This window comes from Solanum verrucosum, unplaced genomic scaffold (assembly GCF_900185275.1).
Source record: "Solanum verrucosum unplaced genomic scaffold, falcon-dt-bn FXZP01000074.1, whole genome shotgun sequence".
NCBI classification, from domain to species: Eukaryota; Viridiplantae; Streptophyta; class Magnoliopsida; order Solanales; family Solanaceae; genus Solanum; species Solanum verrucosum.
The window spans coordinates 2,236,150-2,308,238 of record NW_026020200.1 but is presented as its reverse complement, the minus strand read 5'-3'; positions in this window follow the sequence as shown (position 1 = coordinate 2,308,238).

Below are 72,089 nucleotides of genomic sequence, written 5' to 3'. Positions count from 1 at the left end.
TTGATGAACCCTAAACCTTACTTAACCCACTACCTATAATCCTCTTGATTTGTGGTTAAGTGAATAGCCAACTTAGGCAGTGTGGTGAAAAGGAAAAGGAGAAGTCAAGAAGTGCAAGAAAAGTCTCCCTTAACTCATGGTGTTGCGGAAGAATGGAAACCCTTATAAAAAATATGTTGTGGAATAAAAGTACAAAAGAAATTGGGTTTCCAAGCAATCTTTGGAGGTGAATAAAAAGGAGACTTAGAAACACTAGAAAAATAATTGATAAAGGAAAAGAATGGAATACCTCGAGAATACCACATCTCATGAGAAAATAAAAATAAAAAGGTCACTGAGCCTAAATGACCATACCTTTGCACTCAACCCCATTACAAGCCGTATAAAGACCTTTTTGATCTTGAGTAAGCCGAACCGAAGATCGATTGGAAAATAAGGGCAAGCCTATGAGTGAAAACATGCATTGCGTTCCTCTTTTTGAGTGTGAGCGTTGCATCGGATTCCTGATCTTGAATTGATTAACCTCTGTGTGTGTATGGAATCATTCTTTATGTGAGGGCATTTCAATACTTTTTGTTGAGCTTGAACTTGCACAAGTAGCAAGTATTGCGTGAATGAGAATCTTTGGTAATGGTGTGTCACAACTTGAATCTTTGAGTACAAAATTGATCTTTGCATGAGTAATTTGAGTCTTGCTGTGTATGTTCATTATTTAGTCTTGTGTAGCACTATTTGAGACATCCTATTTGAAATGCTGAACTTGAGGACAAGCAAAAGTTTAAGTTGGGGGTGTTGATGAGTTCACAAATTGGACTCATTTAGGGCTTTATTTTAATTGAAATAGTATCCTCAAATGTCTATTTAGTCTAAATATCTGATGAAAATACTTAAGTTTCAGGTATTTGAAGTTTTAGTGGAAGCATGGACACTTAGGCGCAAAAAGGAACAAAAAGGCTGAAAAGAATGAAGAAGATGAAGCTTGAGCATCGCCAATCATGGTTGGTGATTTGCCGAAGGGACGCACTCCGCCCTTTTGTTCTTGTACCCGAAGCCCTGAAGGAGAAGGATAAAAAAGGCGATGAAAGGAGCAGCTGGCGCTTCGCCGATCAGTTCCGCAAAGCAGAAGTATACCGCCCAATGATCCAGAAAGCACAGATGCTGAAGGCAAAGCACAAACGGCTGTGAACTTGAAGAAGGGCGAATCGCTGAGTCATTCGGCGTTCGCGACTAACCTCGTCGAGTGATCCACCAACACTATTTTCTGGAGTCTATAAATACTAAACTCTTTACTAGTTTTTAGAGGGAGAAGAGAGTCTGAACATTATTGTAATTTTTACTTTAGCTTTGATTTTTTCTCTCAAGTTTGGGGAGGGATTTTGGAGGACTTGAAGAAGAAAGGAGTTCATCTTCCTCAAATTGGAAGTGAGTCTTCTCTATTCTTCTTTCTTTTCTTAAATCAAGGTTTAATTTCTTATACTCACTGTATTTCAACATCATTTTAGGTATAATTTCTTATTTCTTGATGTGTGGCTAAAAATCCCCATTCTTGGGGTGTGATTTAGCAAATATGTGTTGATATTATTGTTGGGTTTTGCTTGCTGATAGGTTAGATGTATTTTAATGGTGATTTCACCTAGTGGTTGTGGTTTAACTTAATGGGTTTGTAGTTGCAAAAAAAAAAACCACCCATGTGTTCTCGGCTTGCTCAAGAGAGAGGTCGCGAAACCAAGACCGCTAGACTGATGACCTAAGGAGTGGTCGACATGAGCTTCAGCCCGAGAGGGTGAGTGGGGTAAGGCGTAGGATGACCTTCATGTGGCAAATGAGTATCCGAGAGAAACCCATTTGAAACGGGGTAAGTTGCCCGAGAGGGAACTTATTTCCATCTAATGATTAGCCTAGTCACTATTATCTTGCAAATTTTCTATCGAAAGCATGTACCCAACGATTTATACCAATATATATTTTGGTCACATCCCAAGAATATCTTCTCATACTTGATTTCCTTTATATTTTACTGTTTTTATTTAAACTTGTGACAAAACCCCCATCAATATTTGACACTTTTGTGTTACCCATCGAATTTAGTTTGTTTTATTCATGAATTTCTCAAACTACAGCTAATAAGAATAAGATTCTAGTTTAACTACTATTTTCACTACCACTCCATTGGGACTCGATCCCAACCCTTGGTTGGGTTATTATACTATTGCACGATCATAAACACTTGCATTGGAAGTTGTGACGAATTGATTATGCAAACATCAGTACCTAAGCACCCCATCTCCCCCTTGGGAAAGAGCCTCAACGGACTTCTTGAGTACCGACTCTTTCAACTCAACTAGTAAATGATCAAGATCTTGCTTAGACTTCTTATCCATCACAAAGGATGATTCCGAATCATTATGGACCATGACACCACCCTTGGTGAAATCCACTAGTTGGTAATCTAGTCTGGCCAATCTATGCACCTCACGAACCAATTATTTATTTTCATCCTCTATGTGAGCCACACTACAGATGGAAAATCTACTAAGTGCATCCGCTACAACATTAGTTTTGCCGAGGTGGTAAAGGACAATCATGTCATAATCCTTTAATAATTCTAACCACATTTGTTGACGAATATTCAAGTCCTTTTGACTAAACACATATTGAAGACTCTTGTGGTCTGTGAAAACATCCACATGGACCCCATATAAGTAATGCCTCAATATTTTCAAAGAAAACACAACCGCCGCTAATTCAAGATCATGGGTCAGATAGTTCTTTTCATGAACCTTAGGTTGCCTCGAAGCATAGGCAATCACTTTACCATTTTGCATGACCACACATCCCAACCCCACTCTAGAGGCGTCACACTATACCACAAAACCATCCATACCCTCTACTAACGTCAACACCAGAGCGGAAGTAAGTCTATCCTTTAACTCTTGGAAACTTTTCTCTCAAGATTCCGACCAGTCAAACTTAGCCTGTTTTTGAGTCAAAGCCGTCAAAGGAGAAGCAATGGAGGAAAACCCCTCAACAAACCTTCTATAGTAATCGGCCAAACAAAAAAAGCTTCTAATGTCGAAAGGAGATAAAGGTCCAGGCCAACTCTTGACCGCATCCATCTTCTTAGGATTCTCGTAAGGGGATATTTATTCTTAATGGTCACTTTGTTCAATTAACAATAATCGATGCATTCTAAGAGACCAATCGTTCTTTCTAACAAACAACACCGGAGCATCCCAAGGAAAGATACTCAGTCGGATGAAGCCCTTATCTAATAATTTCTTTAGTTGCTTTTTCAACTCTTTCAACTCGGCCGGAGCCATTCTATAAGGAGGAATGGAGATAGGTTGCATATCTGGTAAAAGGTCTATACCAAAATCTATTTCCTACTTGGGAGGAATACCGGGAAAATCATCGGGGAAAACTTTTGGGAACTCATTCACTACCAGAACCGACTCTAGAGAAGGGGTTTCAGATTCAACATCCCTCACCCTAGCAAGATGGTAAATTCACCCTTTTGAGATCATCTTCCTCGCTTTAAGACAAGAGAAAAATTGACCTCTAGGTATCAAATTCCCTCCTTCCACTCTAAGATAGGTTCATTTGGGAATTGAAATTTAACCACCCGAGTCCTACCATTGATAGAGGCATAACATGTATGCAACCAATCCATACCCAAAATCACATCAAAGTCTAACATTTCTAACTCCACCAAATACACCAAAGTAACCTTATGGGACAAGGAAATGAGACAACTTCTATAAACCCTCTTAGCCACTACCGAGTCACCAACCGGGGTAGAGATAAAAAAAGGTTCTACTAACACTTCGGGGGAGTATTTCAAAGTTCATTTCCATAAAAGGTGCCACAAAGGACAAAGTAGCACTGGGACCTAACAAGGCATATATGTCAATAGAAAAGACTTTTAGCATACCGGTCACAACATCCGGGGAGCTCTTTTGGGCACTTCGGGATTAAAGAGCATAAAAATGGTTTTGCTTTTGGGCATTGGAGTTTGAACCTCTTAGAGGAGCTTGCTTGCGTTATCTCCCCTTGGCCATGAGCATTGAGAAATCTCTCATCTTGTAGCAACTCTTTCTACAACCATAGCACCCATTCAAGCCAACTAGGCACTTACCATAATGTTTTCTACCACATTTTGCACAATTAGGCCTAGCAATATAAGAACCACCACTATTACCTCCTTGAGGTTTATGGTTGGAAACCCTATCCTTATTGACCCTTGGAGCACTAGAGGAGCCTTGGTTGGAAAACCTTTGTTTGAACCTTGGTTGACCTTGTCCATCGAACTTAGCATTGGAGAAATTCTCATTACCGGTTCTAGCTCTTTTCACATATCTATTCTTTTCTTGTAGTTTCTCATCCCCCATTTGTTGGGCATACACCATAAGACGTGAGATATCCATATCATGATGGAGCATTTCCGTACGACATTCTTTTCTTACCAATGTGGACACGCCTGTCAAATACCTACTTATCATACCCCTTGAATCTGCCACCATAGCCGGAGCATATTTGGACAATTAAGTAAACTTTAGATAATACTCTTTCACACTCATACCTTATTGATAAAGGTTAATAAACTCTTCCACCTTAGCTTCCCTCAACTCTTGGGGAAAGAACTTATCAAGAAACGCCGATTTAAACGCTTCCCACTCTATGGGACCCACTCCTACCAACCTACCACTCTTTTATTGAGTATACCATACTTGAGCAACATTCTTCAATTGGTAAGCGGACAACTCCGCTTTCTCTATCAAAGTCACCCCCATAATGTCAAGTATTTTATAAACATCTTCCATAAATTCTTAGTGATCCTCTTCCACTTTAAAGCCATGAAATTTGGGAGGGTTCATTCTAGTAAAATCCCTAACCCTTGAAGCAGCCAAATTCACATTAGGATTCACATGAGTCACAATATCCCTATTGGCCTGAGCCGTCACAACTTGAGCTTGAGTATTCAAATCTTGGGTAAACATTTGAAAAGACGACCTAACCTTCACATCCGACATAGCCGAAGGATTAATCAGAGCTTGATTAGCTCGATGAGCTTCTTCATTCACATTGTCACCTCCATTCTTCTTGCGTTAGCCCTTCGTGTATTCATATCCCGAAGACACAAGAGAAGGATTAAGAGATGGAATTTATAGAGTTAAACTCTAAGACACGACTTAAGAGTAATGAAAGAAGTGTAGTTTCCTAATCATCTTATAGCCTCCCATTCATAAATGTGGCACGCTTCACACTTATGAATACGACTCTACTAGACGTGGCTTATGAGACAACATCATAGAATCATTCTAAACCTTGTGCTATGCTTACCAAGTTTGTCACGACCCAATGGTACCCCCTAGACGTAACAAGGCACATAGAACCCCAAAAGGCACCATGTAAGCCACTTAGCATATCATAACATAAAACATTAGAACAATAAGAGTAAAAGCACAATTCAAGTCTAAACTTTTTATAATAGAGCAAATTAAAAGTCTACACTTGTCTCATTTAGCCATCTATTACAATTCATGAATCAAAGAGGGTCACAACCCATACAACATAATCTGAATGTCAAATACAAGAATGGAACTACTAAATGAAATATCCAACCTGAAATTATGAGGACTGACCAAAATCCAGGAGAAACGATTAATTCCAAGCTCTAGCCACAATGAGAACCACCTTGAGAACCGGACCCTACACTTGGGGAAAAATGTAGGAAAATATGGGTTAGTACAAAAATGCACTAAGTATGCTAGCCATGCATAAAATCATGAAAATTGTGCAAAGATCATCATATCATAAGAGGAATATGTCATACATACCCTCAATGCCAACTTGTGCAATGCATGAACAAGATCACATAATCCCACCCATACTAAGCAATACTTCCTGAGTAACTAGAATTCATAACTCATATTCTTGTTGATACTATCATAGTGGGATAATCCTTAACCGACATAGACCATGTTAGCTTAACATGGAATCTGGTGTCTACCCCACACCGAAAAGAGGTTGTCCTACTTGACTAAGGTAGAACCATACTCTTAACTTAGGTGGATCCATTAGCTAAAGACCTATGAGGTCACATAGTTTATGGGATATGGGGATTGGTACTAGAATACCCGACCTCTACTAACGTGAGGGCTTCCATTCCAAGAGATTGCTCCTAGAAACCCGACCTCTATTATCGTGAGGGCTTTCATCTCATATCACTATCCACTTGGTGCTAAGCATTAATTCCCACAGAGTCTTGACTTAAGTTCATACTCATGGAAGAATGTCTTGACACTCAATCCAACATAACTCCTACTATAGCTCATATATTCAATGGGTGAGAATAGCCTTTCAACCTTAGAATAATCATATTGTGAGAAAACCTTTCACATCATATCATATTCATACATAAGTGTGTACATGAGGATAACTTCCAACAACACAACAACTAGATCATAGCCATATACACTTTACTCTCAAAGGGTTCTTAAAGCATATACTTAAATCTCATAATAATGCATAATTCTCATACTTTTCCCTTAAGGGACCATAGATCATATTCAATCAACACATCTAGAATTACTACATTAGACATGGATATAATCATAATTCAAGTAACCCAATCACTACATGCATAATCTCACAACATTCTTCTATAATCAACAAACCCACATCACAGGATCATAATTGAGTAATATGGGGGTTTCATGAGTTCTTGTGGATTTCAACATAAAAGCCATAATTAATCATAAATATAATCATAATATAAACTAAATCAAACATTAGAAACATTTTTGAAAGGAACCCATGACTTGGAGACAAACCCTAATTTTTGGGGGATTTCTATCTCTGAAATTGGGGTTTTGAAGGGACTCGATGGATGAAGGACTACCATACTTTATCAATGGAATTCAATGAATTTGTTGATAAGAACTTGTTCCTTAAACCCTAGTTTCATATTGTTTCTCCTTCTTCTTCCTTAGAGTTCTAGAGAGAGAGATTTTGGTGAGGAGATGAACTTTGGGGAAATATTTGGTGTTGTGAATATATGACTTAGTTTAGGTGAATTTTACTTAAAAATGACTTATATAGTGACCCTAAACGTACCCAAAAACGACTTCACTTTGATTGGAATTAAATCAAAATTTCCCAAACTAACCCTAACTTAAATTGAGCTGTCAGGGACCAAGTGGGGCTCCACGAGCCGTGGTATTGAGGCAGTAGCTAGGCAGCTTGTGCCTTTAGCTTACAAGACCAAGGCATCTTCACAAGGGGATCCACAAGACGTGTATCAAGCCACGAGCCGTGGTCCCTCTCGTGGGCCTTGAGGCAGTGCCTTGCCACTTTCCTCACCATGCTCACACCACTAAGGCATGACCAAGGCCACTCCCACGAGCTGTCTAAGGCTTCACGAGCCATGAAGTGGTTCATGTGGAGGGGCCAACTTGAGATAGCCATATGGAGGCTACTGCCCCCACCTTCACGAGTGGCACCACGACTCGTGGCGACTACTACTGGTCGTGAAGGCCCTCATGGTCTTGGGGCAGTGCCTTGGAAAGGCTTGGGCAACCTTGGCTTTTGCCTTGGCCCTTGGCCTTTTTCCTTGGTTCTAGCCCTTCTCCCTGGACTCTAACCTTAATTTTTAGCTCTAGTTTAGCCTACTAGTTTTCGGGGTGTTACACATGCACTATTCGGATGTTTCAATTTGCGAAAGCATTATGTGATTTGGGGGCAAGTATTAACTTGATGCCTTCTGCTATTTTCAAACAACTTAGGTTGAGAATGCCTGAGTGAACAACAATGTGTCTTCTCATGGCTGACCGATCTATCAAGCACCCTATTGGTAATCTTTATGATATTTTGGTTAAAGTGGATAGGTTTATATTTTCGGCTGACTTTGTTATTCTTGATTGTGAGATTAACACTGAAGTACCTATTATATTTGGTAGTCCGTTCTTGGCTACCGAAAGAGCTCTTGTAGCTATTGAAAGCACTGAGTTAATGTTTCGGGTAAATGATGAGGAAGTTACTTTCAATGTCCGATAATCGACGAAGCAACCTAGTGACATTCATTTGGTATCAATTGTTGATGTGATTGATGAAACAGTTTCTAGTGTGAGTGACGTGTCTTGTGTGGGTGAGTCCCTGACTACCATCCTTTTGAACTATGATAGTGAAGAAATTCAACATTATGATGAGATCGTGGCTGCTTTATCGGGTTTGGGATCTTATTCCAAAAACCCATTGAATCTCGATATCGATCTAAAAAATTAGGAAAGTCCTACTGCCAAGCCATCCACTGAAGAACCACTAAAGATTGAGTTGAAGGTGCTCCCACCTCACCTTCGGTATGCTTTCTTTGGTTCAAACAACACCTTACCCATAATTATCTCTACGTATTTACTTTAATGGCAGGTGCAATTACTTGAAAATGTGTTGAAACGATACATTAAGGCCATTAGATGGATGATTGCCGATGTTGTGGGAATTCTTTAAGGGATTTGTACTCATAAAATACAATCGGATAGTGAATGCACACCAATTGTTGAACACCAAAGGAGGTTAAACCCTTCAATACAAGAAGTGGTGAAGAAAGAATTCATCAAGTTGCTCGATGTGAGTGTTGTCTACCCTATTGCGGATAGCAAGTGGGTGAGCCCAGTGCAATGTGTACCAAATAAAGGAGGAATTACCATGGTCCTAAATGAAAAATAGGAACTTAAACCAATGTGACTGGTCACCGGTTAGAATGTATGCATGAACTACCAAAAATTGAATGCATGGATCGAGATAGATTATTTCCGAATCCTTTTATGGATCAAATGCTTGATAGGATTGAGGGGCGTCGATGGCATTGTTTCTTAGATGGTTATTCCGGGTACAATCAAATTTTCATTGCACCGGAAGACCAAGAAAAAAAAAAACCTTTACATGTCCTTATGGGACATTTGCTTTTAAATGAATGCCCTTCGGGTTGTGCAATGCTCCATCAACTTTCCAACGATGTATGCTATCTATTTTTGCCGATAGTATTGAAGACTCGATGGAGCTTTTCATGGATGACTTCTCAGTTGTGGGTGATAATTAACGTTTCAAGCACACCTCATCCAATTCAAGGTGCAAATGATCGTTAACTAGTATAAAATACAACAAAGAGTTGGGGTTGAACCCATAGGGAGTGGTACGTGTTCAAATTCAAGTATGAAGTACAAACATGGTCTAATCAGTTATAGGAATAGAAATTATCGAAATAGACATGTAACCAAGTCTAAGGGGGTGACAACAAATGTCAGATGGGGAGTTTTGATTTGTAATTATCAGCTACAACACAATCAAACATGGAGGAATTAATAATATGAAGAGGAATTCTTGGGATGTGATCGATTATAGACTAATTTCGTTATATGTGTAATTAAAACTATTAATAAATAGCTAAATATCAGTCGGTAGGCTAGGCTATAAGGGAGATAGTTTTCTCTCGAACAACTACCAAGATTCAAGCGATTTCTTTCAAACATCAACAGGCTTAGCAAATAAGAACATCCCATACCTTAATTCATCTACTCTGTCGAGCTAGATAGGTAGAATCGAGATTAAGATTTACTCTTTTGAGCTAAACCCATATGACCTCAATAACAACAATCATTAATTGAAAGCTTTGATTCTAAAACCTCTTTTTCAAACAAGCCTAGAATTCTAAGTTTGAATTGCATTTGCAACTACAATTTTTAGATTAAAACACATCTGTTAATTAAAACCCACTACAATTAAGCATTTAAATCAGTAATTAACAATACCATAAGCTAATTCAACCCATAATCACATGATCACACCCCAAGAATTGGGGTTTTAACAAAACATCATAAAATGATAAAAATAATTAGCAACTCGATTAGCCATCGGCTGGGTAATAGTCTCCAAGCCATTACAATGTTTTTCAAAGGTTAAATCCAAAGAACCACTTGCAAATCTTCAAGTTTGAGCCTCCAAAAGCTTCAAAGTCTACAATGGAACTCTAAAACTCAAAGAAAACTCTACTGAATGATCACATGTTAATAAATCTACAGTTCAAAACTCAACTTATAGTTGCCCAAAATTTGGCTTGAAAAGCCATTGGGCGAAATAAGTCGAGCTCGCCGAGTGGTTCGGCAATCCTCCCTTTGCTCTCTTCCATCACCATTTTTCATTAGTTCTCAGCATTCTAAGTTCTGTAAATTTGGGTGATCCATTGGGTTTTAATGGAACCGATTGGCGATTCACCGACTGCCCATTTATATCGCCGGCTTGGTTTCTTCCCCCAGGGCTGGAACACTAGAACTTTAGGTGAATTGAAGATCCACTCGGAGGTTCACCGAGTGGTCTTGGCGATCACCAAGATCGCTTTTCTCTACTTCTTCAGCTTGTTTTGCTCCTCTTTGCCTGTTAGTGTCCTTACCTTGCTCCTTAGCTCACATACATGGAAATCAAGGCTTCAACTTCAGTTTATAGCATAAATTAGGCATTTGAGGACACTAATTCTATCAAAACAAGGCCCTAAATGAGTCCAAATCTCGGACTCATCAACACCCACAACTTAAACTTTTGTTTGTCCTCAAGTAAAACTCAAGATCAGTAGTTCAATAAGGATGTCTCAAATAGTGCTTCATAAGACTCAACGTGAATGCACACAAAAGGTTAAAACTACACATACAATGCTCAATTGTGCACTAAATGATTCAAATCGTGACTCGCCATTATCAAGGATACTCATGTTCACAATACTTGCTTCACATGCAAGTTCAAGCTCTATAAAGGTACTCAAATGCCCTCACAAAAAAGATGTTTCCACATTCACACAAAATTCTTCAACAATTTAAGGTCTCGGAATGACGTACAACTCTCACACACAAAAAGACGAACACATGCATGACTCCACCCATAGGATTGCCCATATTTTCCAACCAACATTCATTTCAGCTTACTAAAGATCACAAAGGTATTTTTAAGGCTTGTAACGGGGTTGAGTGAAAAGGTATGGTCATTTAGGCTTAGTGACCTTTATGAAGTATGGCCCGAAAATCACTCTTTCTCCTGCTCTTTCACATTCAAACATGTTCAAACTCCACCCCATTATTCAACTAGACATGAATCACCGGATACCCCATTTTTCACAATGTTCACACACTTTATTTCACAATTCTTGCTCTTTTTTACTCTTTTTCTTTTCTCTCTTATTTTCTTTTTCTTTCTCTTTCTTCTTTTTATATGGAGGGGTTCCATCTTTTTCAATACAATCCATCAAAGGGGGAGTTATTCACACTTCTTGACCTTGCTTCTTTTTCACCACACCCCAGCTTAGGATTTTGGCCTAAGTTGGCTATTCAAACAAACCAAAACTTCATGAAGATTATGGGTGCATGGATAGAGAAGTCAAAGTTTTTCAAGTTTCTTCCAAGAAAAGGATAAGCTCAAAAGGTGCCAAGCTAGGTTCACACATCTCACAAGGTTGACTACAAAGAGGTATTATCAAATTCGACTCACTCTTCAAAATTTTTGCCTAAGATAATTTCAATTGTTCGATTCACTCAATCAATCGGACGAACGGGGAAGTTCTAGGTGTCATAAAATACAATTTTCAAGATGACCTCACCACACAAGGCACTGGTACCAATATCGAACAGGACTCCACACTTTCTAGCTAGCATGCAATGCTCATCACAAGAGACTCATTCGACAACCATCTAGTCACAATGAGATGCTAAAAGTTAACATATTGCCTATGTAACTTAGTTTGCCTCATCGTAGCTGCACATTCATTTTGTTCAGTTAAAAGAAATATTCAAGTCATCGATATTGACCACAATCGATACTCAAATTTGCACAAGAACATCCAAAGTAACACATACAAGAGGTGGCAAGATTTTAAAATTTTAGTTAAAACCATTTTCTATCAAAACAATGAGCCACACAAAATTCACAATCCAACAACCAAGATATATATAAAATAATCGGCACAATATTCACAAAATCATCATCAAAACAAAACTAATATTCACAAAATGGTCATAAGAGGTAGGTATGGAAATACCCAACCCACCCAAAAAAATACACAGTTGTCCTCAAATGTAACTAAAACATAAATACTATATAAAAAGTAACATAGAGGGAGGGGAAAACTCATCCAGCCAGGCTAGACCTGGGGTGAAGTCTGCATCTCAGTCACTCCATCTGCCGGGGCATCATTGCCCGATGTCTCAGCTATCTTAGCTCCAGTGGAGCCCACCATGGAAACATCCCGAAGTGACTCCTACCTCGCAGTCTCGAACATGAAACTCTAAAGGTCAGCCAGGTCCTCATAAACAACCTCCTCACGAACACAAGGTTGCTCCTCATCAGTCTCAACCTCAAACTTTGCAGCAACATCAACAACTCTAATCTCATTTCCGGTAGTGGTCGGAGGCACATTAGAATGCGCTGGAATTTGGTGATCGGGCCATCTGGGAACTCCATTATCCCAAATAGTGAGGTAAAATATGTGGACTTTAGATGGTCCACATCTTTCCTCAGATAAGAAACATCGACCTTCAAGGATATCACTTCCTCAGTAACACCCTGTCCTCTCTCACATACCTTTACTCTCGCCATAAGGGCATCAATTGAAACCTTGAGAGGTGTCAATGCAACAACAATGACTCTCTCCATTATGCCAGAACCAGCTGCCTTTAACCGGGAGGTAGGCACATCGGCAAATTGGGTCAACTGCCCCATCTTGTACAACATCGCCTGAGTGATGAGAGGCCTAGAAATAGGAGTTCCAATAGCAGAGCTAGGGGGATGGGGAGTAGCAGAAGAGTCAGAAAGAGCGGAGCTAGAAGTACCTGAAGGCCCAGTGGCAAGAGTAGGCCTGACTGCCTCTACTGGTAGTGTATCAATATCAACCTCTGAGATGTGTCCACCGGAGCTGCTCTCCTCCTGTCTGCCTCATCTCTCATGTACTCGATCTATATACACCAGATGTAGATATAGGATATAGGTGTAATCTCAACATACCTTTTCTCATCACGTCCGACTCTGGCTCGGTGATAAAACTCTGTGATCAATTTCGGGAATGGAAGAGACGTCTGGCATTGGTTGGCCCTCATGGCCATCTCCTACTCGATGAGCAAGCCCAAATTTAGCCATTTCCTAGATATGATAGACCTAAGATAGGCCTCCTTTAGGTGGCAGAGAATGGACTCATTCTACGACGGCATGATCATGTTGCTGATGAACCTAAACCAATATCTAGATACTACATTTAGGTCCTTCTTCTCTCTCTATGCTCCAATCTCAATCCACCTCGGGGTTGTGTCAGAAAGAAGAGTGGCTAGCCATCCCTTTAGTTCATCTAGAGTCTTTTTAGTAATCATACTCTAGTATTTGTGCATGAAGTCTGTAGCCCTCTCAAACACAACATTAATATCATCACTGCTGCATCTAACTTTCTTCCTTCAAAACATCACGAAGTCCACCGACTTAAAGGCACTAGACTTTTTCTTCCCCTGAGGTACCAAATCATCGTAGGCTGAGTAGAATCCTAGACCCATGTAGGAATGTATGGGCGACGGTGCTTAGTGAAGACCTCAAATCTATGGAACCTAAGCGTGTCCCACACTGCTAGATGTCTGTCCACCATACCATCTGTGGACAGTTTTTTCTCCTCTAAGATGGTCCTCAATTCCTTAGCCTTTAACCGGTTGAGTGATTGGGAAGAGGACCCTGTACTGGTGGTGCCGGGACCACCGTCTGTGCTAGAGCTGAGGAAGGGGGAGTATGAGAAACTGGGATCCTAGACAGATCATGCATTCCCTTAGAGCGAAGTTCTACTTTTTGGGCCTGTAAAAGTTGATCATCCGCAGGCTCAGAGAATGAAGCCTGAGAATATTGGGATTCACCTTCACTACCGGAGTTGTACTCCGGTGTCTCAGCCATTGGCACCTTGCCCTTTCCCTCTCCTCCCTTTGGAGGTGGCTTCTTGACCTTAGCATTTGAATCAACTGCTTCCTCATTAATGATGACTCCGCGTACCCGCTTTTAGGGCAGCATGCCTGTATCATTCAAATTGGTTCTAGCCATATCTACAAAACAACAAAGAAATAGTTATAAAAATTTCTAGAAAAGTTCCAGAAAATCTAGTTCCAGAAAATCCAGGTGCAGAGAGACTCGCCGAACCGTTTAGCGAGTCACCGAATTGATTTGGCGAAACATTTTGGGCTCACCAAAATTACTATTGTAAAATTTTTCACAATTTAAGACAAGTCGGCGATGTCTAGGGCCATTTGGAGAATCACCGACACAAATCGGTGATCTAGAAGTAGCTCGCCAAATATTACAGTGTGTTTTAGAGGTTATGGGTGCAGAAGGGTGATCAAGAAGGACTTTCGGCGAGTCACTAAGTGAACTCAGCGAGCTTAGGTGTCTCGCCGAAAGTTACAGAACACAACTAAACAATTTAAGGAAATTAAGGGCGATATGTGAGGGGTTTGGCGAATCGCCGAACCACTTAGGGAGCCTGACTTGGCTCGTCAAATGGTATTTCGTGCCAATTTTCAAGCCCATGTTTCAAAATCAAACCTGAATCCCCCAAAAACAAAATTAATCACATACATTGTCAAATTAAATCAAGACCTATACTACCCATGGCCTCGAGGTACTTAGACTTCCCCTGATTTGGCAAATATTGGCCATTTGACATCTGTTTCCCTTAAGAATGACATCAAATGCTCCATCATTGGGAAAAATACGTCATTTATAACAATCTGGGGTTACTTAGACTTCACCCCACTAGACCCAATATATTTACACCATTACCCAATGATTTTGACTCAATTTTAAAAAGCAAGCACACGGGAATCAAACAGTGACACACAATAAGGCTCTCATTTTAATTCATTATAGGCAATCCAACAATTAAACAAAAATTACAATCAATTACCCAACAATTTAGACTCGATTGTAAACGAGCACAACACGAGATTCGATCAATTACGCACACTTAGGCACTAATTTAACTTATTACTAGAAATCCAACAATTAAAAATGATAAAATCAACTACCCAACAACAATCAACAACACATTACCAATTTTCATATAAGTTTAACCACATATAGAGTGCGGGGTTTGGAAAACCAACCTTTATGCCGAAAGAATAGATTGTAATGCTAGGCGGCAAAGTACCACAATCGCAAGCAAATATTTCTCACGATACGAGAGTAAAAACAAGAAAATATGAAAGATCTAAAGTTGGGTAAGAGGGTACGGAAGTTGAAAAGTTAAGAAACTGAAAGGATTTTGAAATTTTAAACCATTTGGCCTTTAAAACCTTTCAGTTCGCTCCATTTGGAAGTATAAGTCGTGCCCGCTGAACCACTGGGTGATGCACCGAGTGGTATTTTGGCACACCGAGTTTTACAAAAATCCCAGGAATTTGGGGGTTCAAATGGCGGACAAAGTCGGGCTCACCGACCTGTTCGGTGAGGCGCCAATTGAGCATGTAGACCACCGAGTTTGTTGAGAATCCATGAAAGCATGTCTTCCGTACATATATTTTTTGACTACTTGGGCTTTTGGCGATGATGGGGTGGGACGTACCTATCCTTGTCACCCTCTCTTTCCTTCCAAGTAGTGTTGCGATCGCGCCAATCTCTGTCATGGTCTCTTAATCCCTCATCTATATTCCAACCCGGGTTTCCACCCATCCTTGGATAGTTTTGACAAAAACCTCCTTCTTGGTTTGCAAGGAAGTTCACTTCTTAATTATACAATGCTTCAAAATATGCTTCATCAGGGTTCACTCCACCAACACCCACATCATTAACACTCTTAGCACTACTACCCATCACATTTTTCGCCAAGATCATTTTGGCAATGATTTAGTCCCTTTCTTAATCCTTTTCGATCTGCTCTTTTGTCATTCTAAAATTGAGAGGAGACACTTGGTCCTCATGAGTGTACCATGCTCTATTTATCTTGGTCATTCCATCAAGGAGTTGAGAAACTACTTCATAGAGTTGTTGCATTATACCTCCGGGAACAAATTGATCATCAACTCTTTTGTTCACCAATTCAAGGCTCCTATAGAAGTACTGCTGCAATATATGGTTTGGCAGTCGATGAGTCAGACATTGAAGAACCAACTTCTTGAACCTCAGCCACGTCTGAGTGTCATCATCATTGATGGGGGAAAGAATCTTACATTGAACGCTATGGTAAGCTCATCCCAAGAGGTGATGGAATCCCTCGGTAACTCAGCTAACTATTTGCTAGCCTCACCCATCAAAAAGAATGGAAACAACATGAGACAGACTGATTCTTGTGATACGTTCTTGAATGAGAAGAGACCACAAACGTCCAAAAAGTTCTAAATATGCTCATGGGGTTCTTCGTGAACCAATCCTCCCTATAGACCTTTCATTTGGAGAAGCTGTAGCATTGTGCTAGTAACATGGAAGACATCATTCCCTTCAATCAGAGGTAGACATATTGCACCAACACCACCCAATTATATTGGGTCATTCACATCATTAAGATTCTACACAAACAACAAAAAATAAAAACTCAAGTAAGTCGATTCAACTACAACCAAAAAGATCACAATTCAACATCAATAAAAGAATTTTAAACAACACCACTCTCCGGTAGCGGTACCATTTTGATTAATGTTTCAAGCACACCTCATTCAATTCTAGGTGCAAATGATCGTTAACTAGTATAAAACCCAACAAAGAGTTAAGGTCGAATCCACATTGAGTGGTACGTGTTCAAATTCAAGAATGAAGTACAAACGTTGTCTAATCAACTATAGGAATAGAAATAATCGAAATAGACATGTAAACAAGTCTAAGGGGGTGACAATGAATGTCAGATGGGGAGTTTTAATTAGCAATTATCAGCTACAACACAATTAAACACAGAAGAATTAATAATATAAAGAGGAATTCTCGGGATGTGATCGATTATAGACTAATTTCGCTATATGGGTAATTGACGACTAATAAATAGCTAAATATCAGTGGGTAGGCTAGGCTATAAGTGAGATAGCTTTCTCTCGAACAACTACTGCGATTCAAGTGATTTCTTTCAAACATCAACAGGCTTAGTGATGAGTCCAAGATTTGGACTCATTTAGGTCTTTATTTACGATGATTTAGTCTCCTCAAATGCTTATTGTGTGCCAATAACTGATGTAAAACCTTTGATTTCCAGGTTTATCAATTGAGGAACAAAGCAAGGACACTAATTTGCAAAAAGGAACGAAGCAAGCTAAAAGTTTGAAAAAATGCAAGCCTGGTGATCCCCAAATCCACTTAGCGAGTCACCGAATGGCTATTTGACCACCTAAAGTTCAGTGTCCCAAGCCCTAAAGAAAAAAACCAAGTTTGTGAAAGAAAGGAGGAGTTGGCGGATGGACAAGTTGTTCTGCGATGCAGTGTTGGATCGCCCAAAGTTACAGACCTTGAGGGTGATAGATGTGACCAAAGGGCGGATCACCAAGTCGATCCGTGAGCTTGACTTACTGCACCTATTGGCTCTTGGTAGAACATTTTTGGCGACTATAAATATAGTTTTGAACATTTAGTTTAGTATCATTATTAATTCTGAATAGTATCTTTGTTCATATTTTTAGAGTTTTCAACTAAAAGACAGGTTTCTCTAGTTTTTCCTTTTGAGAAATTGGAAGTGGGTCTTTGAGTTTTTCAACTTGGACCATTGTAAAGAGAAAATCAATCTTACCGAGTTGATGGAAGCTCAATTTGGTAATGATTTTTATCTTTTTATAATGTTTAGCTAAAACTCCAATTCTTGGGGTGTGATTATGGGCTAATTTAGTTTATGGGTATTGCAAATTGTTAGTTTAAATGCTTTTTAGAAGTGAGTTCAATCATTAATTGTGGTTTAATTTAAGAATTGTACTTTCAAATGTAGTTCTACCCTTGTATTTTTGGCTTGTTCGAGAGAGAGGTTCTAAAACTAAGATTATGGATTGATGGTCTGTGGGTATTGGGTTGTCATGGGTTCAGCTCGAGAGAGTGTATCTTAAACCTAATTCCACATATTCAGCTCGAAAGAGTAAATGGACTAAGGCGTGGGCTGGTCTTGTTTTGCATGCTTGTCAATGTTTGAGAAAAAATGACTTGATTTGGGGTAAATTGTTTGAGAGAAAGTGTACCTCATCTATAGTCTAGGTTACTCACTAATATCTAGGTATTTTCTAATAGTTGCAATTAATCATTTGTCTATATTATCCTATAATCGAATCACATCCCCAGAACTTGTCTCATTATTGTTATTTCGTATTGTTTGCTGCTGTTTCAGTTGATAATTTCAAACCAAAACCACCATTTGACATTCGTCTCAACCCCTGATTTGAATAATGTTTTTATTTGTTTATTTCTATTCCTATGACTGATTTGACCATATTTACACTTTCCTATTGAATCTTAAACACGTACTACTCCCTATGGGATTCGACCCTTAATCATTCAGTTGGGTTTTATATTGACTAGCGACCGTTGACACGTAGAATTGGATGAAGTGTCTTTGAAATGTTTATCAAAATGTCGCCGCTGTCGGGGAGTGGTGTTGGTTAGGCTTGTTTTGGTGAAGTTGAATTTTGTTCTTTTTAGTCATAGTTGAATCTACTAATTTTTAGTTTTGGGTTTTCGTGTTGCTTGTTGACCATAGAAAATGAGCATATCTTGTAGCAACGGTGACCCAATGGACCACCCTCCATTGAGATTGATGATTCTTAGGGATAACATCCTAACTTTCAAGCAATTGGAGGGTGAGACTATCCATGAGTTATGGCCAAGATTTAAGGCACTATTGCAGCATTGCCCAACTTATTGAATTCAAGATAAGATGCTACTAGAGTGCTTCTACAGACGTCTTGGTCCTGAAAATTGAAGAGTCGCTAACCAACTTTCTCCGGGGGTTCTAATACGACAACCCTATGAAACAACAACCCATCTCATTGATCGCATGACTAAGACCAACAAGGAGACAAAGAAGGACCAAGAATTGGCCACATTGTTGAATCAGCTGGATCTCTTGGCAAAAAAGATCATGAAGCTGGAAGTAATGTATAAGTAAAATGATAGTTACATTCCCCCTTACGAGCGTAGAAGGCCCAAGGAGTATGAGGGTGGGCAGATAAAAAAGGTACTCTTACTCATTCATTACAAATTCGAAGAACACGACAGAGTGTTGAAAGATTTAAAAGAGAATGTATCCATGCTAAATCAGATGAATGCCTCTTATTCCATGTCGATTTAGCTACTGGAGACCCAAATGGGTCATGTGTTATCTCATCTCTACCCCAGGAGTGAAGGTTGAGTGGGGACTTGCATCGTGCCATGGCGTTAACTAAAGCGCTTCTTGGGAGGCAACCCAAGTTTTACTACTTTCATTTTGTTTTTGAAATAATCTTGTGTTGATTGTGCAAGTTGAAGTGTGGAATGTGTTTGAAAAATGCATGTTGGTGAGCCAAGAGTCCAGTCGGCGACTCGCTAAATAGGTCGGCGAGCCTGACTTGGACTGCCGTTGGACTCAAGATTTTATGAAGTAGGACTCTGTAAAACTCGGAGAGCCCTTGAAAAAGTTGGCAAATCGCCGAACAGGTCGGTGATCCTGACTTAATCCACCGTTTGGACCCCCACATTAACTGGAGGTCTTGTAAAACTCGATGAAGTAAGTACCTACTCGGCGTGTCGTCATGTTATTCGGCGAAGAGAATTAATGTCGTCGAAAGGCCGAGAACTGGATGGTTTATAAAAGGCCAAAGGTTTAAAATTTCAAAGTCTTTCACATTCCCTTACTTCTTAACTTCACAAAAGCACACTCGCACTAAACTTCCCATATTTTTGCGTTATTACCTCTTCCTAGTCGTCGATCTTGTGTTTGGAGTTGGAAATCTTTGCCGCCTAGCATTTCAATTCTCATATTTGACATAAAATGTTGGTTTTTCAAACCCTAAACTCGTATTTAACGATTATACTCATTTCCAATTGTATTGTTCTTCATGATGTGTGCTGGGCCTCTTTGAATTCATATAAGTGTGCTTGTTTGCCTGTTTTAATTTTGAGATGTTGCCTAAACTGCCTAAATTGTTGATTTCCCGAATTTTGTGCTGTAAAATTGATCTAAATTATTGTGGGTTGTGCTTAATTGTTGTTGGGTCTAGTTGGGTGAAGTTTGAGTAACCCATATTTGTACTAAATAACGTTCTTTGCCCAATGATGTAGCGGTTGACATCATTCTTAAGGCTAAAGTCGTTAAATGGCCAATTTTAGCCAAATCATGGTTTTTGATGCTTTTGGTTTTGTAACTTTTGGTGAGGAGCCTAAGTTAACCGAGTGCACTAGACTACTCACCGAAAGTATTTTTTGATCACTTTTTCTACGCCTCTAACCCCTAAAATGCAATGTAGCTTTCGGCGGGTTAGTATGTGCTTGCCGATTGTTGTCGGCGATTCGCCGAAAGGCCCCTCCCATTGCCAACATGCCATTTTTCTAGAATTTCAGCGAGCCCGATCTAGCTCACCAAAGTGATTCAGTGACTCGCTGATCAGGTCGGCGAGTCTATCTGTAACCTGTTTTCCTATATTTTTCTTGAATTGTTTCTAACTTTTTTGATATATTTTGCATATATGTCTGGAACAAAGGTAGCAGGCCGCGACATGCCGCCCCGCAAGAGGGCAAATGGTATCACAATCAACGAGGATGCAACTGCATCCAAGGAAAAGTCAACCAAACTTCCTACCACAAATGGGAAGGGCAAAGGGAAAGGCAAGGCACCTGCTCCAACATTATCGTAGGTCAGCTCCGAAAGTGACGGAATTTAGGCCACTCACCTCACCATTTCTCAGAGTAAGGGTGATTAGCTGCTGGTAGCCTAGAGACCTGAGCTGCGTTACAAAAGGTTGAATGATCCGTCTAGGATCAGGACTCCCCAGGCCACTACTCCTCCTCATATCCCAGATCAGGCTGTGGTTCCAGCACCATCTAAACTGGGTCCTCCTCTCCTGTCTATGATCTAACTAAAGATTGAGTGATTGAGGACCATCATCGAGGAGAAGAGGCTACCTACTGATGGTGTTATAGACAGCTACCCAGAGATCTATCGCACTTTGAAGGCCCACAAGTTCCAAATCTTCACTAGACCTCATGGCCTTTACGTTACAAATTGTGTCCGGGAGTTTTACACATCTTACCGAGCATTAGTACCAAAAGGGAAGAAGCAGGCCACTAAATTCAAGCCAGCAGATCATGTGGTTGTCAAGGGAAGAAAAGTGAAATGTGATAGCGATGTTATCAATGTAGTTCTGGAGTGTTCAAAAAAAACTAAGGATAACTGTCAATACATGATCCAGACAAAGACTTTGGAAAATATGAAATAGTGGTTGGCTCCTTTGATAACTGACGGCACTCCTAAGTGGATCGAGGTTGGAGCACCCATTGAAAAAAGGACCTCAATGTAGCAACAAGGTTCTAGTTTGCCTTTATCAACTATTCAATAATGACATCCCAGAATGAGTCTATCATCCACCATGCGAAATCAGCTTACCTTGGTTGCACATTGATGGGATGAAGCTCAACTTGGGTATAATCATTGCACATGAGATGATCATGAGGGCCAAGTAGTGCCAAACCTCTCTTCCTTTTCCGGTGTTGATCACCTAGTTGTGCAGATGAACTCGAGTGCCTCGAGATGAGAATAAGGATATGGAAGTGACTCTCACCTCCTGTACCGACATCTGGAAGATTGAGGTGCAGTTCTTGAAGGATGAAGCCAAGATGAAGAAGGCTGCCCCAGTGGATACATCCCCGGTTGTGGAAACTGATGCATAACCTGCAGAGGCAACTTTTCCTACTCAGGTCCTTGGGCCTTCAGGTATAACTAGCACAACCCCTTCCATAATGCCTAGTTCTTCTACAACTTTCTTTCCTTCTAGGTCTAGTGCCTCTGCTGCTACTTCTCGACGTCTAGTCACCCAAGATGCATTACTATGGATGGGGAAGCTAGCCCATTCTGCTGATAGGCGTGCCTACACGCTTGAGGCCACCATTCCTGGCATGGTCGAGAGGGCCCTTGCTGATGCTGTGACACCTCTTACTTCAGTTATTAATGCCTTTGCGGCACAAATACCGGTGTGTGAGCACGGCCAAGGGGCCACTGATGAGGTGACGACTCTAAAGGCTGCAGTTGTTGAGCATAAGAAGGATGTGGACCAGCTGAAGTCCACAATCATGTCTATGATTTTGAGACTGTGGAGATCCCCGATATGCCAGCTGATACAGATATGCCTCCGTCTACCACTGGAGATGAGGTTAGAGCTGGGAGGTGGATGCCTCCGAGTCTGAGGCTAGACCGATGAGGAGCAACTTGGTGTCGATGATGAGACTTCTTTGAATTGTGTTTTGACACTGTTTTGTAGATGTTTAAGCTTGTGGCTCCGTATTTTGAATGCAAATGGTTTTTGACCCTTCTTGATTGTGTTTAATTGTGGTTGTTCTTGTGCAAATTTGAGTATCGGTTATGATCAATACCGATGACTTGAATAGTGCTCTTAATCGAACAAAAATGAATGTGCGACTATGATGAGGCCAAATGAAGCTGCATAGACAATATGTGAACTTTTTTAATCTCATTGTGATTAGCTGGTTATCGAATGTGTCTCTTGTGATGAACATTGCACAGTAGCGAAAATGTGGAGTCTTGTTTTATATTGGTGCCAATGCCTTGTGTGATGAGCTTACCGTAAACCTTGTGTGATGACACCTAGAATTTGCCTCGTTGGTCCGATTGACTAAGTGATGCAAGCTTTTGAAATGATCTTAGGCAACAATTTTGAAGAGTGAAGCAATTTAACATTATACATCTTTTGTGGCCTACCTTGTGAGTGTGTGAACTTTGCTTGAACTCTCTTTTTGAGTCTTACACTTTTCTTTGAAGAAACTCGAGCAAATGAGACCTCCCTTTATTCAGTCACCTATAATCCTCATGAAGTATGGTTTTTCTGAATCGCCAACTTAGGCCAAAAGCCTACGTTGGGGGTGTGTTGAAAGGAGAAGGTAAATCAAGAAGGGAAAAAAAGTCCCCCTTGATCCATGTTTTTGAAGAAAGATGGAACCCTTCCACACAAAAAAAAAGAGAAAGATAAAAGAAGAATGAAAAATAAAAAAAACAAAAAAGTTGTGAAAGTTGCAAAGGAAATGGGGTGTATGGTATTCCATGAGAAGTGAATAATGGGGTGAATTTTGAGCATGAGTGAAAATGTTGAAGAAAAGGAAAGAAAGTGTTGTTCATACCACATTTCATGTGGATAGCAGCCATTGAGCCTAAATGACCATACCTTTACACTTAGCCGCATTACAAGCCTTGAAAAGACCTTTTTGATCTTGAGTGAGTTGAAACGAATGTTGGTTGGAAAATAAGGGAAAACCTATGGGGGGAAGTCATGCATGTGTTCATCTTTGTGAGTGTGAGAGTTGTATGTGATTCTGGAGCTTTAAATTGTTGAAGAATAGTGTGTGAATATGGAATCATTCTTCGTGTGAGGACATTTGAGTACCTTTGTTGACATTGAACTTGCATTTGAACCAAGTATTGTGAACTTGAGAATCTTTGGTAATGGTGAGTTACAACTTGAACCTTTGGGTGCACAATTGAGTAAGTTGAGCCCTGTTGTGTGCATTCATGATTGAGTCTTGTGTAGCAGTGTTTGAGACATCCTTTTTGAACTGCTGAACTTGAGATTTACTTGAAGACCAACAAAAGTTTAATTTGGGGGAGTTGATGAGTTCGAGATTTGGACTTATTTAGGGCTTTATTTACGATGATTTAGTGTTCTTAAATGTTTATTTTGTGCCAATAGCTGATGTAAAACCCTCGATTTCTAGGTATAAGGATTGAGGAACAAAGCAAGGACAGTAATTTGCAAAAAGGAAAGATGTGAGCTGAAAGAATGAAGAAATGCAAGCCTGGTGATCGCCAAGTCCCCTTGGCGAGTCGCCGAATAGCTATTTGACCGCTTGATGTTCCAGTGTGCGAAGCCCTGAAGGAAAGAACAAAGTTGGTGAGAGAAAGGAGAAGTCGGCAGATCACCGAGTGGTTCCGTGATGCAGTGTTGGATCGCCCAAAGATACAGACCTTGAGGATGCTGAGGCCAAGGCAGAAGGGCGATGGAAGAGGCCAATGGGCGAATCGTCGAGTGGATCGGCGAACCTGACTCACTGTGCCTATTGGCTCTTCGCAGCACATTTTTGGCAACTATAACTACATTTTTGAACATTTAGTTTAGTATCATTATTCATTCTGAATAATATTTGTGTTCATATTTTTAGCGTTTTGAACTGAGAGACAGGTTTCTCTAGTTTTTCCTTAGCTTTGAAGAATTGAAGTTTTTCACTTTTGAGAAATTAGAAGTAGGTCTTTAAGATTCTTCAACTTGGACCATTGTAAAGACAAAATCAATCTTATCCAGTTGATGGAAACTCAATTTGGTAACGATTTTTTTCTTTTTGTAATGTCTCGCTAAAACTCCAATTCTTGGCTGTGTGATTATGTGATTGTGGGCTAATTTAGTTTATGGGTATTGCAAATTTTTAGTTTAAATGATGCTTAGAAGTGAGTTCAATCATTAATTGTGGTTTAATTTAAGAATTGTAGTTGCAAATGCAGTTCTACCCTTGTGTTTTTGGCTTGCTCGAGAGAAAGGTTTTAAAACTAAGATTATTCATTGATGGTCTGTGGGTATTGGGTCATCATGGGTTCATCTTGAGAGAGTGAATCCTAAACCTAATTCCACACATTCATCTCAACAGAGTGAATTGACTAAGGTGTGGGCTCATCTTATTTTGCATGCTTGTCGATGTTCGAGAGAAATCGAGTTGATTCGGGTTAAATTGTTCAAGAGAAACTTTACCTCCTGTATAGTCTAGCTTACTCACTTATATCTAGCAATTTTCTAATAGTTGCAATTACCCATTTGTCTATATTAGCCTATAATCGAATCACATCCCAATAACCCATCTCATTATTGTTATTTCGTATTGTCTGTTGCTGTTGTAGTTGATAATTTCAAACCAAAACCCCAATTTCACATTCGTTTCACCCCTTGATTTGAATAATATTTTTATTTGATAATTTCTATTCGTATGACTGATTTGACCATGTTCACACTTTCCTATTGAATCTTAAACACGTACCGATCCCTATGATTTTTGACCCGAACTCATTTAGTTGGATTTTATATTGACTAGTGATTGTTGACACTTATAATCGGATGAAGTGTCTTTGAAATGTTAATCACTTAGAAAATAAGAACAACTCACACCTTAATTCATCTAATCTTCTGAGCTAGATAGGCAGAATAGAGATTATGATTTACTCTTTCGAGCTTAATCCATATCACCCTAATAACTACAATCATCAATTGAAAGCTTTGACATATTTCAAGCAAGTATTGAACATCTTGGGAAAGTATTACAAAGATGTTTTAAATTGGGAGAAATGTCGTTTCATGGTCAAAGAAGGTATCTTCTTAGGGCACAAAATTTCAGGAGAAGGTATCCAAGTGGATCAAGCTAAGGTTGAAGTGATTGCCAAACTACCTCTTCCTATTTAGGTAAAAAGTGTTCAGAGTTTCCTAGGTCATGTTGGCTTCTACTGGCGGTTTATAAAAGATTTCTCTAAGGTAGGTTTTCCCTTTTGTAGGCTACTCGAAAAACAAAGTGTCTTCAATTTTGATGAAGCTTTCCTTAAAGCATTCTCTTGCTTAAAGGAAATTCTAGTGTTGGTTCGAATCATTATCGCTCCTGATTGGAGCATTCCATTTGAGCTAATGTGTGATTCATGTAGAGTGACTTTGGGAAATATTCTTGGTCAACGAAAGGGAAATATATTTCACCCAGTTTATTATGCAAGTATGTTTTTGAATGTAGCTAAAAAGAATTACACTATCACCGGACAAGAATTGTCAGTTGTAGTGTACACTTTTGAAAAGTTTAGAGCATATTTATTGGGCACTAAAGTGGTGGTGCATACATATCATGCGACAATCTGATATTTGATGGCTAAGAAAGATGCAAAGCCAAAGTTAATTTGGTGGGTGGTGTTGTTGCAGGAGTTTGATTTTGAGGTCAAAGATCGAAAAGGGTGTGAGAACCAAGCAGCGTATCATTTGTCAAGACTAGAAACCAATGTTGTTATTTCCGGTTAGAGGGATATTGAGGAACCATTTCCTGATGAGTCAATAATTTTCATATCTCATGGCAATAAACCTTGGTATACTTATTTTGAAAATTATGTTGTGTGTGGGATTCTTCTCGATGGACTGAATTTCTACCAACGGAAGAGGTTCTTGTTCGATGTGAAGATGTATTTTTGGGATGAACCTTATTTTTTTCCGTGAATGCGCAATTCACATAATTAGAAGGTGTATACTAGAAGTGGAAGTAATTGTGATTCTCGATGCTTGACACACGTCACCTGTTTGTGAGCATCATAGCGGGATGTGTACATCTGCCAAAGTACCTCAAAGTGGTTATTATTAACCAACGTTGTACCAAGATGCAAACTCTCTTTTTAAACAATGCATTCAATGCCAAAGCAAACATTATGATAGACAAATTAAATGACTGGTTAGTAAATATCCTACCTTAAATTTTTTGGATAAAAAATGCTCTTTGACCAACCATTCCCAATCACTCTTGTCGACCCCCTGTGGCACATCTTTGAGAACCTCTTTCAATGGTTTCGACTTTGCATTCATGTGCAGTGATCCTCTCCAATTGTTCCACAACCTTCTCATATGTTTCAATACATGATCTCTATGGCCATTCATGTCATCACTGTCAATTTTTTCCTAATATATATTGCAGACAATAGATAGGCACATAGCATAAGAAAGAAAGAAAGAAGAAGATTAGAAGGAAAAGAAGACGAGATGAAAAACATAGCATGCAGTGTCTTGAAAGAGTGTCACAACAAGATAAGATAAGAAGAAGAGATGAAGTTCTTATTGATTACTAGCTAACCACATTGTACTAAGATCAACTCTTAAATATATAATCAGCAAGGTTGTAAGTGTAACATTATTGATGCATTTGATAGGGTGGGCTGAAAACAGGGGGACATGGCAGATTATGGACAATGATAGAGGAAATTTGCAGACAATAGATAGAAAAATAACAGAGCATAAGAAAGAAAGAAGAAGAGAAGGAAAATAAGACGAGATGAAAAACATAGCATGCAGTGTCTTGAAAGAGTGTCACACGAGATGAAGAAGTTCTTATTGATTACTAGCTAACCACACTGTACTAAGATCAACTCTTAAATATATAATCAGCAAGGTTGTAAGTGTAACATTATTGATGCATTTGATGGGGTGGGCTGAAAACAGGGGGACATGGCAGATTATGGACACTGATAGAGGAAATTTGCAGACAATAGATAGAAAAATAACAGAGCATAAGAAAGAAAGCAGAAGAGAAGGAAAATAAAACGAGATGAAAAACATAGCTTGCAGTGTCATGAAAGAGTGTCACAACAAGATAAGATAAGAAGACGGGATGCAAAAGCTCTTACTGATTACTCGCAAACGACATTGTACTAAGATCAACTATTAAATATACAATCAGCAAGGTTGTAAGTTGTAAGTGTACATTGTTTATACACTTAATGGGGTGGGCTAAAAACAGGGGGACAATTGCAGATTATGGACAACGACAGAGGGAATATTGCAGACAATAGATAGACAAATAACAGACCATAAGAAAGAAAGAAGACGAGATGAAGAAGCTCTTACTGATTACTAGCAAACCACACTGTACTAAGATAAGATAAGAAGACAATATGAAGCTCTTACTGATTACTAGCAAACCACACTGTACTAAGATCAATTGTTAAATTTTGAGAAAGGTAATTGGTCTTCTTACTTCTATTACTAAATGTTGTAATATGTTGCCGAGAAAGTCAAAGAAATGAACCAAGAACAAGATTCAAGAAATAGCAATTCAATCAGTAGTAATCATTTAAATCCTTACAGTGACAGCTCCCCACATGTGTTCCAAATTAGCTTCTTCGATGTCTGTCCATGAGTGTACCCGCAAAGGACACATATTACGATCACAAACTAAGGAACCTAAGTGTCTCGAAAATAAAGCATGATGATCCCCAACAACTCGATTATGATAAAAAGTGACTCGAAGCTTTTCTCCAGGTTTGAGTCCTGTAACAACTTTACACAAATTTGGTCCTCTAACCTTTTTAACCTTTTCAAATTCGCATGACCCTACAAGTTTTGATATAAATCAAACATAAAAGAGTATCAATTTGAAAACAATAAAGATGTCCTACAACTTAAGAAAGTTATATACCTGTTTTTCTTCTCTGATTATCTTGCATCACTTCAACTTCATCTCGAGGAATGGTAGGATCATCTTCCATTGGATCTAACCCCGAAAGAACACAATTATTATTTTGAGCGAGTTCATTCAGTTCATACTCTGCATTTTCAGAATCTTTACTTTGTCCATTCAAAGTCCTCTTTTCAGCGCACCTTCTCATAGAGCTCACAGATGTAAAACTTTGTGCTTGCTCCCTTGCTAATCAAACATTAAAACAAACTCAATCCACTAACAGAAAATGAATTTACCTACTAAAGCTCAAGAGATTCTATCCATAGAAACTTGAAAGGGAATATACTTGAAGCAATTTCATATCAGTAGTACTTAGAAGTTCTTATAGGTATATGTGGGGATTCTCTACTTGCTTTTCTGGTGCACATACTTGGACTATTGTATATATAAGACCTTAAAGTCGATAAATACCTGATTTACTTCTCAAATCTTGTTGCATTACTTCAAGCTCATCATGAGGAAAGGAAGTATCATGTTCTATTTGACTAAAATCAGGTTGCCTAAGGTTCTTATTATGTGCTAGTACATTTGTATCAGAAGATACCGCATTGTACCCTTTACTTTTTCCAATTGAAGTTCTCTGCTGAAAAGTACTTCCTCTGCCAGAATCCACAGATGTAAAAATCTTTCTATTTGCCTTGCCTATAATAAGAACATTATAAAATTTCAAACTCAAATCAATAAAGAAATATACAGGTTGAGAAAATAAAATATTATACCATATTTTCTTCTCAAAGTATCTTGCATTACTTCAAGATTGTCATGAGGAAATGAAGTATCACTTTCGATTCCATCAAAATAAGGAGGGACGACATTAGTCTTCTATGCAACGACATTCTGATCATATGTAGCAGAATTTAAACCTTTGTTGTTTCCAATCATTTTTCTCTTTTCGACGCTTCCTCTAACAGAGCTGAGAGATGTAAACCCTTTACCTTGGCCCATTACTTCAAGATCATCATGAGAAAATAAAGTATCAACTTTAATTGGATCAAAACTAGGTTGCATAAGGTTCTTATTGTGTGCTAGTTCATTTTTACTGTTTCCAATTGACATTCTCTGTACAACATTACTTTCTTTACTAGAGCACACATATGTAAAGTTCTGTCCATTCTCCTTTGCTACAATTCAAACATTATACATCCTTAGTCGTCTAACAATAATAAAAAATTGTATACTAAGAAAATAAAATAAGATCAGAAACCTGGTTTACTTCTCGCAGTCTCTTGCAATTCATCAAGATTTTCATGAGGAAAGGAAGTTTCATCTTCTATTAGATCAAGACCAGGCTGCATATTATTCTTGTCCGATGCTAGTTCATTCCTATCAGAATATGCAGCACTACAACCTTTACTTTTTCCAATCGAAGTTCCCTGTACTACAATACTTCCTTTAACAGATCCCATAGATGTAAAGTTCTGACCGATTTCCTTTTCTACAAATCAAACATTATAAAGTCTTAATCAGTACACTAAATAACCTGAATTTCTCTCTGAGGCTTCTCCATACAAGATTTTCTAAAATAAATCTCTTAAATAAACATCAATATAGACCTATTAGAGATACATATGAAAGTGAACTTTCCTAAAGTTAGAGATGGAATCAACATAAAGAAAACATCTATTTAGAACTGAATGTACATACCTCTATAGCTTGATAAAATAAAGCACAACACCTGACAATAAAAATGTGTAGGTTGAGAAAATAAAATATAATACCTGATTTGCTTCTCAGAGTCTCTAGCATTATATTTGTTGGATCAATCAAGGTTCTCTTTTCAGCAGTTACTCTTACAGATCCCATAGATTTGAGGCTTTGCCCTCGTCCCTTGGCTAACGCACCAGGTGGAAGGAATGATTGCTTTAAATTCTTTGAACTTGATCCCATTTCAGATTTCTTAAAATTTAAAGGACTCATTTCATCCTATCATAAAGTCCAACAATAGAGTACATTTAGCTAAGTATCTTTTAGGACGGATATTAACATAGAACAAATATAAAAATAGCTAGGATAAACAAACAAAAGATAAATGCTACTACACATTGTCTCTATTCATTTCATACAAAGTAAATAAGAAGATATTGTTATTCGATCAACCTTTATTCACTCTAACTACTTCAATGGATCAAAATTACATATAGAAGATTTAGAATATGTGCATGTAATTGAAAAAATATAAGCATCCACTATGAAGTTCCAAACCTGTATGAGTTCTTTTTCTTTTTCTTTCAATTGAATCATGTAAATCCTCAGAATCATTATCATTCTTTTGCATATCATCAAAAGAATCACGAGGCATAAACTTTCGCGCCACATTCCATCCTTTATTAGAATGATCTCTCGCATAAAATACTTGTGATGCTTGATTGGCTAATACAAAAGGCTCATCCGTTTTCAAAAATCGTTGTGGGTTAACACTCACAAAGTCATATTCATCCATTTTAACTCCCCTTTCTTTCTCATATACGTCATACCACATACATCTAAACAAAACTAATCTTCTCCCCCCGATAAATTGTAATTCAAGAATCTCTGTTAGTTCTCCATAGTAATCAATTATTCTATCTTCTTCATCAGTCTCACCGGCAACAACTATCCCACAATTTTGAGTCCTCAAACCGTTATCATAATCTTGTACCTGAAATCTATACCCATTAATAATGTAGCCTTTGAAACTTGTCACGTATTTCATAGGACCACGTGACAATGTGAGTAAATCTTCAATTTTCTTACTATTGTCATTTTCGTATAATCCTGCAATCTATCATGATTAAGAACATAGTTTAGCAAATATTATTTTCATGATTTGAAAATAATAGTTTTTAAATAGTATTCACCTTTTCTTTAAACCAACTGATGAATTGTCTATCTGAATTTTTTTGAGAGGAATCACCTGGAACTTGAGAAAACTCTCTATAGAAGATTGAAGCATAATAAGAGTCATTACTTACTCGAGAAGAATTACATTTTGAAGCATTTTGAAGAATTACAAAATCATTATTTTGAAAAGTAATTACTTACTCGAGAAATGGTTGAACTTCATCACAATTCTTCAAAATATAAATATGGGCTTGCTCCATTTCTTTTAAATCAAGTCGGTGTGTCCTGCCACCTTTTAAAGCTTTTCGAGGTTGACAAAAAATCATTAAACCTCCATCAGATTCTATAGCACCCCCATCATAATTCCATTCAAGGCGATTAAATTTTGTTTCCATTGTATGCAAATACCTTGAACATAAGGTCGTAAATTCATTTGCTATATGTCCCTCTGCAATAGAACCTTCAACGCATGATCTATTACGAATAAAAAGCTTCAAAAAGTATAACCATCGCTCTATTGGATACATTGATCGATATTGAACAGGTCCAGCAATCATAGCCTCATTAGCTAAATGAATTGGCAAGTGCTCCATGACATCAAAAAAAGCAGGAAGGAAAACCTTTTCTAACTTGCATTGAGTTTCAGGAATTTGTGCTTCTATTTGTTCCAACTCCTCTAGTTTTAAGCACTTTGTTCCAAGAATATTGAAAAACAATGACAACTCAATTATTGGCTCACGCACCTCCGTGCATAGCATACTACGTATGGCAAGTGGGATTAAATGTTGAAGAAGAACATGACAATCATGACTTTTTAATCCTGAGATTTTGTGATCTTTCATATTGATACAATGATAAATATTTGATGAAAATCCATTAGGAACCCTTAAATCCTTCAAAAAAATTAAAAACTTGTGCTTCTCTTCAGGAGATAATGTGAAACATGCTGTTGGTAGCTCATACTTGTCTCCATTTTCTTTTGGATGTAATTCTTTCCTGATGTTCATTTCTTGCAAATCCAAGCGACTGCTCAGGGTGTCTTTTGTTTTGCCTTTGATATTTAAGATTGTTCCCAAAATATTATCACATATATTCTTCTCAATGTGCATCACATCTAAATTATGCCGCAACAACGAAGTTTTCCAATATGGAAGATAAAAAAAAATACTCTTCTTATTCCAATTATCACCTCTTTTCTCATGTGATACTTTAATCTTCTTCTTTGGATCATTTGTTAGAGGTAACCCATCTAAATCAGCCACTTGATCAAGTATGTCATCACCAGATAATGTATTTGGAGGTAATCTCCACTCTGTAGTACCATCAAATGACTTTTTATCTTTCCTCCATTTGTGATTAAGAGGAAGAAAGCGTCTATGACCCATATAACACTGTTTTTGACCATTATTCAACCTAATTGAGATTGTTTCTTTATTACAACATGGGCAAGCTAATTTTCCTTTTGTACTCCAACCAGATAGATTTGCAGAAGCTGGAAAGTCATTAATGGTCCACAATAAAGCAGCATGCAACGTGAAGTTCTGTTTAATTGACGCATCAAAGGTAACAACTCCAGTTTTCCATAATTCATTTAATTCATCAATCAATGGTTGAAGATAAACATCAATTGCATCTCCGGGACTTCCAGGACCGAGAATAAGCATTGACAAAATAAAATTTTCCTGTTTCATGCATAACCAAGGTGGTAAATTATAAGGAATAAGTACCACCGGCCAAATACTATACGGAGTTCTAGAACATCCAAATGGTTGAAAACCATCACTAGCAAGTCCAAGTCTAACATTACGAGGCTCCATAGCAAATGATTGATGAAGTTCATCAAACTTTTTCCATGCTTTTGAATCAACTGGATGCCTCATAATCCCATCACTAGCTTTGTTTTCATGATGCCATTTCATTAAAGAAGATGTTTTTGAGCACATAAACAATCTTTGAAGCCTTGCCTTTAAAGGAAAATAGCGTAAGATCTTGTGTGGTATCTTTTTTCCCTTTCTAAGTCTAGTTTCTCCACTATTTTTATCCTCCTTCCATCTAGATGCACCACAAATTTTGCAAGAATCAACTAACTTATCATTCTTCCAATATAACATGCAATCATTCTTACATGCATCAATCTTATCATATGAAATCCCTAGGCTTCGAATTAGTTTCCTTGCTTCATAATATGAATCTGGCAAGTTTGATTCATCAGGCAACAAATCATTCTTTAACATCTTCAGTAACATATTAAATGAGTCATTACTCCAACGACCAATACTTTTAATATGAAGCAATTTCACCAAAGTAGAAAGTTTTGAAAGTTTTGAACCTTTGTATAGTGGTTGATCATATTCCTTTAAAAGACTATAGAATCTTTTCGCTTCAGGATTTGGTTCCTCCTCGGGAATATCATCACCGCCAGTATTCATATTTTCTATATTAAAAGCAGGATGTAAATCTGTAAGAATTTCATGTATTTCATCCTCTTCATCATCCTCGCCAATTTCATTTTCATCATCTTCAGATTCAGAATCTGATTCTTCTGTCTCACCTATCCTCTCTCCATGGTGATACCAAAAGGTATAATTTTGGATCATTCCATGTACTATTAAATGTGATCTAACAATCTCTCGTGTTCGAGAAACTAAATTACAACATTTAAGACATGGGCATCTTATTTCATTCGCTTTCCTCAATCTTGTAAAAGTATAATTCAAAAAGCTTTCTACCCCATGTATATAAGCATCATCAAGTCTATTATGAATAAGTTGCATCCATTGCTTATCAGGTGCCATAATCCGGTCTAGACAATAGAATGTGGAACAAAAGTATTTCAGTACAAAAATACAAAAGGTGCAACAACTAAAATTATATTTAATCGGCCAAGAATTAATAAATCAATCAAACAAGTTCGAGAGGGGGTTGACAAACCTAAAAAATAGTTATATCTCGTAAATGCTAAGATACTTGAATCATAGAACCAATCTGTGGAGTATTTAATTAAATAAAAATTCTAAGCAGATGAAGAATGGTAAATGTTCTGGTGTTGTGTTGATGAAATAAGAAAGATAGATACTGAGAAAAAAAAGGGGACGACAAATTAATTACCAACAATTCTAACTTTGCGTTCATTAGATTCTTCTTGACATGTATAAATGAATCCAATGGAGTTCTGCTATACATGAACTTGATCAGGTCCACAAACTTGAAGTTGCATGTTAAATTCTCCAAGAAAGTAGGGGTTACCTCTAGGTGTGTATATTAATGCAAATAGAATTGTGCTACAGAAAATTTAACCAGGTACACTAATAGTTGATTTAGTAGAAATGACAATAGTTCTCAGTTTCTCTGTACAGCCCACTGAATCATATCAAAAATCTACAAGCTTTTTTTTTTATCTAAAAGAATTAATGTGGACAGTTTCTGGAAAACTGTCAACTAATAAAAACTGAAGTTAGATGCAACTGAATTTTAAATCCATTTTAGTATACAATTGAATTTCAAAGATAAAAAAAACCATACAAAAAACAAGAATGAGAAAGCATATAAAACGCCAAAAACAAATTGAACTTTATAGAATTCAATGAAAGGAAGCTTAAGTATTTGGCTGAGAGAAGGATAAGAAAAACTAACTGTTTCTCGCTGCTCTGCACTCTAGATTAACTGTGTTTCTCACTGCTCCGCACTGTTTCTCGCTGCTCTGCTCTGCACTCTAGATTACTTAGCTAACCTAGCTACTAATCAAACATATATACAAGAATTCATTGAATTTGGCGGTTACCAATAGCAGACAAACACATTATAAATATGGACAAAACGCAGATTCCATCCAGCAGAATAAGAACATGGCAAATTAGACAACATGAAGATACAAGTTCAGACATATAGACAAAAAATGAAGGGGAGCAGCAAAGCAATTTACATAGAAGTATGCCCTCAGAAAGGGATCATTACAATTGATAAAATAAAGTTTTTCCTAATCTACGTTAGCACACAAAAACTTTCACAAAAAGATAGGGTACATCGTCATCTGTAACATTCAAGCATGTAGCAATAAATTATGTCCCACTTTGGATTTTATCTATTTTTTATTACGTAACTCGAATCTTCCAATTCTAAAATTGTAATTCAATAACCAAAAATGGAACCTGACAAAGACTAACATAAAACTACTTGATCTGCCTCAAATGAGCGCAATTTTTGTACAAAAACTAATCGAAAAAATGTTGACAGATACAAAATTGCAGCTCCAAGTACAATAGAGTAACAATAAGAAGAAAAAACTAATCAGATGTGATATATGTGACTAAGGCTATAGACTGCTTCACAAACAATTGCTTTCTACTATAGGAACATGTTGCTCTCTTACTAAATTTCATGTCAATTCCCTATAAAATTCAGTCAAACACATACTAAATAGTAATAGATAGTGTGCTAAACCTTGGCACATATAGAAGTTCAACACAAAATTGGTTGTATTTGGTAAAGAAACTTTTGGCTGGATGAGAACAAAGACCATATACATTAATTCTGATCATACATAAAAAAAGCTACGATCTTCATGTTTGATCTGAAAGACTTATTCTCGATTACAATATTAGGGGATAAAGAATGATTGAATACAAGAATTAGATAACATATAAAGCGCCAATAACAAATTGAACATGATGGAATACAAAGAGGTGGGTTAAAGGATTTGACAGACATAAGGAGAAGAAACACTTACAGTTCTTGTAGCTCTGTACAATCCATTTATTCTATATTGATAAGAACTCTGTCGATCCATATAAACTATCTTTCATATAGAATAATCAATAAGTACAACACACAAAAGATTGTATTTTAGTAAAAACAATATCTAACGGGATGAGAAACAGAGAACAACTCCATCAATCCTAATCATACCTAAGATATATTATTGATGAGTCCAGGGACAATCTTAGTAGATAAATAATGATCAATGTTTCCTCTAAACATTATAACGTCACATCCAATTTCATATAAAATTGAATTCCAGATACAAAAACAACTTTCAGACAAAGATAAAATCGTCACACCACTTCCACTTAGAATTGAATTCCAGAACGCCAAAAAAAAATTAAACTTGATAGAATACAAAGAGGTCAAATGATTTACCAGAGAGAAGAGAACAATCACTTACTATTGATTTTGTAGAGGAGGAAGTTCTGATCAATTGTTCTGTAGATTCAAAGCTTACTCTGCTTGAAAAAATGAAGAACAAGAACCTCTCTGTAGATTCAAAGCTTACTCTGCTTGAAAAAGTGAAGAAGAGGAACCTCTCTGTAGATTCACAACTATCTTATTTTCTCTTACGAACGAAGAAAACTGAAACCTAGTGATGAGCCGCCGTGGATCTAATGAGAAACGTACGTAGGGCTTCTCTCAGATTATTTCTCAAATAAAACCGAGGGAAAAATACGCGGCTTTATTTTGTGTTTAAGTTATTATTTGTAAATTTAATATTTAACCCAAATATAATTATTCTTCAATAAAAACAAAAAAATAATATATATATATATATATATATACTAGTAATTTGTTTTAACGACCGGAAAATAATTTTAGAACGACTAATATTTATCCTCTCGCTTATAATATATTAAAAACTAACTCTAACGACCAAAAAAATTATTTTGTCGTTAGGAATACACTTTTTACGACCACATCTATGTCCCTTCGTTAAGAAATGGTCGTTAAAATGCACTTTTCTTGTAGTGAAAGTTGATACGTCGAGGTTGTGGGGCATAGCTTGCTCACGTAGTTGAAGAGTTCTTGTATCAAAGACATACCTACTGTATGTGATTTTCCAGAAGTATTTCCAGAAAACCTTTCGGGATTGCCCCAGGAAAGAGAGGCTGAATTTCCAATCGAGCTTATTCCTGGATCTACCCCTATTTCTATCACTCCTTATAGAATGGCTCCAGCAAAATTAAGAGAATTGAAATCTCAACTGCAAGAACTTCTTGAGAGAGGTTTTATTCGTCCTAGTGTTTCTCCTTGGGGAGCCCCTGTTTTATTCGTAAAGAAGAGAAATGACACTCTTAGGCTTTTTATTGACTATAGACAATTGAACAGAATAACAATCAAGAATAGATATCCACTACCAAGAATTGATGATTTGTTTGACCAACTTAAAGGTGCTAAAGTATTCTCAGAAATTGATTTAAGGTCTGGATATCACCAACTGTGTGTTAGAGAGAAAGATATTCCTAAAACTACTTTTAGCACTCGATATGGTCATTATGAATTTTTGGTGATGCCATTCGGATTGACAAATGCTCCTGCTGTATTCATGGATCTAATGAATCGAGTATTCAAGCCTTATCTTGATCAGTTTGTGGTTGTTTTTATAGATGATATTTTAATATTTTCCAGAAGTAGTGAAGACCATGATAAACACCTCTGGATTATTTTGAAAATTTTGAAGGAGAACGAACTTTTTGCTAAACTTTCCAAGTGTGAATTTTGGCTTGATGAAGTAGCTTTTCTAGGACATGTTGTATCAACTGAAGGTGTGAAAGTGGATCGTAGTAAAATACAAGCAGTTGTTGAATGGAAACCTCCCAAAAGTCAGACTGAGGTAAGACGTTTCTTGGGCTTAGCAGGATACTACAGAAGATTTGTGAAAGGCTATTCCATTATCGCCTCTCCTTTGACTAAGCTCTTGCAGAAGGAAGTAAAGTTTATCTGGGATGACAAATGTCAAGAGAGCTTTGAAACTCTCAAATCCTTGTTGACTCAAGCGCCTATACTTACTCTACCAATTGAAGGGAAATAGTACGTAGTATACAGTGATGCTTCTCACAATGGTCTCGGATGTGTTTTGATGCAAGAGGGGAAGGTAATTTCTTATGCCTCTCAGAAATTAAAATTGCATGAATTGAATTATTCTACTCATGATCTTGAACTTGCTGCTGTAGTGTTTGCTTTAAAAATATGGTGGCATTAGTTATATGGAGAGAAATGTCATATCTTCACTGATCACAAGAGCTTAAAGTACTTGGGTACTCAAAGGAGCTAAACCTTCGACAACGTAGATGGCTTGAACTCATCAAGGATTATGATTGCACGATTGATTCTCATCCAGGTAAAGATAATGTGGTTGCAGATGCCTTAAGTCAGAAATCCTTCGCAAGCATTTCTTTGAGTCCTTTACCCTTGCTCCTTCAGTTAAGAGCGATGAATGTTTGTTTTACACTTGATTCAAATGGTTCAGCTATTGCTAATTTACAAGTAAAGCCAATATTACTTGAGCAGGTGAAAAAAGCACAAATGTTAGATGACAAGCTTGTAAAATTGTCCAGAGAAGTTAAAAGTGGGGAAAAACTTGATTTTACATTTACAGAGGATGGTGGTTTATTTTATCAAAATAGGTTATGCGTCCCTAATGATGACAAATTGAGGAGAAATATTGAATTAAGCACATGCTTCACCACATGCTCAATTCTTAGCAATCATGATGGATTACTCACTTGAGCGTTTAGCTGAGTTGTACATTAAGGAGATTGTAAGACTACATGGGATCCCTGTGTCTATTGTATCAGATCGGGACCCAAGGTTTACATCTAGATTTTGGGGTAGCTTGCAGGAAGCTTTGGGTACTAAGTTGAAGTTTAGCACTTCGTTCCATCCTCAAACTGACGGCCAGTCGGAAAGAGTGATACAAATTTTGGAGGGTATGCTTCGAGCTTGCATTATGGAGTTTGAAGGTAGTTGGGACAAACACTTGGCCTTGATAGAATTTTCTTACAATAACAGGTACCAATCGAGTATTGGAATGCCTCCCTATGAAGCCTTATACGGAAGAAAATGCCAGACCCCTCTTTGTTGGTGAAAGAAATCTTGTTGGTCCTGAAATTGTGCAACAAACAGAGGACAAGGTAAAAATTATCAAAGATCGTCTAAAGATTTCTTCGGATAGACAAAAGTCGTATGCTGATCTTAAAAGGCGTTATATTGAATATCAAGTTGAGGATAAAGAATTCTTAAGGGTGTCTCCATGGAAAAAGATTATGAGATTTGGCCAGAAAGGAAAACTTAGTCCCCGATTTATTGGACCTTATGAGATACTTGAAAGGGTTTGACCAGTTGCATATAAATTGGCGTTGCCACCTGAGTTAGACAAGATCCACAATGTCTTCCATGTTTCTATGCTTAGAAAATATCATTTTGATCCATCTCATGTTGTTCCAGTTGAATCTATTGAGGTTAATCTTGACTTGACGTATAATGAAGAAGCTATGCTAATTCAAGCTCGAGAAATAAAGCAACTTAGAAACAAGAGAATCCCCTTAGTAAAGGTACTTTGGAGGAAACATTCTATAAAAGAAGCTACCTGGGAAAGATAAGAAGACACGACGACCCTATATCCGCACTTGTTCCGGGACTAGCGTAAGGTAAATTTCGAGACGAAATTTCTTTAAGGGGGAGAGAGTTGTAACGCCCCTAAAATACTAGATCAACTCTTGCACGTCAATGCATCATTTCTTAATTACTACAATTTGTTTTACTCTTATTTTGGGAACTTGAAATTTTGTGATATATGCAACCTTGTTTAAAATAGATTGTGCTCGTAATTTAAGGTATTGTATGGGGGTAATTACGTAATTTCTTCTAATTAAAATTACATATGAATTGAAAGTGTTTGTAACAATTATATACATATAGGTGTATATGTATACATTTAGGGCAGCACACAATAAAATGGGGCAGCACCCTTTAGGGACAGTTGTATATGTGACTAAGCATTACTCATTAGACTATATTATCACACCTCCTCTTGTGATTTTCGTTTGGAACTGAAGTCCAAGAACATAAGAACATTTTCTAACCAGTTTTTCATCAAAATCACAAGAGAAAACCTTGGTCCTTCTAGCTGGAAGTCGAGACATCCTACCTTTTGGTGAGTAATCAAAACTTGTTTTTTTGAAGCTGGGTAGTGTTTAGTAATGTTAGAATATATCGTTCTGTATAACTTCTTTTGAGGTGAATAAATATGATTTGGAAATCTGATTCATATACCTACAACTCTTATGTTTATGGTAAACTCTAATTTAGCTATTAGGACTACGAAATAAGGGACGAAACCTATGACATGTTCTGTCCAGATTCTGGAATTTGAAATCCTGTATGTTCAACTGTTAGTGTTTTATTTATATCTTTTTGTGCAAAGCATATTTTGCGGTGATTATTGATTTTTTGCAAGCTTAAAAGATGTACCTACATCTTTTATGAAGGATATAAATTCCATTTTGGCCGTTTTCTGTTTCAAATCTAAGTTGCGACATGAAGTGCTTTTATTGGGCAGAATTTCTGTTTCGGGAGTATAGTCGTATTTGTACAAGTTAGGCTTACTTGTGATGATAACCCTGTGTTATGCCATATTTATTGAGCTACTAGAAAGTAAATAAGCGATTGAATTCATTTTTTAAAGGTTGTATATCCTCGTGTACGAGTTGACGACTTTGATACGCTGGTTGGTCTACGATTTGAACTCGTGAAGTTGTGTTGGACTGTTTTTGTGCTAAAGAACTGAGGGATGTGTATAAACTTATACTTGTACTCTTTTTTACCTACTGGTGTATCTGAAAGTTATCTTGGTACCTTGGTTACCTCTTGTCACTTTGCATTGTCGTATTGGTATTCTTTAATACCTTAAAGACGCTTCTGTAACTCGCCCCCTTGTACGGACTATTTGATCATTTGGCACTCTTGTTGGGACCTTGTACATCTTGTGGCTGTGACTTTGTCACTCTTGGCATGCCTCTTGGTTCGGATCATTCTCCATCTTGACTCTGGATTTTTAGTCCGTCTTAAGAATGGAAGTTGTCCATTTTAAGTACGAACTAGAAAGCCATTTTTAATATGGTTTTTGGTTCTCTTGATTATTGGATTTTGACCCTTCTTGACACCTGCTCGTGCCTGGTGTGACGACATGATGTATATATTGGGTGAGCCTTGTTATTGAATCTCTTGAAAAGTTGTGTTATGTGCTTTCTTCACATTTGGACCTTTAAATATTGAACTTGATACTCCTTGTATATTGGTTACTTGATTTACTGATTTTATTTCAATCGTGTTGCCCTTGACTTGAGAATGATAACTTGGTGAATTTAAGGGGTCCAAACCTATAGTTTGCACACCACTAAGCTATATGCTTAGCGATAGTTGTTTCTATCGTAGGGGCCGTTCGCGATGATGCTTGAAGCTGGCCATTGATGATGGAGATTTTGAAAGCCTTAAGGAAGATCACATTTGCATATAGGCATCTATATTTTGTATAAACCTTTGGACTTGTACATGATCTTTATGCTGTATATTTACATGAGATTTTGGGGGCTGATTTGGTCATGTCACCATGGGTTGTAATATAAGTATGATTATACATTTTTTTTTATATTTTTGGGGTGTGTATACCCAAGTTTTGTAATATACTAATTTGCTATATGTATTGAAAGTTGTGTGAAGCATGAGTTGGCTGATTTCGGTACTCCAAAATGTAATATTCTTGTTATTTCGCCTCGAGTGTAAGGTTAATATTTGCATAAAGATCTGGTCGGTTAATTGCCTAGATTTTTATTTTTTATTTTATTTTTTGAGTTCGTTATGAATCTAATCCCTCTACTAGATTAAAATCAGTATGCCTCATTAATTGGTTTGGAATGTCGCGAGTATTTTAATTAGATTTCTTTTTTAAGTAGGGGTACCGTTTTGAAAGGGTCGCTACAATATGGGTTCCTTCTACGTTTAGCAAGTCCGGGTTCCTAGTAACAATCTCCTTGTTCCATAACTATGTTTGCCCACATAGGTATTAGCTAATGGATCCACCTAGAAGCTATTATGATGGTTCTACCTTGGCAAGTAGAACACTCTCTTTTCGGTGTGGGAGTGGAACACCGGATTCCATGTAGTTCACATGGTCTATGTCGGTTAAGTTTATTCTTCCCTAAATAATAAGATAATGAATGGAGCATGAACTACTCTATAACTTCTTGGTAAGTATGCTAAGTAGTAGTGGGGGTATGGGACTTAACTCATACATTGCACTAGTAGACTTGGTAGGATGTGGTAGATGGTTCCTTTACATATTGTTATGAAATGAATGTATGCATGTATATTGAATGGATGGTTGTTATGAGTGACTTGTCTTTATATTCAATGGTACACATGATTGGTTCTTTACTTATGACTATTGTTCATAATGAGGTCTAAAGGATAAAGTGCATGATTAAGGTAGCCCTATAGGAGTGCTTAGTGAGGTTAGTATTATGGGATGCTAATCACACATTGCACAAGTGTTCCTTAGGTGTTACTAAAGTAGTGGCTTTACTATGAAATGAGTTTGGATGTGATATTGGCTTATGTTGGTATGAACTTATGTTAAGTATGATCATAGTGGCCTATAGGTGTTACTTAGTGTAGATAGGACTATGGACCCTAACTATGCATTGCACAAGTAGAACTTAGGGTTACTTATGTTGTTGTTCTATTATGATGTTATTGTCTTGATATTAACTATGCATGAGTGGTGTGTCTTGTAATAAATGATATGTGCACTATGACCATGATTAGAGACTATGCCTATGGTGATGTTTATTACCTTTTGTGCTTTGATGAACTATATGTGAGTTGTTTATGACTTATGATCCTTCAACTCTTTCAAGATGTTGTTCAAAAGTGCATAAAGCATGGTTTCAACTAAATTCCCCTTTTAAGTATTCTTTAATGGTTTTAATGCATGGCTTACATACTTAGTACTTTTGTGTTAACCCCTTCTTCTACATTTCTTACAAAGTGTAGGGTTTGGAGATGTGGTGTCTTATACTTGGAAGATAGGTTTCTAAGGAGCTTGGGAATGAAGACTTGGGGAGTCCTCATAGTTTCGAGGATGAACCCACCTTGTTCACTTATGTCTTTATTATTATATTTTTAGATTTATGTAAGGGTTGTGTCCCTATGTTGTATTAAAATAGATTAAAGTCTAATGTTATAGTGGTTTGATACATAGTGTCATAGGCTCTCTCTTATTTTATAAAGTCTGTGATTGTAAATGAGAGTTTTAAATTTTCCGCTATTTTCATATGCTTTAATGTTCATGATATGCTAAGGGCTTGTATAAGACTTTTTCGAGGTCGAATACACCGTGTTACGACTAGGGGGTGCTCTCGGGTTGTAAGAAATTTGGTATCAGAGCATAATGTTATGGAATGGTCTTAGGATGTCTCAAACCACGTCTAGTAGAGTCTTGTTCATCGGTGTGAGTCGCGACACATCTTTGAGCGAGAGGCTATAGGACATTAGGAAACTTTACTTCTTCATTCTCTAAGTCGTGCCATAGATCTATAAGCTCTCTCTCTTATCCCTTATCCGATGGTCTTTAGGTTGTGACCACTTGAAGGGCTCTCGCTAGAAAGATAGAGGGAGAAAGGTTGGTTGTGATGCCAATTATGGCTATGTGATTTGTGAACTTTTGGGTGATATATTGTGTCTAGTGTGAATAAGACTTCGTAGTTGCCTTTGTGTAGTGAAGGTTGGTTAGAAAGACTTGTGTAGGCTTAATCCAAAAGGGGGAGATAGCGTGCCTACCTAGCAAGGTAATTGTGAGGTTATGTTTAGTTGATGGTAGAACCCGTATGCTTAAATTGCTAGTCCCTACATAAGCTTTCTGAGAGTGGAAGGGTGAAGAATCTATGCCATAGGTTGGGATTATGATGTGTTTTAAAGTTGACTTTGAGGGTTGCACGTACCACCTAGTTAGGGTGAAGAAGAAGAAGTGTAAGTAATGACCAACTTCAAAGGGTTAGTTATCTTTTAATATTGATCTTAAGTATGGTCATTTGAGTAAGCTGCTTAGATAATACCTAGGCATAGTTGGTTGGTAGACCCCACCGAAAGTGATGATAAGGGTTGAAATGGTCTAGAGTTGTCTTGATCCAACTTTAATGAAAAAGAAAAAGGTTTCTTGGTCAAAAATCTTCAAAGTATCCCCAAAAGGTGTAACCAAGAAAGGATTTCTACCCCTTAGTCTAAAAGAGTGTGTGGTAGTGGATCTTAAGGGTTCCGGTATGTGTTTTATGTTTTATTGTATTTCAGAATTTCTATGGGTCAAGGGTAGAGGAAGAACCTCTATAGTCCATAGATGAGATATCTAAGGTGATGAACCTTGTAGGATTAATTCCGGTAATACTGGTCTTTTGTGACTTGATAAATAGGATATGGTGAACTTTTGTCTTGTTTTTAGTATTCATGGGTTTAGTTATGGCCATATGTGGTTATTGGTATAACCCAACTTAGCCCTAATGAGTTTAGGATGTGTTGGATTTTGATGAATAGAAGTGCTTAGGTGGTGCCTAGGGTTGTTGAGTGAGTAGACTCCTTGAAAGAGGTTAAAGTGTAATACTCTATGGCTTAGAATCATCTTGTGTGGTGAATGTGAAGGTTTAGTTATGACTTGCTCCGACCTTAGAATTGAAAGAAGGAATGTTGTAAAGTGTTTGTTTAGGCTTACCCCAAGTGAGGGATAATGTGCTTAGATGGTAAGGTCATTGAGTACCCTTGATGTTTATGAAATAGGTTTGCTTGGATTCTCACCTTATGTGGTTTAGTGAGTTTAAACAACTTAGAACCGGAGTGGTAGACTTATATGAGACCTTGAGTGATATCCTAGCGAAGGCCTTAGAAAGGGATGCTACTAGGGTTGATTTGTAATACTTTTTGGATGAAGTTACCGATATGTTGGTAATTTCATGTGAGAGGAAGTGCTATGTTGAGTTATGATATTAACTTATCCTGTATGATGCCTTATGAGGCTATGAGGCTTAGAGTTCTCCGGATGAATTAATTGAACCTTTTTCAAATTTTACCCCGGTTAATGGTTTAAAGATAGTAAAAATGGTTTATGGAAGATGTCCCTTTACCTTGTTCCCAAGAAATACTCTTGTTGACTTGGTGGAACTTGGCATGTAAGACCTTGATGTGACTCTTAGTATGGGTGGGTTGCGTACATGGTGTGTTTTTATTAATGATAGGGCTGAGATGGTTAGAAGAATATGATCCTCTTGAGTGTGTATTAGTTACCACCTTTTGAGTAAGATGACAATTGAGCATAATTTCTTCCTATTTTAGATTTAGTATTTATTGTGTCATATGAGCGTGGTATTTATAGATAATGAGGACCATAGACTTTTGCAAAGAGGGAAAAATGTGAGTTTGGTTATGTCTTTAGGAGTGCTTGAAAGAAGTTTTCATAAGGGTGGTAGTGAGGGCTTCCTCCTAGGGAGGGGATGGTGTGCTTAGAAAGCATGACTTGTTGAAATCCCAACATCCTCATCTCTTTGTTCAATAGAGATACTTTTGCTAACCTTGGTAGGGTTTGGATACATGATTAGTAGACCTCTATTAGTTTTAGAACCCGGTAAGGTTTTAATGAATCTTCGAAAAGCTTAGGGTAGCTCAAAAGGAGTAGTATTTGAGGTTTTTTTTTGTAAAAAGGGGGCTTACTCCCAAGAGGGAGATCATGTGCTTGGATAGCAATTTTGACTGAGAGTCCCAAAATCGTCATCCCTTCTCCTATTTCTATTCTAGCTTGAGACCAAGAGTTCCTTTATGGGCTTGTTTTATGTTTAGGATTCATGAGTGTATTGGAATTTTCCATGATCTCCTTATGTTAGGCATGCTTTTGAAATATTATTATTTTGAAAGAAAAAATAAAATAAAAAAATGGATTTCCCATGATTTACAAATTTCTCATGTTGTTGTGCATTCTAGTATAGAGATGGCATATTTGGCTTCACGAGATGGTGTGATGAAAATGCTTAGTTCTGTGTTGACTAAATGGAACTTAGGCTCCATGTTGATTGTGTTGAGCTTGCTTTTGATGAGAAAATGTAACTCTTTCTATGATCTTGTGATTCATGATGTTTAGAAGTGTTGGTTTAGGCTCACTCCTAAAGGGGGAGATGGTCGTCCTAGCTAATATTATTGAAATTGTCTAAATGTGCTCTTTAAGAAGTAATTGCATAGTTGGCTTAAGTTAATATGATAAGCATGATTGGAATTGGAGAAGAAAATTTCCTCCGATGAAATGGAATATGTCTAAGTTGCATGCATATTGAGCTTGTAGAGGTAGTCCCTATTTTCTCATGTTGTATGAGGTGTGTTTTAAAATGAAGATTCTCTCCTAAGTTGTGCATTGTGTGTAATATGGCATACTTAACTTCATGATGTGAATTCATGAATATGCTTGAATGTGTGCTTATGAAATGACATATTAGCTCCTTATATGGTGTTGAACTTGCCTAGAGAGTGGAGGAGGTAGTTCCTCCCAAGTTTATGTGGTTTAATGAGGGTTGTGCATTTCCATAAAAACTTGTGTTTTTCAATGTAAATGAGTTTGTGTGAGTTGTTTCCCTCATGTTGTAGTTCATTGGTTATAAGTGATCTATTGTACTTCATGAAAATAAGATATGAGCATGTCTTAGTGAGGAGTTGAGAAGTTCCTCCTTGAAAGAGTGCTATTGAACATGGAAACTTGCATATGAGCTTTATGATGGCATGTGAGTATGTTATGACTAGGAGAAGGTAGTTCCTGCTTGAACATAACTAAACATGATAATGTCATGCTTATGGATTGATAAATGTAATTCCTACTACCTTATATTTTCATTGACTATGTTGAATTAGAGTTAAGTTTCCTCCTTTGAATATGTGCGCATTGTGAATAGTGCATTTTTTGAGTTGTGCAGTATTGTGATGTTTCATGCTCTTTTGGGCTGCTAGTCTTGAGTCTTTATATCCAAAAAGTGTTTCAAGTGTCATTCAAGGACGAATATTCCTAAGGGGGAGATATTGTAACACCCCGTACGGACTAGTAAGACCTAGTTAAGGCTTGACTAAATCTAGTGCAACACTCCGGAAAATGCAAGGTCAAACTAGAGCCTAACGTATGATTCTTAAAAGTTTATGCATAAATGTGGTTTTGTAAAAATAGTCCAAATTTTGACTAAGTATATTTTCAAGAGAAGGTTCAAGGGAGGTAAAAGGCATCACTGCCGTTAGAAGCTCCCTTGAACAAATGCCTTAGCCGTGTGAGCAAAAAGGGCATCTGTTCAAGAGAGGCTTCAAGGCACGTGAAGTAGTTCACTTACCTTGAAGGGCCTCGTGAACTTTGACTTAGCCATTTTGGGCAAGTAGGCAGTTCACACATTGGTTCAAGGGACTTAAAGCAGTCCACGACACTTAAAAGGTCCCTTAAACAATTACTTTGTTTTTAAGGGGATTTAGACGTGAGGGTATAAAGACAAAAAGGGCCACACCGAATAGGGACCACCACGCGTGGGGTTGCCCTAGTACATTTGGCAGTGCATGTGTGCATATGGGGGCCCACTGCCATGTACTCCCTTGTACACTTATGCCTTAGCTTTAAAAATCTAAAGGCAAGTCCAAGAAAGGGTTTAAGGAAGGTACATCAATTCAAGGGCCTTAAGAGCTCCCTTGGCAATTGCCTTAGTTTTATTTGGGCAATCCAAGAGAGGCATAAAAAGGGGTAATTTCATAATTTCCTTTTTCGTCCAAATTAAATGGGTATAGTCTATATTATTTTTAAATAAATATATATACGGTATTAATAGGCCTTTTGAATACATCCATGGATATGCCTTAGCTTTAAAAAGCCAAGGGAAAATTCCAAGGGAGGGTCCAAGGCTAGTGGATCACTTCAAGGACCTTAAATGCTTCCTTAAACATTTCCTTAGTTTTTTTTGGCTAAGTCAATATGTGCAGGGGCATTTTCGTAAATATTATTTTTAAGTTAAATTAGAAAGTGGGTATATTTTATATTATTTCTAAATAACTATATAAGGGATCTTATATTAAACAATCCCCAAAATTAATCACTTTCACAAACACCCACTTCAAAATAAAAAGTTCATCTCATTTCCAATGTTTGTCTCTCTACAAAGTTCCTCCATAGAAGGGAATTCAAGGTCCAAGATTAGGGTTCAAGCTCCAAGGTTTTCGGCCCAAATTCGTGGCAAAGTTTCATTAAGGTATGGGAGTCCTTTATTTTTGGTTAGCTATCGCCAAGAAGCCTTTTCGACTAAGATTTCAAAGATCCCCAATTTCTAGGTTGTCAATCAAATTCGTGGGTCTCTTTCTAAAATAGATTCCATTGATCTATACTGGTTAATTATGAGTATATATGAATATTTGTGGATGAATTCATGTAATTGTTATGGTTTTTGAACAAATTTCCACAAGACCCATGAATTTCACTTCTTTCTCAAATCTAAACCCTAGTATGTCTTGAATGATGAATGAAGGATGAGAATATAGTATGTTTTCATGTAATTAAGTATTGAATTGTGATGTTATCCTATATGATGTATGAAAATCAAGAAAATAGGGTTGAATCTTGAAGAAAGCCTTGATGGCTATGAATGAATGTTTTCAATTGGTAAGTAGTCTTCTATTGATTTGTTGATCCACTTGAGATGGAGATCTTTACTTACTATGTATCCTTTGTATGAATGGTTTAATCCACTTATGGTGGAGATTCTTACTTGTTAGTATGAATTGTAGTGTTGAGACAAGGTCCCTTTTCCGTACAACCCTTAAGTATGATACATTATGAATATGAATGATATGTTATGAACATGGTATGGTCTATATGTTGAATTGTATGAGGTGCTATTGTGGAAGGACCCTACCCAGATAATCCCCTATTTAGATATATAATTCTATACATGCCATGAATGACCTACTTGAATGATGAATGTATCCTTGTCTATTGTATGAATGTTAGATAGGTGATGTAGATGGTCTAAGATCCTTAAATGCAATATATGTGAATTGTGCATGAGTTGGGATATTATATATATGTTATGACCCCCTTGACAAGGGAGGTGTCTATGATGTTAATGTTGTTGTTGTTGTGCCATTGTAAGGACAATCATGCACACACACACACTCCATGCATAAATAGGAATATGATATGTCTATGGTGTCAATTGAAAGGCTAATTCTCATATGGACCTTTACATACTATTATGCATGAAATGTACATGACCATGCAGATATGACTATGTATGCTAGGATGTGAGTATGAATGTTATGTTATGATTATGGCAGTGTTGATATGTTGAATAAAAGGTAATTCTCATAAACATTATATGAATATGAAATGAATGAAACCTTTGATCTAGATGATGAATGATGGGTTGAGTCCCTAATGCATTCCTTATTGAATTAAATTGTAAGTAAAGGCTTAACACTACTTTAAAGGGAAATTTTGCTTAGCACCGAGTGAACATGAAAATGAGATGGAAGCTTTTACGTTTAGCAAGTGTGGCTTCCTATATAGGTTCCTTCTACGTTTAGCAAGTCTGGGTTCCCAATATATATGTTGTCTCATGAGATGGAAACCTACTACGTTTAGCAAGTCCGGGTTCCTAGTAACAATCTCCTTGTTCCATAACTATGTTTGCCCACATAGGTATTAGCTAATGGATCCATATAGCATCTATTACGATGGTTCTACCTTGGCAAGTAGAACACTATCCTTTCGGTGTGGGAGTAGAACACCGGATTCCATGTAGCTCACATGGTCTATGTCGATTAAGTTTATTCTTTACTAAATAATAAGATAATGAATGGAGCATGAACTATTCTATAACTTCTTGGTAACTTTGCTAAGTAGGAGTGGGGATATAGGACTTCACTCATACATTGCACTAGTAGACTTGGTAGGATGTGGTAGATGGTTCCTTTACATATTGTTATGAAATGAATGCATGCATCTATATTGAATGGATAGTTGTTATGAGTGGCTTGTCTTTATATTCAAATGGTACACATGATTGGTTCTTTACTTATGACTATTGTTTATAATGAGGTCTTAAGGATAAAGTGCATGATTAAGGTAGCTGTAACGACTCGGAAAATGATAGGTTAAGCAAGAGCCTATGACTTTGTGTTGACTTTATAATGAGGTTCTATGAGGGGTTTTTATGTAATTTCATTTTAATTGTGTTACATCCGACAATTTAAAATGAATATGAAGTAGATTGAAATTGGAAGTAGTCACTTTTGGAAAAAGTTCAGAACCTGGAAATTTGGTCAAGTGTGGGAAATCAGTGAGTTTTTGGCCAACTTTGAGCAGTCATAACTCCTAGCTCAGGTTGATCCAGGAGTAGTTCCAGTTATGTTTGGAAATCCCTTGGAACGATCTTTCCAACGCCACCGAGTTTGCTCGATTCCGAGTTCGTATGAGCGAGTTATGCCTTTTGAAAGTTGGGCAGTGAGCAAGGAGTCCGTCCGGAAATTTAAGGGCATTTTGGTCTTTTCACAAATCTTTTCTTTTGAGGTTATATTATTGTGTTAGGCTGATTGTGGATCATTTTTGTTCCATTTTAAAAGAGTAAGAGCTAGGGTCCTTGAGTGAAGAAGAGAAGAAGAGGGGAAGAAGAAGAAGAAGAAGTTGGAGCTAGGATTGAAGATTTTGAGTTCCTTCTTCTTCAATTCTCGTGGGTTTTCAACTTAGAGGTATGGGGATTCTTTATCCTTGATTATTCTTCCTTTCAAGGAGCTCAATTCAAATGATTCAAAGTTCTTCCAAAAACACAAAAATCCTAATTTCGATTCTAAGCATGGGTACTTGCATTAAATGATTTTTTTTGATGATTTACGTTATTAATGGTGTCTATTGATGGTTTTAAGAAAGAAATTTCCATGAACCCATGTCTTGGCAAGTTTCCTAAAGTTGGCTTATGAAGTGGGTTTATTATTTATGATTGAATGATGATGGAAATATGCTTGGATTGAGTTGAATAGTTGACTTCTATTATTATCTATGCTTATCTATTGTGAATTGTTGGAGAGTTGAGGAATGGTGATTGTGGCTTGGGAAAAAGGGTAAGTGGACCTAACTTCATTGTTAAGGTAGAATTGATATAGAATTGTGATAGATTGATGTGTGATCCACTTATGGTGGAGGTGTTTACTTATTGAATGTATTGTGTTTATGGCCTTGGAGGCATTATATGAGGAATTGAAGAGTTGACATGATATCATATATGTGAATGTGATGTGAAGGACTTGAATGAGAATCAAATGAAGTAAAGGCAATCATGTTGTGAATATAAAGGTGTTCATGTGATCTCAAGGTGATCTTGGTTAAAGTGTTATTGTATTGTGATTGAAAGTGTGTCCTCTATTATTGTTCATATGTGATGATGATGGAATGTGAAGGATCTTTATAATGTGATGTGTGTCTTGACTTAGTAGACTTAGGTGCCTCTTCTTGATACATTAGAAGCTTTGTTGAATATGAATCGATAGGATATGGCATTCCTTTCGGATGTAAGTGACGAAACCTGTTTTTGAGCTGGATAGTGTTTGGTATTTTAGGCATATCTCTTGCTCTAAACTTTGTTCGCAGTGAATAAATATGATTTGGAAAGCTAACTCGTATACCTACAACTTTTATGTTTATGTAAAATTCTAATTTAACTGTGATGGATACGAAATAAGGGACGCAACATAGGGCAAGTTCTGCCCAGATTCCGAGAATTGAAATCCTGCATGACCAGCGGCTAGTGTCTTGACTATATCTTTTTGTACAAAATATATTTTGCGGTGATCCTTGTTTGTTTGCAACCCTAAGAGATGTATCTACATCTTTCATGAAGGTTATAAAGTCTATTTCTGCCATTTTCCTTTTCAAATCTAAGATGCAACATGAGGTACTAGGCTGGCCAGATTCCCTGTTTTGGGAGCATAGTTGTATTTGTACATGCTAGGCTTACTTATGATGATGATCCTATTTTACGTCATCATTACTGAGCTAATAGAAGTTAAATAAGTTATGTAATTGTATTTCTAAGGTTGATATACTCGTGAACATGTTGAGGTATGTGGGTTTGATTGTGGAAACCTTCCTTTCCACAAGTCCAACTATTTATCCTCTATTTCTACTTCAATTTTATGTGTCCTTATGATTATTTATGAACTCTTGAATTATGGAATTACTACTACACATCCTATTATGGTCTATTTTGCATATTATCATGAAATGGAATTATTATGTGATGTTTATGGTTTTCATGCTTCCATGATCAAATTATGAAGGTTGATATATATGTATGTTGTTGGTGGGCTGATTTATATGGATTTTGGAATTGGTTGCCTAGTACGGGGGGTAGTAGGCCCGTATAACCATATCGAGGGGTTGGTACCTTGGTTGCCTAGTACGGGGGGTAGTAGGCCCGTATAACCATATTGAGGGGTTGGTACCTTGGTTGCCTAGTACGGGGGGTAGTAGGCCCGTATAACCATATCGATGGGTTTGTACCTTGGTCCCTAGCTCGGGGGGTGGTAGGCCCGGGTAACCACATTGAGGGGTTTGTACCTCTTTCGCCTCTCCAAGGGGGTGGTAGGCTTTGGAAATACTATATTGATGGTCACTCACCACACATGTACTACGCCCCACTAAATATGATTTATTTTATGTAAGCATCATTATACATATCATCTCATTAATATGCTATCTATCGGGTATGATTATGCACTTTGCCTATAAAGTCCTTATCTAAGGTAATGTTGGGGAACACTTAAGTGTGCTTGAAGAGGATTGTGTGGGCGGTCACTTCTTGTCTCACTCAAGTGTGTCTTAAGGTTATATTAGGTAGAGGTCCTATGGTAATAAAATGACATGTGTCCTTCTAAAGTTAAGCATGAGTTGTATATGGATTTATGTTAAGTATATGTATGGTTGGCTATGGTCTTATATGTTAATGTTGACTTGTATTTTGTCTCTTATACTTGTAACGGAAATGTTTTATCAAAGGATATGAAAGCATACATTTCTTGTAAATGTTCGTTGTGCATATTTTCTTGCATGGTCTCCATACTTAGTACTTAATTGTGCTAACCCCTTTCTTTCGCTTTTTGACTAAAGTGTAGGGATTTGGAGATGGTGATATGTCATGGCTACTTGATAGGTTTTTAAGAGTTGAAGATGAAGACTTGGTGAGTCCTCATAGATTCGAGGGCAATAACCAACATGTTCCTTTTTTTATGTCTCTCTAGTATTTGCTTAAGTTTTGAGTGGGCTTAGTCCCAATGTTATATTCAGGTATTAGATGGTTTTGAGACATATTGTATAAAGTCTTCCGCTTGCTATTTATTGAAAGTATCTTCGTGTGTGAAGAAAGTTTTTAATTCCTTATGGTTTTGGTGTCTATACGATGAATGAATGCTAAGAGGCTTGTATTAGACCTCTTCGAGGTCGAGTACGCCGGTTACGACTAGGGGGTGCTCCCGGGTCATGACAAACTTGGTATCAGAGCATAAGTTTCCGGGATGGTCTTAGGTTGTCTTAAAACCACATCTAGTAGAGTCTTGTTCATAATGTGAAGCGCGCCACATTATGAATAGGAGGCTATTGGGTGCTAAGAAAGTTTCACTTCTTCATTCTTTTAGTCGTGCCATGGAGTTTCTCTCTATAATGTCTTCCCTTGTTCTGTATGTGATGGTCATTTGGGTGTAAACTTTGAGGAAGTTTTAATGTTGCAAGGGTTGAGGGAGAGAGAATGTTGGTTGTGATGCCAACTATGTCTTTGTGACTTAGTAGGTTTGAGGTGAAAGATTGTGGTGATGACTTTAGTATGAATGGGATTTCTTTGGTTATGCGTGTTGTTGGTAGTATTCGGCTTAGTCATGAGGAAGTTTTGTGACGTGTTGAAGGAATTTGTGAAATGTGTGGTGATTTAGAAATACTAGGTGTAATGAGTATAAAAGCCTAGTGTTGTTTTGATCCAGTATTAGGATGGAAGGAGGTGAATTTGAAAGAACTAGTATGAGTATTCTCCCAAGTGGGGGATAATATGACTAGATGGTAAGGCCCTTAAGTGTCTTTGATGTTCATGAGTTAGGCTTGATTGAAGTTTTATTTTAAGAGGTTTAGTGAATTAAAGAGTTGGGTAAGAATGGTTTTGGTAAGATTGATGGTATCTTCATTGAAATTTTTATGAGATGTTAAGGTTGACCTTAGTTGGGTTTAACCTTAAGTGGGGGATGGTATGTTGAGTAGTGAAGTTGTTGAGAAGTGTTGATATCCTTACCTACTTCTATATGTGCTTACTCAAGCCTAAAATAAAAGAGTTCCTACAAGCTTGGGTTATGTTTTGGAGTCTTATGTGAAAAAGAGTTTTCCATGGTTTCCTTATGTCATGCATGTTTTAAATGAATTCTTGTTAAATGAGAAAATGAGTTTTCATGAATTTTGTTCCTCATGTAATTATGCATCCATGATAAGTTGACTTATGAGCATGTTTAAAAGTGTTTTGATGATATTGCCTAAAGTGCTTCTATGAGAAAGTTGCATAATGTGCATTTAGCATAAGTTGTCTTTTTGCTTTATGAGGTGATAATGTGAGCATGCTTACTCGAGTTTTGGAGAAGGAAGTACCTCCAATTAAATGAAATGAGAAATGAGAAAACGTAAAGATGATGCATAAGGAGTTAGTAGATGTAGTGCCTACTTTCTTGAATTGCATGAAGTTGTGTGGGACTTTCTATGTGGAGTTGATGTTTCCTCCTATATTTATGCATTTGTATTGATGTTGTATGCATGTTGATGGACTGTTTACTTGAGTCGTTACCCCTTATGTGTTTAAAGTGTCATTCGAGGACGAATGTTCCCAAGTGGGGGATAATGTAACGACTCGGAAACTGATAGGTTAAGCAAGAGCCTATGACTTTGTGTTGACTTTATAATGAGGTTCTATGAGGGGTTTTTATGTAATTTCATTTTAATTGTGTTACATCCGACAATTTAAAATGAATATGAAGTAGATTGAAATTGGAAGTAGTCACTTTTGGAAAAAGTTCAGAACCTGGAAATTTGGTCAAGTGTGGGAAATCAGTGAGTTTTTGGCCAACTTTGAGCAGTCATAACTCCTAGCTCAGGTTGATCCAGGAGTAGTTCCAGTTATGTTTGGAAATCCCTTGGAACGATCTTTCCAACGCCACCGAGTTTGCTCGATTCCGAGTTCGTATGAGCGAGTTATGCCTTTTGAAAGTTGGGCAGTGAGCAAGGAGTCCGTCCGGAAATTTAAGGGCATTTTGGTCTTTTCACAAATCTTTTCTTTTGAGGTTATATTATTGTGTTAGGCTGATTGTGGATCATTTTTGTTCCATTTTAAAAGAGTAAGAGCTAGGGTCCTTGAGTGAAGAAGAGAAGAAGAGGGGAAGAAGAAGAAGAAGAAGTTGGAGCTAGGATTGAAGATTTTGAGTTCCTTCTTCTTCAATTCTCGTGGGTTTTCAACTTAGAGGTATGGGGATTCTTTATCCTTGATTATTCTTCCTTTCAAGGAGCTCAATTCAAATGATTCAAAGTTCTTCCAAAAACACAAAAATCCTAATTTCGATTCTAAGCATGGGTACTTGCATTAAATGATTTTTTTTGATGATTTACGTTATTAATGGTGTCTATTGATGGTTTTAAGAAAGAAATTTCCATGAACCCATGTCTTGGCAAGTTTCCTAAAGTTGGCTTATGAAGTGGGTTTATTATTTATGATTGAATGATGATGGAAATATGCTTGGATTGAGTTGAATAGTTGACTTCTATTATTATCTATGCTTATCTATTGTGAATTGTTGGAGAGTTGAGGAATGGTGATTGTGGCTTGGGAAAAAGGGTAAGTGGACCTAACTTCATTGTTAAGGTAGAATTGATATAGAATTGTGATAGATTGATGTGTGATCCACTTATGGTGGAGGTGTTTACTTATTGAATGTATTGTGTTTATGGCCTTGGAGGCATTATATGAGGAATTGCAGTGTTGACATGATATCATATATGTGAATGTGATGTGAAGGACTTGAATGAGAATCAAATGAAGTAAAGGCAATCATGTTGTGAATATAAAGGTGTTCATGTGATCTCAAGGTGATCTTGGTTAAAGTGTTATTGTATTGTGATTGAAAGTGTGTCCTCTATTATTGTTCATATGTGATGATGATGGAATGTGAAGGATCTTTATAATGTGATGTGTGTCTTGACTTAGTAGACTTAGGTGCCTCTTCTTGATACATTAGAAGCTTTGTTGAATATGAATCGATAAGATATGGCATTCCTTTCGGATGTAAGTGACGACACCTGTTTTTGAGTTGGATAGTGTTTTGTATTTTAGGCATATCTCTTGCTCTAGAACTTAGTTTGCAGTGAATAAATATGATTTGGAAAGCTAACTCGTATACCTACAAATTTTATGTTTATGTAAAATTCTAATTTTACTGTTATGGATACGAAATATGGGACGCAACATAGGGCAAGTTCTGCCCAGATGCCGAGAATTGAAATCCTGCATGACCAGCGGCTAGTGTCTTGACTATATCTTTTTGTACAAAATATATTTTGCGGTGATCCTTGTTTGTTTGCAACCCTAAGAGATGTATCTACATCTTTCATGAAGGTTATAAAGTCTATTTATGCCATTTTCCTTTTCAAATCTAAGATGCAACATGAGGTACTAGGCTGGCCAGATTCCCTGTTTTGGGAGCATAGTTGTATTTGTACATGCTAGGCTTACTTATGATGATAATCCTATTTTACATCATCATTACTGAGCTAATAGAAGTTAAATAAGTTATGTAATTGTATTTCTAAGGTTGATATACTCGTGAACATGTTGAGGTATGTGGGTTTGATTGTGGAAACCTTCCTTTCCACAAGTCCAACTATTTATCCTCTATTTCTATTTCAATTTTATGGGTCCTTATGATTATTTATGAACTCTTGAATTATGGAATTACTACTACACATCCTATTATGGTCTATTTTGCATATTATCATGAAATGGAATTATTATGTGATGTTTATGGTTTTCATGCTTCCATGATCAAATTATGAAGGTTGATATATATGTATGTTGTTGGTGGGCTGATTTATATGGATTTTGGAATTGGTTGCCTAGTACGGGGGGTAGTAGGCCCGTATAACCATATCGAGGGGTTGGTACCTTGGTTGCCTAGTACGGGGGGTAGTAGGCCCGTATAACCATATTGAGGGGTTGGTACCTTGGTTGCCTAGTACGGGGGGTAGTAGGCCCGTATAACCATATCGATGGGTTTGTACCTTGGTCCCTAGCTCGGGAGGTGGTAGGCCTTGGAAATACTATATTGATGGTCACTCACCACACATGTACTACGCCCCACTAAATATGATTTATTTTATGTAAGCATCATTATACATATCATCTCATTAATATGCTATCTATCGGGTATGATTATGCACTTTGCCTATAAAGTCCTTATCTAAGGTAATGTTGGGGAACACTTAAGTGTGCTTGAAGAGGATTGTGTGGGCGGTCACTTCTTGTCTCACTCAAGTGTGTCTTAAGGTTATATTAGGTAGAGGTCCTATGGTAATAAAATGACATGTGTCCTTCTGAAGTTAAGCATGGGTTGTATATGGATTTATGTTAAGTATATGTATGGTTGGCTATGGTCTTATATTTTAATGTTGACTTGTATTGTGTCTCTTTTACTTGTAACGGAAAGGTTTTATCAAAGGATATGAAAGCATACATTTCTTGTAAATGTCCGTTGTGCATATTTTCTTGCATGGTCTCCATACTTAGTACTTAATTGTGCTAACCCCTTTCTTTCGCTTTTTGACTAAAGTGTAGGGATTTGGAGATGGTGATATGTCATGGCTACTTGATAGGTTTTTAAGAGTTGAAGATGAAGACTTGGTGAGTCCTCATAGATTCGAGGGCAATAACCAACATGTTCCTTTTTTTATGTCTCTCTAGTATTTGCTTAAGTTTTGAGTGGGCTTAGTCCCAATGTTATATTCAGGTATTAGATGGTTTTGAGACATATTGTATAAAGTCTTCCGCTTGCTATTTATTGAAAGTATCTTCGTGTGTGAAGAAAGTTTTTAATTCCTTATGGTTTTGGTGTCTATGCGATGAATGAATGCTAAGAGGCTTGTATTAGACCTCTTCGAGGTCGAGTACGCCGGTTACGACTAGGGGGTGCTCCCGGGTCGTGACAGTAGCCCTATAGGAATGCTTAGTAAGGTTAGTATTATGGGATTCTAATCATACATTGCACAAGTGTTCCCTAGGTGTTACTAAAGTAGTGGCTTTACTATGAAATGAGTATGGATGTGATATTGGCTTATGTTGGTATGAACTTATATTTGTTAAATATGATCATAGTGTCCTAAAGGTGATACTTAGTGTCGATAGGACTATGGACCCTAACTATGCATTGCACAAGTAGAACTTAGGGTTACTTATGTTGTTGCTCTATTATGATGTTATTGTCTTGATATTAACTATGCATGAGTGGTGTGTCTTGTAATAAATGATATGTGCACTATGACCATGATTAGAGTTTATACCTATGGTGATGTTTATTACCCTTTGTGCTTTGATGCACTATATGTGAGTTGTTTATGACTTATGATCCTTCAACTCTTTCAAGATGATGTTCAAAAGTGCATAAAGCATGGTTTCAACTAAATGCTCCTTTTAAGCATGTTTTAATGGTTTTTATTCATGGCTTCCATACTTAGTACTTTCATGCTAAGCCCTTCTTCTACATTTCTTACAATGTGTAGGGTTTGGAGATGTTGTGTCTTATACTTGGAAGATAGGTTTCTAAGGAGCTTGGGAATGAAGACTTGGGGAGTCCTCATAGTTTCGAGGACGAACCCACCTTGTTCACTTATGTCTTTATTATTATATTTTCCAATTTATGTTAGGGTCGTGTCCCTAAGTTGTATTAAAAGAGATTTAAGTCTAATGCTATAGATGGTTTGAGATATAGTGTCACCGACTCTCTCTTGTTTTATAAAGTCTTCGATTGTCAAGAAAAGTTTTAAATTTACCACTATTTTCATATGCTTTAATGTTCATGATATGGTAAGGGCTTGTATAAGACCTCTTCGAGGTCGAATACGCCGTGTTACTTCTAGGGGTTGCTCTCGAGTCATAACAACCCCTTCACGAACGACTTCACGGTCTCTGTAGGGCTTCGCGGGCCATTTAGTCACCCGTGGTCCTTGAACAGTAACTCAGGGAGAACCCTCACTGACTTGACCCCCTCACGACAACTTGTACTGCTCGTCATCCTCACAATGGGTCGTCTAAAGGTCCATGGGAGGGAACCTGTTTGGGGGAGTTCTGGAACATCTTCAAAAGCACCAGAACAGGTTGTGGTCCCCTTCACGACCCCTTTAGGGCACACCTAGAGGGTCCCATGGTCCTGTTTTGGGCTTGTGACTTGCTCAATTGACCTCTTTCTAGTCTTTATCAATTTTGAGGTGTTACAGAAAATTTGTGACTGAACTAAAATTTCCATAGCCCTGTGTGACTACCTTGTAAGGGTGTGCATCTATTTTGGCACCATTTGAGCCTAAGCTATTTTTTGACAGCCATATTGAAACCTCTTGAGCCAAATTGTCCCTAACTTCTCGCCCAAAATCCTTTTTGAAGCATTGGTATATTTGAATAGTGAACTTAGGCAAAAAGCCTATGTTGGGGGTTTGGAAAGGAAAAGAAAGATGAAATGAGATTCAACTTTGATGTTAGTTAAAAATTTAAGGGACCCCTCCTTATAAAAAAAGAGAAATTAGTGAAATAAGAAAGGAATTCAAAATAAAGTGATTGAAAAATCAAAGTTTAAAGTCTCAAATGAAAAGGAATGAAATGTAATTGAAAAGAGGTGAAGATGATTGCAACAATGCTTTAAAAAGGTGAAGTAATAGAGCCAAATTCACCATACCTTAACTGCCAGTCTCATTACAAGCCTAAAAGACCCTTAAGATCTTGCATGAACAAGGTTGTGTGATGATTTGAACCTATGGGATAAAGCTTGCATGTATTTATATTTTCGGAGAGTAAGAGTTGCATTGATTCCTTACTTCTTTATTGATTTGCTTTGTGAGACCATGTAATAGTTGTTGATGTGAGGACACTTGAATGCATTTGTTGAAACATGCTATTGCATTATAAAAGAAGCTGTAGTGAGCTTGATCTTGTGTTGATACCGACTAGTCATCATTTGAAGTTTCTTGATCTTGAGTGAATATAGTGTGCTATTATTAGCGGTATTGTAATGGTGCTTGCATGTAAGCTATCATTAAGAACTGTTGCAGACATCTTGGTTGAGCTACTCGTATTCTTAATTTACTTGTGGACAAGTAAAAGTTTATGTTGGGGTTCTGATGAGTGGTAGATTTATACTCATTTGAGGCCTATTTATCTCAACAATTCATGTCCTCAATTCCTAATTTCTCCCTATTATAATGTTTTTTTGATGATTTTCAGCCATGAAGGCTAAGGGACAAGGCAAAGATGCATGATTGAATAAAAGGGCAACAATATTAAAAAAATAGAAACTCCAGTCTGATAATCGCCGAATACAATGGGAGAATCACCTAAGAGGTGGTATCTCGCCGATACAAACAGATACAAGGTCCAAGTATTGAAGTCAAATAGGCAAAGAAGAGACACATCAGTTATCTGTCAAGTGAAGAAAATAAACATGAGGTCCATCACCGAATGTGACAGTGATTAAAAGAATAATGAAAGTTCAAAAGACGCCTAAAAGTGATAATCGGCGAACCGCCAAAAGTGAAAGGCGGATTCCATCAAGACCACCGTCAGATATTTAAAGAACAGAAGCCTAGAGCCAGTAAAGGGCAAGCTGAACGACAAGAACGACAATCCGAGGAATTGGTTTGGTGAGCTTGACTTATGTCACCAAATGGGAAACAAAAGAATCTTTTTGAAAAGTATAAATAACTAAGAAGAGATAGAAATAGGGAGTTCCAAATTTGATTAGTTTTGCACTTAGAAACATGAGAAAAAACTCCAAAACAAAACTTCTAGTGTGGGGTTTTAAATTCAACCCTTGTAATTAACAAAGGGTAGAAACGAAGTGGGTATTGATTATAACTACTTAATTTCATGTTACTCATGACATTATATTGAAAGGTATAATTTTTTACTCTTTGTGATGTGTGGCTAAAACCCCAATCTCTAAGTGTGTAATTATGGGGTTAGGTGTTAATATAAACTAGTGGGTAGTTTGTATTTCTCTATTTTTCTTGTTGATTTCTATGAATTTGAGATAATTGTCATGTGGGTAATTTAGGAATTAAGATGGCAGACTTAATTCTACGTTAGATCTCTAATTGGTGCTTAAAAAAGACAAATTCTAGGTGATTGAAACATGGTATAGGGTTGTTTAGTTTTGTACATAGATGGTACTGAAATGAGATTCTATGAATTGATGTGATAAGATTTGAAAGAATAATACCGTCATCAAAGATGACCCAACTTATTTGTAGTTTTTAATCATTTCTAAGCAATGCAACTTTACCCCTAGTTAGTATCAATGCATTCCCTTACACCCCTAGATCTACTTAATCTTCTTTAGTCTTTGTTTTATTTAAGTTCATGTTTCCTACTTGATTATGAAACTACTTGATACACTTTTGGTGGAATGATCCACCCAAGTTCCCTTTCATTACAATTAGATTAGTTGCATTCTAATTCATTAATTGGATCCATAAAGTTATACTACTCTTTATGGGATTTGATCCTGACTCTTACTTGGGTACTTTTATTAACAATATCGGCCTACTATTTTTAATTATTTTTGAAGAGTAGTTTGAGCGTTATCAAAGCATTAGAGGAACCTTGACCAAAGACCTTTTGCCATAATTAAGGATGCCTTGTCCGCCAGACCTAAAATGAGAAAACGTAACATTATTAGTCTTTTCCCTCTTGGACTCTTTTGCCCTTTCCTTGAACTTTTCGTCTTCAATTTTTCTGGTATATATCATCAACCAGGAAAGATCCATTTATTATGTCAACATGGCGGTACGACATTCTTTGACAACCAAATTGCACACACCTGACACAAACTTACTCATCTTGCCCTAGAATCAACAATCATAGTTGGAGCATACTTAGACAATTGAGTAAACTTCAAAGAAAAATCCTTCGCACTCATTTTTCCTTGTCTGAGGTTAATGAACGCAATAACTTTCACTTCTATTATTTCGAAAGGAAAGAAATAATCAAGAAAAGTTGTCATTAATTTCTCTCAATCAAGAGGATCCGCATCAACCACCCTGTCACTCTTCCATTGTTCAAACCACACTTGAGCAACACCCGTGAGTTGATAAGCGGCCAACGCCGCCTTCTCAACCGTAGACAAAACCATAATACCTACTATTATGTAAGCCTCATCATGAACTCTTCAGGATCATCATCAACTTTGGAAGCATGGAATTCTAGAGGATTTATCCTAGTGAAATACCTTATCCTTGTTGCCGTCGTACCCATAATTTGATTCAGTGGAGCATTAGCCTCTCTATTGTCTTGGCCTGTCATGGCTCTAGCCAACACTTGGAAAGCGTTCGAAATTTGGCATTAATCACTTGCCTATCCAATGGATCAACCAAAACTTAAGGAACCTCTGGCTCCACATTGTCATTGGTTGCATTCTTTATCACATAAGCTCTTCGAGGGGCCATATCTTGAAAAGAATTATACACTATTTAGGAAGAGGATCATTATAGAGATAGACCTTATGGTAGTACCTTAGATTAATGAAAGAAGTGGAGTTTCCTAAATGCTTTGTAGAGTCCCATTCATAAATGTGTTGCGCTTCACACTTATCAACAAGACTATACTCAACGCGACTTGTCAGACATGCTAACACTTTTTCTAAAACCTTGTGCTCTGAATAACAAGTTTTTCACGACCCTAAGTACACCCTAGATCTGGCATAACACATATGACCCTAAGAGACCATACACAAACCACTAGACATACATATACATATAGTTATAGACAAAAGTAAAGCATTTTATATCAAATACAGAGTTTGACATTTCAAAGTGGAAGTCTTACATAGTCTTGACAAACCTTTCTACAATATCAAAATAAGTGGTCCGTACCTAACCGATACATGACGTGCAACATAAAAAGTAAATACATTAAGCAATAAAGCTGACATGGTCCTTGATGTATGATGGCTCACCAAGTCTTTAAGTCTCTAAAGCAATTAATTACCCAAAAATGAATGGAGAGGAGTCATCAAGCCCTAAATTAGTGAAAAAATGTAGACACAATATGAATTACTACATTAAATGTACTAAGTATAAGGGATATGCATAGAAATGTGAAACCTGATCATTAGTGGACATAATATAAAACATGATGTGCATGACCAAGGTAAATATAGAAAAAACCAGTTAAGAGAATCATAATCATGAAGATGGTCAATGTATCTTGAAATTATAAAGGAAGCTTCATAAAATATTTGAAAGTACTCAATTCATTTTGTGGGATATTTACTTTTAATCAACATAGACCACACGAGCTATAACATGGAATCTGGTGTCTTTCTCCGACACCAAAAAGGGATGTCCTTACTTTCCAAGGCAACGACCTTAACTTCTAGCTTAGGTGGATCCACAAACTATGTACCTTAAGACAAAGCTACCAGGGAACATAGTTAGGGACAATGAGCTTGCTACTAGAGACCATGCCTCTACTAATCTGAGAGCCTCCATTTCAATATCCTCTCTGTATTAAGCTAAATCCTAATAGAATAATCATAATAATTAAAATAACATCATCCATGGAAAAAAACTATTAAGTCACTACTCTAGTCCAAGCTAAAAACATCATGGAATGGCTCCTTAGATATGGAATCATGCATGTGTGAGAAAACCTTTCACTATACCATTTTCCCTTAATGCGAAAAACCTTTTATAATTGAGTTGATTGGATTAGTCAAGCAACCTAGTTCGTACGACATTCTTTTTCATAAGTCATGCACAAGTTCATGAAAAAATCATTGATAACTCCATAGCTTGTTTATACATTCATGTAAATTAGGGTTCATAGTAAAAATCATGATCAATGCATGTATTAATATGGAATTAGTTGAAAACATGTAATTGAGTCTAATCAATCATAATATGATCAAAATCAAGCAATTCAATCCATACAAATAGAACCCATGAGAAATTAAATGAAAACCTAACCAATTTTGGGAAAACTAACTGGAGAATTTGGAAAAAACTTAGGACTCAATGGGTCATTAACCCATTGATTAACTCCTTACATATGTTAATCTAAAAGCCCACAAGTAGTTGATGAAGAAACCTTGAAGACTTGAAGAACCCTTGAGATTCCTTAAACGTCTTCGAGAGAAAACCTTTGAGAGGAACTTTAGGGATTTTTGGGGAATGAAGGAGAATGGGTAGATTTATGACTAAATTAATTTATAGGGGCATTTTTATTTGCAAAATGACGTAGTATAGGAGTTAGGTGCATATGAAAAGACCCAAATACACCTTTATAATAATTTTAGGTTTGTCTTACGGTTACTTCCTACGAACTGCAAAAATTCTTACACATTATACTTGTCAACCGTAGATCGAGTGACTTGGGCGTAACATCTTTGGCAAATCCTACGACTCGCTTCTATAGACCGTCAAACTTCCTATTATGTAGACCCCTTCCGTAGATCTCAATTTTAGACTAAATGTTTTACTAAGTCTAAAACTTTTCTACGGGACCTTCTTTTGGTCCATAGTCCATTCGACATATTATCTTGTTCAATCCAAGAATGGTTACTATGGCTTGATTTCCAAAATATGTTTTACCAGTTCCTAAGAGACTAGCCTATGACCTGTTAAAATTCAAAAAAACCTTAGAGTTGTCTGATGAGTAGCCCTATTTGGCCTTCTTCCTTTTTCCAAATTTCTGAGGTGTTACAATTTCCATTATAAATGAGTTTCTAGAAGTTTTTCCCCATGATATTCGTCTTCTTCCTCTTGAAAAGGAAATACACTTTGGTATTGACCTATTCTCAAACATGTAGTCTATCTATGTACCTCTTTACCGTATGGATCCAGTAGAATTTATGCAATAAGAGGATCAATTGAAACATATGTTGGATAAGGGTTTCATAAGAGTGAGTATCTCTTGATGGGGTGCTCTTGTATGGGGTGCTATATTGTTTCTTGTTCGAAAGAAGGATGGTAACTCCAAATGTGTATTAACTATCGGCAAATAAACAAGGTCACAATAAAGAAAAAAAATCCTATTTTGAGGATTGATAATTTGTTTCTTCAACTCCAAAAAGTGAGTTTCTTCTAAAAAATGGATCTTCGATTGGGGTATCACCTATTAAAAGTTAAGGAATGTGATATCCTGAAGAAGGCTTTTCTAACTCGGATGGTCATTATGAGTTTTTTGTGATGTCATGTGTTTTGAATAATGCCCCACCAACTTTAATCGACTTAATGCATAGAGTGTTCAAACAATATATTTACATGTTAATTATTGTATTAATAGATGATATTTTAATTTAATCGCAGAGTGAGGATGATCATTTTTTAGCATTTAAGGATAGTTTTGCAAATCCTCAAGAATCATCAATTGTTTGCTAAGTTTATCAAGTGTGTGTTTTGGTTGAGTTTTATTGCTTTCCTTAGCCATATTGTATCCGGTGATAGTATTCAAGTTTACCTTAAGAAGAACAAGGCAGTTAAGAATTGTCCTGGAGCTTAGTCTGCTTCAGATAAATGGAGTTTCTTGGGTTTGGCAAGTTATTATGGAAGGTTTGTAGAAGGAGTTTCCTCTATTGCATCGCCTTCAATAGCATTTACTTTAAAAGGTGAAATTTTTATGATATGAAGCTTGTGAGAATAGTTTCCATAAGTTGAAGGATAGATTCACTTTAGCCCTTGTTTTGACATTAGTCGAGGGATCATATGATTTTGTGGTTTATTGTGATGTTTCATGGTTTGGTCATGGTTGTTTTTGATGCAATATGGAAAGAACATTTCTTATGGAATTTGTAGGCGCATGAAGAAAATTATCTAACTCATGACTTGGAGTTTGCGGTGGTGCTTTTTGCTTTAAATATTTAGAGATTACCTTTATGGCGTTCATGTGGATGTGTTCACCGACCATAAAATTTTGAAATACGTGTTAAGCCAAAAGGACTTTAATCCTTTATAAAGGAGATGGCTTGAGTTATCGAAAAAACTATGACATGAGCATCCTTTATCACCCCGACAAAGAAACTTTTGTGGCCTACGCTCTTAGTCAACAAACGATAGGTAGTGTTGCTCATATTGAGGATTGTAAGAAAGATTTAGTTCGTGATGTTGATAGGTTAGCCCGATTGGGTGTTTCCTTGATTTATTCTAATGAAGGTAGCTTTGTTGTTAGAATGATATAGAAGTGTCACTTTTTTTAATGTTAAAGCTAAGCAAGGTCTTGATTTGATTATTGTCGAATTGAAGAAGTCGGCTTACAAAAAAGCATTTGAGGATTTCTCCTAAGGGGAGATGGTGTTCTTTTTTACCATGGTGGATTATGCGTTCTGAATGTTTATGAGTTGTGGAATTGGATTTTAGTGGAAGTTCACAATTCTCAGTATTAAACTCACCTAGAAGCCACCAAGATATATCGGGATTTGCCGGTAGCCTAGTTGTGGAATGGGATGAAGAAAGATATCAGAAAATTCAGGAAATGATGAGGTTGCATGGGATGCCTTTATACATAATCTCGGGTTGTGGTACTCAATTTTTGGAGGTTATTTCAGAAAGGTCTTGGTAGTCAAGTAAAGCTTAGTATAGCCTTTTATCCTCAGACTGATGGGAAAGCCAATTGTTCTATTTAGACTTTGAATGATATGTTCAGAACTTGTGTGATTGACTTTAAGGGTAATTGGGATGATCAATTACCAATGACTGTGTTTGCTTATAATAATAGTTATCACTCAAATATCCAAATGGTTCAATTAGAGCCTCGATATGGTAGGATATGTAAGTCTCCTATTTGTTGGTTTAAAGTTTGTTAGGTCGCTTTGATAGGGCCTAAGTTAGTTCATAAGTATATACAAGAGATTCAACTTATTTGAGAAAGGTTGAAAACAACTCAAAGTCAACAAAAGTCTTATCCAGATGTTAGAAGAAAAGAAATTGCATTCGATGTTGATGATTGGCTTACTTGAAAATCTCACCTTTGAAGGGTGTGATGAGGTTTTGAAAGAAAGGGATGTCTATTCCCCTTTATATGGGCCCATATGATATTTTGAAGCGTATTTTCAAAGTGGCCTATGAATTACAGTTAGCCATTGATTTGGTTTCGGTACATTCGGTTTTCCATATTTCATTGTTGAAAAAGTGTGTTGGAGATCCGACATCTATAGTGCCATTGAAAGTTTGAGAGATATTATAAGTTTTTTCGTATGAACAAATCCTGGTTGAAATTTTAGACCATCAACTTGAAAAGTTGAGAAAGAAGGAAGTTGCATCCGTGAAAGTTCTTTGAAGGCATTAACTATTTGAGGGTGATACTTGGAAGTCAAAGCCGATATAATGTACTAGTATCCTCGTTTATTTCCCTCCACTCCTATTCTAGCTTTAAGTATTAAGTCTTCATGGTTCATTCTTTCAGATTCATGCGTTTTAGTCATTCTCATGTTTCCATATGCATGCATGTTCAGGAAAACTTGATTTTTTGAGTGATGTTTTTTCTTGGAGACGATTACTTATTGTATATATCCATTTAATGTGTTTTGCATTTATGAGGAGTTGTTATATCTCTTTATCTACTCTATTATAGTTAGCTTTAATTCTTTTCGAGGCTGAATGTTCCCAAGGGGGAGATATTGCTACACCTAAGAAATTGGAAAGTTGAATCGGAAAATAGGTTACATTTTGGGTACTTAAACTATTTCTATGAATTCAACTACAGACCATAGAAATCTCTACAAACCACTAAAGCTCTATGGGTCGTAGGAAGGCTGTCGTAAGATTTGGATGAGTTTTCAAAAATATCAAGTCTATGAAGATGGTCCACGAGTGAATAGGACGGGTCGTAATATGTCCTATGGGCAGTAGAAAGTTCCCTAAGAAGTTGTTGAGACTTACTGAAATCGTGGAATGGTGTTTGGATGCTATGACTAGGTCCTATGGCCCGTATGAAGAGTTTCATAGAAGTAAGTCTATTTAATGAGCGCCAATAATATTTCTACGGTTTACTAGGATGGTCCATAAGAAAGTCTTACGGACCATTGGTCCAACGGTAGACACTATCTGTCAGTTTTTAATTAAGAGTGTTCTGGTCTTTTTCTACCCAACTAACCCTTAAACTATGTATTTTTGGCCCTATCACTATTCTTTCCCTTCAAAATACCCCATTATGTCTCACTCACTCAAAACCTCAAAAGCTCCCAAGTCTTCTTCTTAAAATTATCTCCCAAACATCTTCAAGTCAAGCTAGGGTTTTATGAAGCTTGAGGATCTCATCCTCAATTGCTAGGGCTTTGATTACCCAAGGTATGTGGGAACTTTACCAATGGATTCCTTTCACCCATTAGGTTACAAAAAGAACTTCAATTCAACAATCAATTTCACCGAATTCTCCTAGGGTTTTTTGTAAATCTCCATGGGTTAAATTAATTATGATTAAATTGTTTAAATTCAAACTTATTCTGCATGATTTGACTTAATTAAATGATTTACAAATGATTTCATATGGACCAATGTCTATTTTATGAATATTTTCATGACCCAAGGTACCCCCTAGGAGTATCATGGCGCATAGGATCTCGAGAGGCCCTACACAAGACACTTAACATGCATAAAAAAGATAATAAATTTTGAGAAAATTTAATAGACGATTCATATCTAAGTGTTTTATAAAACAAAAATGGAAGTCTACATAGTCTCAATAGCCATCTATTACACCAAGAGTGACTGGGACGTAACCCTGACATCACGTACAATATCTAAACAAAATAAGGATTGAAATCGATAAAAGGTTTGGTCCTCGGAACATGAGGAATCACCACAACTCAATATAACCAAAGTGACCTCTATCCATAGGGATGCGAAGCCTAAACATTGGACCCTACATTTAGAAAAATATGTAGGCAAGAGTATGCGTTAGTACAAAGATGTACCAAGTATGATAGTAATGCATAGAGATGTAATATCATGCTAAAAAGAGCACATTTTCATAATATGCAAAGACTAAGTTAAAACATGTTATAAGAGGTCAAAAGCATAATTTCATAATCAAGGTAAATGCAAGTATACCATCTTTGAATACATATTATATACCTCTTCCGATAACCTTAGTTCATCATAACTTGTGGGAACCTTAATCGATATTTAAGACCATTTGAACTATAACATGGAATCCGGTGTCTTCCCTACAAAAAAAAAAAGGGTGTCCTACTTACTAAGGTAAGGACCCCGAACTTCTCGCTTAGGTGGATCCACTAGGTAATGTATAGCTAAACAGCCTATGTAGGCACATAGTTTATCGGACATGGGTAATCGCCAATTGTCCACTCAGAACTAAGCTAAACTTCCACAAAATGTTCATTCGTATTATCTTATCTTAGAATTTATGAGACATGGGTAACCGCCTCTTGCCATGTTATTAGAGGACATGAGGAATAGCAACTTGCCTCATCGTCAGAATAGCTCCTTATTATAGATTCATTTTAGGTGAGAAAATCTTTCAACCTTAAGAACCCTTTTAATGTGAGAAACTATTTCACATTCATGTATTGAGTAATTATGTGAGAAAATCCTTTCACAACAATTAACAACAATATTTACACTTTACTCTCAAAGCAACTTACATTATATTTCATCAATTTCATAAGAACATGCACATTTCCATAAACACCTTTCTTAGTTGAAAACCCCACTTTGAATCATCAAAATATAGAAAAAATGGGTTAAACATGGGTCCTTGAGGATTCATCTTAAAATAATGGAATTTCCTCAATTCATGCACAATACTTCATAAATCCATCAATTATATCACTATTAAAAGGAACCCATACCATAGAAGAAAATCGTAACTTAAATTGGGAATTTCTAACTACAAAATTGTGAAATTTAGGAACTCTATGGAGGATAGGGCTCCATAGATGAATACTATCATACCTTAATGCCAAAATCATGAAATCAATGTTGGAATTAGGAGGCTCGATTCACACGACCCAAGGGTACACCCAAGGTGTAACATGGCTTACTTGACCCCGAAGGGGTCTCATACAAGCCCTTAGCATAACATAACATAAGATAATAGAAAAGAACGAAAATTTAAAAACTTTTATCCAGACAATCAAATACTTTTCATAAAAGCAAGCGGAAGTCTTTTACTACACTTTTGTCTCAAACCATCTAATACAACTTTGAATAAAACTCTTGGGACATAGCCCATACAACAATCTCAACATGAAAATAAAGGACATAAAGGAAATGGTGGGTCTTGTCCTTGAAGCTATGAGGACTCACCATAATCTTCAACTCTTTTGTTCCTTAGAAATCTATCTCCAAGAATAGAACTCAATCTCCAAACCCTACATTTGATATGAATGTAGGCAAAGTATGCATTAGGACAAAATGTACTAAATATGTTAGCTAGCATAATACCATAAGAGCACATCATAAGGGTTAGTTAACATAAGACATAATCTAGTACTTCATGAAACATAAGCTATAAGCATAAGAGACAATGTCAAAATAATAAGAAAAGTCTCCAACATAAGCATCATATAGACATTACACAAGTAACCTCAAGGCATACTTGTGCAATGCATGAATAGCATCCCATAATACCATCCAAGCTAAGCACCCCTTTTTGTTCATCTTAATCATAGTTTATATGTATAGTCAAGATCTAGGCTTCATGTACTAAGAGCACTTTTCTCTAAGTAACCACAAAGCACACTTGTGCAATGCATGAAGGGCATCCCATAATACCATTCACACTAAGCATAACCTTGAAGTCACCTTAAGCATACCTACCATTCACTAGGTGTCATTCTTTAGCTTACTTAATTTAGACAAGGGAATTATCCCCTTTAGTCAAATATATCTTTGAAGGCAACTATAGCGACAACCCAAGCTTAGTTTATACTATATGAGAGAACACCTAATAAGTAGGTTCAAGTTATACTTGAGGAATGTATGAATAGTATCCCTTACTACTATTTACACTAGGTACCATTTTAGTCTATCATACATGCTCACTAGTTGGGGACTAGACCCTCTTTACTATTTGCCATTAGTCATCTAAGGTACTTCTCTATCTTGTACAAGGAAAGTCACAACACATGAATGAATTCTATTTCTCAATTCAAGGCTACCAAGAAACAACAGCCTAATAGGCTAGACCATGCTAACATCTTTCAAACATAACTATATTATGCTAAACTGACTACCTTGAAAGACACACTATCATGCATGTCCAAGCTATTCTAGAGAGGGTACAAGTGTTCCATCCTAGCTACCATAAAATAGTCTTAGACCAACTAAGTTATGTTACCCTTACAAGCACACTAGGATTCTAATGTAAGCTACCCTTAGGAGAGTATGACTTCTCAATCCTATGCTACCCTTAGGAAAGTATAATTTCTCAATCAAAAGATACCCTAAGGATAGTATAAGTCCTCAATCCTAAGCTACCCTTAGGAGAGTATAAGTCCTCAATCCTAAGTTACCATGAAATGGACTTGGCCAAACCAATTCACGCTATCATGAAGACATCCTAGTAATGCTAGTTCAAGCTACCCTTAGGAGAGTATAGATCCTGAATCCTAGGCTACCATGACTACATATAACTCAAGCTACCCTTGAAATACATCTTACAATGCTAAGTCAAGCTACCCTTAGGGGAGTTTAGATCCTCAATCCTAAGCTACCAATCATGGTC